Source organism: Eurosta solidaginis, chromosome 3 (assembly GCF_040869045.1).
Source record: "Eurosta solidaginis isolate ZX-2024a chromosome 3, ASM4086904v1, whole genome shotgun sequence".
NCBI lineage: Eukaryota > Metazoa > Arthropoda > Insecta > Diptera > Tephritidae > Eurosta > Eurosta solidaginis.
Window position 1 is genome coordinate 254,264,540 of NC_090321.1, and position 72,089 is coordinate 254,336,628.

A 72,089-nucleotide genomic window follows, 5' to 3' on the forward strand; every position below is an offset into this window, starting at 1 on the left:
CCATCTTTACTTTGTAAAATACGCGTAAAGTCCGATGTGTAAACACACAAGTGTTTTTTTTTTTAATTAACCGGAGCTCGCCCAGAGCTTTAATTTAAAGCACAACAGAGGTGAATAGTTTCGGGCTATTTGAGAGTAGCTTCGTTGGCCTTTTATCGCTAACAACTGATACCAAGAAATTATTGTTTTATTCTGGGCTTATTATTGATAGCGAACTATTTTAATCGAGTTATCGGCTTGTTAACGCCGAGTCATCGGCTTCTTCTTGGCTTCTTATTGGCTTACTACGACATATTATAGGTGTTTTATCGATTTTGTATTGAAAATGTATCGGTATCTGTTACATAACAAGCCGATGAGTCGTCGATAATGAATCGATAACACGTCGATAACAAATTGGCAACACAGCGATGATAAATTAATCGAAATTTTTTTGGTAACAAATCGATAATACGTCTGTAACAAATTGGTAGCATTACGATACCAAATCGATCACTGATTTCGATAACCTTAATAACCTCAATAAACAATAGAATACTTTTCGAAAGCAAACCGATAACTTGTCGATAAAAAATCGACAACTCATCTATTATCTTTTCTATTGACAGAAAATTCATAACATTGCGATAAAAATAGACATCTTGTCCATACCTCTTCGATAACACACAAATTACAAACCGATAACTCATCCTCTCCTTTCCTTCCCTTTCCTTGCCTTGCCTTAACTGGTATGACTTCGTTCATATCAACCCTACCACATGCATTATTCCCACAATAGGCTACAGTGTAGTGATTACACTTAGGCTTATATTCTGGACTCCCCCATATCGTGGGCAAAGAAGTTTACACATCATCACCATCTAACTAAATAATAAAAATCGGTACCATTTTGGGCAGCCATCTTTTATAAGAAAAAAAAAACAAATGAACTCATGCTACAATTAAGTTGAGTGGTCAATTCCATTTGAGCTGGGTGTAGTTTTTGTAGAAAACGCACTCAAAACGCTAAGAGAATGGGCGACATTGACTTTACAGAGTACATAAGCACATACCACTACAGAGTTTATACATAACGATATTACACTTATAACCCCATGTCAAACCTCCAAACAAGAAGTCAATCATATCTAACTCCAACAGAAGGCCTAAATAAACATTGGTTAGTGATCAAATTTACGCATGTACACATCTAACATATTATGTAAACAATTAAAGGTAAATCAATTGTAAGAATTCAACATAAATCAGGCACTCAAGTGTTGAGAACATTTAAATTCTCAGCAAACTCTTGAAAAATGTTGATCTTTTTAGAAAACAAAGAAACAGCATTGAATCAACAAGCAGTCATAACATGTTTGTATGTATTTATGTATAAGCATTTACATGCCAATATTTATATGTCACCGTGTGGCGCTAAGTCATTTAAATATTTAAAATTTTCATAATATATTGAATCAATAGCAACGCATGCGCAACTTAGGTGGCAATACGTGATGATTTCCCTCTTCCCACTACAGCGCACCTGAAATTTTTTTTTTGTTTGTTCGGGTTTTGTTTGATCTGCCAAGAATGTTTGCGCTGTTAAGCAGGCGCTAATTGAACCCTTTTCAAACGAGTTATGTTCTATGCGCGTACAAAGTGATGGCAAATATACAGAAGAGAATATAATAAACATTTCATTTGTGCAAATATTTTTTCTTCATTTATTGTTGTTCAATGCAGCGTAGCAGTTGTATTATTTGTCTGCTAATTTAAAGACTTTGGTTGCTATTTACCTCTGCTGCAACTCGCTAATGACTCTCAATGAGGTGTTACCCAATTGTGTGGCAAAAAGAAACTGTATGTTAAATCCAATAGTGATTCCTTGAGGGTTAAGTATTAAAATTAACAATATTCTTTGTTGAGACGAAAACTGTAATATAAGCAACTTTCTTCGAAGATTATGTATGCATTTAACTTGAATTAAATTTAGGAAATATTTTGACGGAGGCTTTACAGATTTTGACTTTAACATTCGAGGATTGCAAAAGGAAACAAGTAAGGATGGGACTGTCTTCGCCTGTGCCGAATCAATTATCTCAACAGTATATGCCTTAAACGTAAGTATTTGATGAAATTGGAAGGTTCTAGCTGTTAGAATGGGGCAGAAATTACGAAAAGTTTCTTATCTGAACAATCGGTTGCATGCGATACATACCATATATAGCACCGATCTCTATGATTTTTTCAGACAACAATATATGCTATATAAGTAAACATTTGGTGAAATTTGAAACTTTTAGCTGTTAAAATGGGAAAGTAATTACGAAAATTTTCTTATCTGAACACTCGGTTGTGGGGGATATATGCTATATATACGACCGATCTCTTCGATTTTTTCAGACAACAATATTTGCTATATACGAAAGCATATGGTAAAGTTTTAAGCTTCAATCTGATAAATTGAGGAAGATATAACAAAAATCCTCTTTTCTGAAAAATCGTTTATATGGGGGATATATGCTATAGTGGTCCGATCCGGCCGGTTCCGACAAATGCCTAATCGGACACCTAAATATACCCGCTCACCAAATTTTATCAAGATATCTCAAAAAATTAGGGACTATTTTGCATACAAACAGACAGACGGACACACGGACATGGCTAAATCAACTCAGCTCTTCATCCTGATTATTTCGGTATACTTAATGGTGGGTCTATCTATTTTCCTTTAAGGACTTACAATTTCGAGATTCGTGCCGAAGTTAATATACCATTTCATTTTCATGAAAGGTATAAAAAGTGATTTTAAGATATTTACGATAGCTGACGAATGCATGTTTGTAGATAATAATGTTAGTATTTGATTTGATTATCTAGAAGATTGTTAGACGTTATCCCTCTGGTGGTTGATTGAAAAGAAGAGAAAAAGAAAAAGAAAAGTTGCAAGGTGTTTCCATTTGCCAATTTCAATGGAATCGGATATACATACTTCAGTGTTGAAATATATAAGGTGTGTACTCTTCCTTCTTGGCTAATTTAAGCCGAATCAAGTCACTTTTATACCCAAGGCCTTTAAGCGTCGTAAGTCAGTTAAACACTGTATATACCTCTTTAGAACTGAGAGGACTTTGCATAAGAGACATAAGAAAAATATTTAAATATCTCTAAAAAATTTTAAAATATTATTCATGTCTCATTAGTTAAAGAAGTTGTCGAGAAGAATTTACAATAGTATTAGCAATAGTATAGAACTATTCTTACCTATGCTTCATTCAAATGCAAATTTTAAATTTAGCTTTATCTTTTAATTCGAATTTTGAATGACAAACTTTTTGGTTAATAAGTAAATTGAAAACGAAGACGTTTATTAGTACCAAAATTCCTAAAAGGCAGTGAGTGAACTTTACTACCTTCTTGCTATGGACGGCATTACAGCTGCCCAAATTCCTTTGTCTATGATAAGGTTAGAAAACTGTACATCTAATACTAAATATAACTCACTACTTAAAATTTTTTTTTCTGCACACAATTACTTAACCCTCTCACGAACTATTAGTGAGTGCTAAATCAATATGCAAGAGTATTTATCACTTACACTGAAAGAAATGGTGCTAGTAAAATCAACAATTCGGTTCTGTTGTTCTTGATTTAGCGGAGATTCGGTGAAATTGATAGAATTATGGTTAATTCGGCCGAGTTCTTTGTCAAGCGAACAAATTAGTTTAGTAATTTCAACAGAAGAGCAATTGTCACTCTTAAGGTAACAAAGTTTTGTAAAATTGGCAGATTCCTAATCAATCTAACTGATTTTTCTGTTAACACAACTGATCTTACAGGTCATTTCAACGGCGATCAACTGTCAATATAGGAGCAAATTTCAAAGAGCATTTTTCGCTCACTGCCCTATCTACTTTGTACCTATGACGATGGTGCCACTTGTTTAAAAAAAAACACCAAAATAAGAAAACCATCAAATCAAAGAAACACACAAAATGGGAAAACAATAAAAACTAGTTTTTCAGTTATCAATACAAATGAAGAAACCCTTTTTTGAATCTACTGTGCAAAAAATTATGATATACCGGGACACCTATTTATCGGGTACAATTTTGCAACTTCTCGTCCACACGAAATGCAAAATTGCGCCCTGTTGTTGCAAAAGTTTTGCTTGAACGAACAGGATTTTTCCAAAGTTAGTAACATTTTCTTCAAGTTTTTATGAACTTTCACTCACGCGAACAAATCTAATAAGATAATAAAAAAAACATCCTTTTTCAATGTTGATGTTTCCGACAAAATAAGAATTTGAGTTGTTTAGGAATCGTTTCAACTTAAAATGTTACGAAAATTAAACTTGCCGAATTACATGTAAAGTTACTCCAGTGGTGAATTACCTTCCTGCGATTTGATTCTTTACTTTTCTATAACTTACAAATTCTCTTTTTAAAATGTTACGTCAAACATTTATAAAGTTTTGTTCGAAACAATCAAGTGTGGCAACTACATGCGAGAGAAGAAATTGAGAATGAGCTGAGCTGCAACTGAAAGGATTAAGAATCAGTTTTGTGACTACTATTTTCATTTCTATATTCATATGTATGTATATGTAGCAAGCATGCGTATTTATGTATTCACATATTTACGTATTTGTATGGAGGCCGCCGTGGTGTGATGGTAGCGTGCTCTGCCTACCACACCGAAGACCCTGGGTTCACACCCCGGGAAAAGCAACATCAAAATTTTAAAAACAAGCTTTTTCAATTAGAAGAAAAATTTTCTAAGCGTAGTCACCCCCCGGCAGTGTTTGGCAAGCGCTCCGAGTGTATTTCTGTCATGAAATGCTCTCAGTGAAAACTCATATGCCTTGCAGATGCCGTTCAGAGTCCCGCCAAATTGTAAGAAAAATTAAAAAGGAGCACGACGCAAGTTGGAAGAGAATTTCGGCCTAAAATCTCTTCGGAGATTATAGCGCCTTACATTTATTTATTTATCTGGCAACATAGGTACTTTTATACAAAGCTGTCGCAACAACTTTTTTTGTTTATTTGACTACTAAAACGGTCAATTACGAATCAACGATTTGGGCGCAGTTGATTCAACATCTTGTTGCGATGGATAAAAATTGACAGAAATTTCGGTTGAATTGACCCGTATTTTGGTTGATTTTACCAGTATTTTTCTTTCAGTGTACATGCACATTATATGGGGATTCGCTTTGTCTTGCAAACGGTGCACAAATTGCACGGAATGCCTAGATTCAACGGATTGTCAAGTCACAGCAACAAAATACACGCCAAAAATTATATGCAATCTGTACAATTTATAGTATACTCAAACCTACATATGTATATTTTCGTGCAGCGAATGATAGAAAATGAAAATCAAACCTGATTTTCCTCACAATCCTCGCATTTCGCTCACGTTTCAGCAAGTTCGAGCAATTATTTTTATGTTTTCTCGTCGTATTTTGTTATTTTATGTGCCGCTATGGGGTGCTCTCGTTGCCTTGAGTACTTTCTCTTATGATATAAATAATCCGTGCAATTCCTTTGCCTTGCAAGACAAAGCGAGTCGCCCTATTATAAATCGAGGTCTTAAATTCATGAAGAAGTAATCTCCACTGTATGTATTGGGCTGCAAATTTCTTTAAAGAATTTTTACATTTAGCTCAACAAAGATAGTTACTATAAAAAGCTGATGAAAAACTAGCACATCTATTTCTGAAATATATAAAAATTAAGTTAAAACAGTTTTTACACAACGTGCAGCACTGCTACGAACGAACGCAAATTCGGAAGTATGATTGTGAGTAGTAAATCAGCTGCCCTACGGTTTTTTCCCCAAATTTTGAGGCATTACATCTCTTCCAGTAGGTACATGCCAAATGAGTAAATTCAAAAGAAGGGGCGAATTGGGTCCATTACATATTGAGCGAAAAATAACACTGAAGACGGCACAACGCCGAGAACAAGGGACGACAAAATATCGTCCCAATATACATACGTTAGCACTATGTACTTTTTTTTTTTTTTAATTGGAAATATTTTGTCTGCCAATATAAAAATCAAGAGAAGGTGAATTTGCTCATTGTAATCTTCCATATGTGACTCATCCAATGTTCGACTAATTTATCAATCTTCATAACTTCTGCGCTTTGAAATATCAATCAAAAAAGAAAAGAGGGGAAAGCAAAAGAAGGAAGAGGAGAGGAACTGAAGCCAAGCCCGAAGCCAGAAGAGCAAACTGAGCGTGTGTTATCAATTTGTTATCGTAGTATTACCGAATTGTTATCGATGATTTATCAGTTTGTTATCGAAGAGCCAAGATAATTATCGAAAACTTATCGTTTACCTATCGAAAACTTATTGATATGGTATCAAAAGTTTATCATTATGTTATCGTTATGTTATCAACATTTTTGTAAAAAATAGATCAATATGCTATCGAAAAGTTATAGATTTGATTTTGAAAAACTATTGTCATATTATCAAAAAGTTATCGATTTCACTTTCAGAAAAAAATTATTAAAAATCTATGAGAATTTTGATAAAAACATCAAAAGGTTTTTAAATTTGTTTGCATAGTTTCAGTTGCTGTTGTTTCTTATGTAAATTAAATTAATTACTAATTAAATTAATTAAAACATAAAACGAAGAATACATTTGACGAAATAGGATAAAAGCCCGTGTTCGCTGCTGTATAAGTTGTAAAGACACGAACGCATTCGACGTTCGCGTCGAACAGCAGCGAAGACGAAAATAGGAGTGGGAACTTTTATCAAATTTCGGACTTAAATTTTCAAATTGAAAAAACTTTATAAAATAAAGTAAGACTTTTTTAAATTCATAATTTACTACGGAAGTGTAAATAAATAATAAATACTTAGCAGACATGTTTAAAAATCGTTTCTATATATACATACATATATATGTATGTATGTACATATATACATTTCTTACTTGTTCCTAGTTAATTTTTCCATTATGGGAACTTTCGGCAATTTACAATCAAAATCAAAGCAGGGTATTGCATTTTTATGGGAAAAACAAGAAAAATTCATATTTTTCTTGTAAGTATTATTACATATGAATTCTTTACGTCGATTGAGCTGTGGCGCCACCAATCTATAAAATCGAAATCAGTCAGTCTTTCTTGTTATGTCTTTGTACGTGGTGCTGTTGATATTGTTGTATTTTTTATACTCATCTGAGCAGAGCTTACAGAGTATATTAACTTTGTTCGCATAAAGGTAATCCGTAACGGTATAAACTAATCGAGATAGATATAGACTTCTATATATCAAAATGATCTAGGCGAAAAAAGAAATTCATTTACCCATGCCGTCCGTCCGTCCGTCCGGCCGTAAATACGATAACTTGAGTAAATTTTGAGGTATCTTGATGAAATTTGGTATGTAGGTTCCTGAGCGATCGTCTCAGATCGCTATTTAAAATGAACGAAATCGGACTACAACCACGCCCACTTTTCCGATATCGAAAATTTCGAAAAATCGAAAAGTGCGATAATTCATTACCAAAGACGGATAAAGCGATGAAACATGGTAGATGCGTTGACCTTATGACGCAAAATAGAAAATTAGTAAAATTTTGGCCAATGGGCGTGGCACCGCAAAGAAGGTAATTTAAAAGTTTTGCAAGCTGTAATTTGGCAGTATTTGAAGATATAGTGATGAAATTTGGCAGGAACGTTACTCCTATTACTATAAATAAAAATTAGCAAAATTGGATAAAAAAAATTTTTTTTTTAAGTCAAATTTTAACAAAAAATTTAATATCTTTGCATTATATAAGTAAATTATGTCCACATTCAACTCCAGTAATGATATGGTGCAACAAAATACAAAATAAAAGAAAATTTCAAAATGGGCGTGGCTCCGCCCTTTTTCATTTAATTCGTCTAGAATACTTTTAATGCCATAAGTCGAACAAAAATTTACCAATCCTTGTAAAATTTGTTAGGGGCATAGATTCTATGACGATAACTGTTTTCTGTGAAAGAGGCCAAATTGGTTGAAGCCACGCCCATTTTTTATACACAGTCGACCGTCTGTCCTTCTGCTCGGCCGTTAACACGATAAGTTGAGCAAAAATCGATATATCTTTACTAAACTAAATTCACGTACTTATCTGAACTCACTTCATCTTGGTATAAAAAACGGCCGAAATCCTGTCATAGGCGATATCGAAAATTACGAAAAATGAAAAAAAATGCCATAATTCTATACCAAATATGAAAAAAGAGATGAATCATGGTTATTGGATTGGTTTATTGACGCAAAATGTAACTTTAGAAAAAACTTTGTAAAATGGGTGTGACACCTACCATATTAAGTAGAAGAAAATGAAAAAGTTTTGCAGGGCCCTTGGAATCTTGGTAGGAATACTGTTCGTGGTATTACATATATAAATAAATTAGCGGTACCCGACAGATGATGTTCTGGGTCACCCTGATCCACATTTTGGTCGATATCTCGAAAACGCCTTCGCATATACAACTAAGGGTCACACCCTTTTAAAACCCTCGTTAATAACTTTAATTTGATACCCATATCGTACAAACACATTCTAGAGTCAGCCCTGGCCCACCTTTATGGCGATATCCCGAAATGGCGTCCACCTATAGAACTATGGCCCACTCACTTTTAAAATACTCTTTAATACCTTCCATTTTACACCCATGTCATACAAACACATTCCAGGTTTACCCTGGGCTCATTTTCCTACTTGGTGGTTTTCCCTTATTTTGTCTACAAAGCTCTCAGCTGAGTATGTAATGATCGGTTATACCCGAACTTACCCTTCCTTACTTGTTTTTTCTACTGTTTTTGTTATTTAATGGTGGTATAATACTACCAATAACAATTATTGATACAAATTATGAACCATGTGGGGAAAATAATAAAATAAATTAAAGTAAATGTTATGGAGAAGCAAAGAAAATACGAATCACGTATATTATTTACTAATATGCAATGCTCATTAGGGTGGATAGTAGAAAATTTAAAGTTTTGTTTTCTTGAATGGATCGCAGAAAAATTTGGTGACATAGACCTCAAGACTACATGAATGAGTGATCTTTAAAAATACCACAAGCACATACGGTCTTTTCAGACAAAAATATTTGCTTAATAATTTGGGAAAAATTTAAACAACGTGACATCAGGACGGACAAGGTGACAGCTGTTAAATCTCTTCAAAGCCTTTTCTCCCGGGAGTGGGATTCGAACCCGCACTCCTACGATGGTTGAATTGTTACAAACGCATTCAGCCACGTCATGCCTTAGTTTTTGTAAACTTATCCCAATTGCCTTCCTTGCAAATTTTATTCTTTGCACAGTACATATTTTGTATGCAATCGTGTATTAAATCTATGCTTTTTGTTGGTGGCGTAACTGGTATTTGCTTTGTTCTATTTAGAGAAATGCAAAGAATTGTCCAATGTTGTCTATTTGTACGAATTAAGCGCGGATTGTCCTCCTTGCTTTTAAATGCGTGAAAACATTTATTTGAAGCAATTCTTAATTTTTATAATTTATTTAATAACTAGCAGACCCGGCCGACGTTGTTCTGCCCTAATTTTAATAAGCTTTTTCCTTCTAACTCTGACCCCCCCCCTCACTTTTTCTTAATCTTTTTATTCACTCCTCCCTCCGTCTTTTTCTTTCATCTATCTCTATCTTCGTCTCACTCTATCTCATTCCCTGTCTCCTTTTCCTTCCTCTTTTCTCTTCTCTCAAGTTCTTCTCATCCCTTATTGCGAGTCCCAGTGGTTGGTATGTATTTTGTTCCAGTCCCACTCCGAGTCTCAGTAATGTAAAAACACATCCTAGTGTTACCCTGATCCACGTTTTGGACTATATCTAGAGACCCAAGTCACAAATAGGTATGGAAATTACGCTGTACTAAAGCACTCATCATCAACTTTCATTTGTTATCCATATTTTGTATAAACACATTCTAGGGGTACCCGGGTCCACGTTTTACCCTATATCTCAAGACCCTAGTCACCCAAAGGTATGAAAATTACCCTCTACTAAAGCACTCATCAAACCGCAACTAATCTCTATATTCGTTCGGACACTTTATATAGCAAAATGTCAGTTGGTTTTCCTTTTAATTTCTGTGCTGCCCTTCTTCGGCAAGGAATATATTGGCATCTCATTATTCCTTAAGCAACGACCCAGTAAGAACACGTTCGGTTAAAAACCTGCGATAACACTGACTGTATTTATGAAGTTTATAAAAAGGATTTGCAGTTCTATTTGAGCATAAGAGTTATTTTTGCGTTGTGCAGTGTATTAACTTGTGCCTTAATGCATTTTCAATTAGAATATAACTTTTCTATTAAGTTTTCTTCTGAGGAATTGCTGAATCGGATTTTTTTGTCTTGCAGGGAAGCGATGCCGGCTCATAGAGGGCAGGAAGATTCAAGAAATGTCAAAATTACTTGGGACTATTATTTTTCACACGACAAACATATAAGCAAATTTTCTTGAGCTTTTTTTTTTGATGTGGATACATAGCTTTAAATAAGATAAGGAGAGTATTAAAATAAAAATAGTTTAAAACATACATAAATGGTTGAAACATATACATATACCCTGCGTCAGCTTGATTGCATTTGGGTATACGCATATTCATAAATTTGAATTTATCAGCTACCGATTTGGGATATTCTCACGAAATATATGGATTTTAAACAAATAACACACAAACAATTGTCGCAGTCAAATGTACGCTGTAAACTGAAAAAAAAAAATGCACAATTGTAAGCAAAACTTTTAAACACATTTTCTATTTTTCATATTGTATATGTACATACAGATATATGCATATGAAAATTTGTTGTTGCATCGTACTTTGCGCAGATACACATTTAGGTTGTGTAAATAAAAGTTTAATTAATTTTGCGCTAGCATATTTGACTTTTTTTTTGGTAAATGCGTCAAAATTCACAAAAGGCAAGCAATTAGCACAGCAGTAATAAACAAAACAACAACAACAGCAATACAAGATAATCACATAAACAAGCAACATAATGTGGGCGGTGTGAATAAACAAATAGTTTGGAATTAAAATTGGTGGCGCAAACATTATGAGACGCTGATGATTAAAACAAACACAATAACAACAAGGAAAAGTGCAAAATTGCATTTGCGCGAAAATAGCAGCAAATACAAAGAATTCAAATTAGTAGTCAACATCATTTTTCTTTGTTATTGTTGAATGTTGCAACGATAAAAGCTGTGGCGCCAGTTTGTAAGTTCTTAATGCACGTAAATTTCGGGAGCACATTTTAGTAGTAATTAATTGAGTTTGTGGTATGTCAGTATCTATGAAATACTTGAACTGTATGAAACAAGCAATTTCCTTTGCAACTCATCAAAATTAATGGGTTAATGCGCTTAAAAGTAGATTTACAGTAACTCTCTGAGTTAGCAGGTATTTTAACACACTTATATTACTTCAAGGGGAGTTAAAGCCATCTAGCGGCAGTGGTTAAATAACTCGCTACAAAACTTATATTACTTCACTTGTACTTATGCTTGTTTGTAACTATCTAGGCTAGGCGCGCAAAGGGGAGTTAAAGCCATCTAGCGGTAATTATTGAAGACCCGTGGCAGTGGCAGGGGTTAAATACCTCGCTACAAAACCAGTTGTGCTTAATAGCGGAAACAAGAACCTCCCTGCTACGATGCTATCAACATCAAATATCTAGGAGCACTCAGAGAAAAACGCCGTTCTAAAATCCAGCACCACCGGACTCAATTCAAACTTTTCATGTTCTTACTTTTTTGTTCTTGAAAAACGAACGACCTGTTCTTAAAACAACAACCTTGTTCTTGAACTGACACCATTTTCTTGAAAAGAGAACGGCTGGTCTTAAAATATGAACAAATGTTCTATTAATGAGAACGATGTTCTTAAATCAATCCCAAGAAAGAAAAACGGTACAATTCGTGTGCTCTACAATGTTAAACACACCATTTGGCACCAGATATCAAGCAGTTGTAGTGGCCCAGCGGCTATGATGTTGCGCTTGCGATCATGTGGCGCGAGTTTGATCACCGTCACACTCTGAATTTTTTTAAAACAATTTTTTTATGTTCTATTTTTTTTTTTAAATCTTATTTTCGTTCAGTTCCATTCACATATGCACAGGTAATTCTCAAACTTGTTATGAAATGTTTTAAGTATATGTGCAGATTACATCTTCAAATAAGAGTAATTTATCAATAAGAGAAATATTTGAGAAAATGCTTATTCTGCATTTTTTCTTAAACTTTTGAAATTTAGTAACAATTTTTTTGTTATAAATATTTTTATTTATGACAAAAAAAATTATTATTAATAAAAAATAAATAAATATATTTAAAAAACTTCTTGACAAATATTTAAAAAAAAATACTTTCCCCTCCCACCAAAGGTCAATCAAGAACCGATCTTAAATTGAGAGCGAAAAATGCTAAATCGACCCCAAATAGTTCTCGAAGCGTGAGAACGAAAAATCCTAAATCAAGCCCAAGTAGTGCTTGAAATGAGCGCAGAAGTTTCACACAGCAATACCAAACTGGTCATAAAATACGAACGGTGTGCTTGGAAAAACTGTTCTTAAAACAAGCCCATCGGTCACAAGTTAAGAAAAAACGTACTTAACAGACTTTTGTCAACGAATGTTCTTAATTTTGAACTTGCTTCGTTTGTTTTATAGCTATTTTTTCTCTGAGTGTGGATTGTAGATACTAAAACGGCACCATATTTGCGTGTTTTTTAGTTTTTTAAAACTACATATTACTAGAAGACCCGGCAGATGTTGTCCTGCCCCATGATTCAATTACTAGAGGTTTGTTCTTCAATGACGGCAGAGCTTTGACACTCCCAAATTGAAAAATCTGGACGGGTTGCTTTTACGAAGTAAGAAAAACGGGTAATAATTCAATCCCCTTTAGCGAAAATTGTATTAGAAAAATACCTTTAGTAGTATATTAGTAGTGATAATAAATTTGTAAATGCCAACAGGTTTTGGAGGAAATAATTCATTTTCTACTAAATATTTCAAGACTTAATAAAGAGCTATGTTGGTTTAGAATTTTATTCAAAAATACACTATATCAAAATTTGTTTCAAAAACTCCCTATATGAGCATAAGTTCAATGCATTTTGACATAAGAGGGAGTTAATGAAAAACATTATGAGGCGTTCTTCAATATGATTCTAATACAGGGCGTTTTTGTGACAAATCATGAAATGTGAAGTTTTTGAAAAATATTTTCAGATATGACGATGTTGATGGTCTGACAAAAAAAAAATAAAATAAAATGGCTTATTGTCTTAGAACTTTATATTCCGGTCTTGACTTTGACAGAAGAGTTCAGCTTTTATGAGGTCCTGCTACACAGGGAGTATTCACCTTTTTATTCTGAAATTTCGGAAAGCTCCTTTACGTTAAGTATTCATGGAAGTGTTCCGGATAAACCGTTAATTTAGAATGTTCGGAACACGACCGTTTGATACTACCTCACGAGGTCCGAATATACATAATATTCAGAATATAAACCGATTTCCCATATTCTTAAACGGAGACGAATGTTCCGAACATACGGAATGAATAAGTTGCCATGCTCAATGAGTACATTTCGTTATGGCATCTTCATTATTTACTAATGTCATTTTTACGTGAATCGATTTACTAGTCGAGTTTTTGACGTTGACCGATGAATTTTGAAGTGGTTTAGGTTTCGTATGTTCATAGGTTTACGAAAGTACACGATTCCTTGGTGTCCGTACTTTTCATAAAACCTATGTTCAGCTACATTAATAGATCATGGCATAGTTAAGAAATTCTTCATAAAATTAAAATAAACGTTCTAAGGAATTATGCAGTTCAGTACTTATCGGGTATTTGAAAACTGATTGCTTCCTATTTCTACTACTAATATTTTTCGAAAAATCGCAAAGAAACAACACAGTTAACGGATCTCAATTCGATTTGGGAGCAAAATGGCTGCAATTGTCAAAAAATTTGTCTGTCGAGCAAACCTCTTGTGATTGAATCATAGCCCTGCCCTAAATTTGGCCAATCTGCATACATTTTAATAAGCTTTTTCCATCTGACTGTGCCATCCCACCTCTTCGCTTTTTCCTAATCCTTTTATTCACTCCTCCCTCCGTCTTTTTCGCCTCATCTATCTCCATCTTCGTCTCATTCTATCTCTTTCTCAATCTCCTTCTCTCTTTTCTCTTCTCTCAATTTCTTCTCATTCTTCTGCATCCCTTATTGCCTGTCCCAGAAGGCGGTATGTATTTTACTCCAGTCCTAGTCCCATTCCGTGTCTCAGTCCCAGTCCTAGTCCTAATCCCAGTCCCAGTCAGTCTCTGGATAATATATTACTCTGTACTAAAGCGTTCATCCAAAAGTTTCATTTGATATCCATATTGTATAAACACATTCTAGGGGTCCCCGGGTCCGCGTTTTGGCCTATAGCTTGAGACCCTAATCACTCACGGGTATGAAAGCTACCCTGTACTAAAGCACTCATCAACAGCTTTCATTTGATATCCATATTGTATAAACACATTCTAGGGCTGCCCGGGTCCACGTTTTGGCCTACATCTCGAGACCCTAGAGACCTATCCTATATTTCAAGTTAGATCAAACTACACACGGGTTGCAAAACAAATTCAAAATCGGTTCAGTAGTTTAGGAGTCCATTGGCCTCAATTGTGTGACACGTGTTTTTTATATATTAAGATTATTGCATGAAGATACATACAGAACTGCACCCAAAGTCTAATCTTCGCTAAAGTTAAAACTCTATCACCAAAAATAGCTAAAGCAGTAACAAGAGCGCAGAAAAGTAGGCAACATTTAGAACCATATGGTCATAAGGAATAACAGCCTAACGCCCGGTTTTTCAGTACATGTTCAACTCAGTTTGTCAGCTCAACTACGCTTAAACTTATTCTGCCGATCTGGCAGGGTTAAACTCTAGTTAACCTATCAGTTATTTGCCTTCGTTCGAAATGGCGTGGAATATACCCAACAAGCATTTGAGCATGAGTACCAGTATAACTAGGCATACTTCTAAAATCTCAAGAGTTGTTTCAAAACAGTGGCTCAACTCGAAAATCATGGCGTACTCAGCAAGAGAGGGATTTTTTTTATAAAACAAAAAATTATTACTTAAGTTGAAAAAATTTAATTAACAACTCGTTGTTCTCTAACTGGGATCAAATGTAAAATTCCATACTACAGTATTTTCACGAAAATAAAATAAAATATATATAATTAATTTTTGATTAACTGCGCTTCATTTCTACTATCAACCAGGTGTTTATTTCTTATAATAAACAACTGTTAGTTTTGGTGGTACCATCTTGGAGTTTTTTTTTTAACTTAACCTCAACGCGGTATCCAATATAGGATATCAACTGGATAAATTTGTTGAATATTCATTTGAAAACTTTATACTTCTCAAAATCTCTCGAAAGCTGTATAATAATTGGAAATTATTAATGACGTTGGGGATCAACTCGAACACTCTTAATTTTACAAAATTTCGCAAAGAATGGTAGTGAGTTGACAAAGTCGGATATCAACTCAAAAACTATCTGGTTTAAAATCAATTAAATAATGATGTTGCATTTCACCTCCGGAATTAGATATATATTTCGCTGGAGAATTTTTTTTTCCATGTTTGTTGGGTAAACAAAATACAGCTGTTGCCGTATCTACAAATTATCTAGATAATAAAAAACCAATGTTGACGCACAAAAAAGCATACCCCAAAGGCGGCCTTAATCTTTGAATAAGAATAAATAATAGTTTAAAAAAACTAAAGAACACGCTTTTATAACAAACCGAACTAAAAAATAGAAAATAATTTTCAAATTAAAAAGAGTTTATATAACAGTAGTTGAAGGTCAAATAATCGTTTATAGTTAATCAACTCAAAATAAAATTATAATAAAATTTAAGTTATTAACAGAATAATTTAATTCAGATTAAAAAGCGTGGGGTGCATTTGACTGCATTTCATATCTTTCCTCTCAGATAGTTGCCAATAGAATGATTGTAACATTCAATATCAAGCACCCCACGCTTTTTACTGTGAATTAAATTATTCTGCTAATAACTTAAATTTTATTATAATTTCATTTTGAGGTGATAAACTCTAAACGATTGTTTTCTACTATTATTATTTATTTTTAATTTTTTAGTTCAAGTAATTTTAAAAGTTTTAGTCGAGAGTGATGAAACCTCGAAACGCCAGCGTTCCATGGATGAATCCAACCCCACGGCACCGAAAAGGGCCAAGACGCAGGGAGGCTGGACGCGGTCTTTCGCCGAAATTGCCAAGGGTTGGCAGATCATTGGCATTATAGACGAGAGCAGCGAATATGGTAGGATCCCGAAACAACAGTGGAAGTGGATCGAGGCCGCGCTCGCTACGGTGGCCGTTAAGGTTAAGAAAGACAACCCTGGTCCACCGCCATCTTACACCAATGCAGGGTGGTTCCAGGGCAATGTCAAGCTAATTGCCTGTGACGATGCCAGGTCGGTAAACCTCTATAGGGCCGCCGTTACGCTGATAGGGGTGGTATATCCGGTCGCGCGCCTCAAGGTAGTGGAGGCGCGTGATATCCCCTCACGACTAAGGGCTAGATCCTGGGTTCCAGTGACGCCAACGGACCCAGCTGATATCATGGAGCTGCTCCAGGAGTACAACCCTCCACAGGTTTGGAAGTCAACCCGGATAAAAGTGAGCTTGTCCTCTTCACGAGGAGGTACAAAGTACCAAATCTTACACCGCCAAGAATTGGGGGTACGTTCTTAGCGTTTAGCGATCAAGTCAAGTATTTGGGAGTCATTCTGGATAGGAAGCTATTATGGAGTGGCTATATAGTGGAGCGATCCAAGAAGGCAGCAGCAGAGCTGTTCACCTGCAAGAGGGCAATTAGCACCTCCTGGGGATTCTCCCCTAAGGTAACCTACTGGATTTACACAGCCGTTGTGCGCCCGATTCTTCTTTATGGTGCTTTGGTCTGGTGGCCTGCACTAGCTAAAAGGACCTATCTTAAAATGCTTCAAAAGGTGCAACGGAGTTCGGAGCTCTGCATTACCGGGGCTCTCGGCTCCACTCTAGATTCCGTTACATACATACATGGATATATAGATACATAGATAGATACAGGCCAAGCTAAAAAAAGTGGGTTAAAAAGTTCTCCAGTATGCTGTTTCGTAGATGTGCCATGCATCCACTTCTATCATTATGTGCAAGGTTTCAAATCTATGGCCATTCAAAGTGGTAATAGGGCCAATTGACCTTATGGCCGTTGACCTTATGTCATAACACCATCACATTAATGCATTGTCATCGTTCCTTGATACGTGTGCAAAGTTTCAATCAAACTTATGGCCATTCAAAGTGGTAATAAGGCCAATTGGCCTTATGTCCGTTGACCTTATGTCACCACACCACCACAATAATGCATTGTCATCGGTCCTTGATATGTATGCAAAGTTTCAAATTAATCAGACTTCTAGAAACCGGTGAAAATTAAGCTCAAAGATACCGTTACATACAGGCCAAGCTAATAAAAGCCTGTTAAAAACTGCTCAGTAGTTTAAATTTGACTAGAGTTTAAGCAAACTTAGTTTAAGCTTGGGTTAACCAACTACTGAAAACTGGGCTTAACTCGTATACTTTTACATAGCAATTAGGCAGTTATTCCTTATGACCATATAGTTCTAAATATTGTATAGTTTTCTGCGCACTTAATAAGTTTTGAGAATTTTTGGCGATGGAGTTTTTGCGTTAGCGTTTGTTGGAATTCCGGGGCTGGTCAGGCTAAAGTGGATATCGTAATCCCCTCGAAGAAATGGATGCACAACGTCATCAATATGATGGTTTAGGAAGTTGAAACACGCAGTTTCGGATGTGGAACGCGCCATTATCGCGTTTTAAGCGTGTCTTTTGCCATGCTAGGCGTTGCGGGAACTATACGAAAGATATTTTCGAATATGAAACAAAAGATACATAGGTTGACCCCTTTAAGTACGGGAGGCACAAAAGTGAACTTCAGTTTGCAAACTAAACTAACGCAATTTGTAACTGGTTCGAGGCCCGCAGTGCTTCAACCATAGAAATAAAGACTAAACCTTCTTCGAAGATGATAATGTCAATAACCATTCTTAAAGTGACAAACCTGAAGAACATCCCTGCAACAAACCGCACTATTTTCGAATTAATGCAGAGCTATCGCATTTAGACTACGTCTAATTCTGTCCCTTGCGCTACTTAGAACTGGCACTTTTAACATTGTAATGTCAATGACAATTGTCATCCTTTACAACTCAAAACACAATATCATCCTAATAAATGTTTAAAGAACTTTACCTTAAGGAGCTGAGTTGTTTATTATCAATGTTGGTCATTGACCATCAAGCTTCATCTATTCGGATGATCATTAAATAGAAAGCCGATCGAATACAACAGATTCCCATGATTAAGAGCTGGCGGCGGCTACCAAACAGTTCAATGTCGATTTCAGGACACAACAAACATGCAACATTTTGGCAGTTAGCAATTCCCTTCCCCCTCTGCTCACATATGTCTATGTATACACAAGTGTTGTTGGCATCGAATGGTGAATATTTCACTCAATAATGTTGCCATTTGACATTGCATCATATATTATAATTGATTTTTTTTTTGATATACAGCTGTGAACAGAAAAATAGCAGTGACAAATTTTATCACTTGTTATCAATTAAATACTTATTTTTTTATTTTCAATATTTTAACAAAAAAGTCTACGTATTTTTAACTGAGCTATGCAAAGGTTTTTCAATTAGAAGACAATTTTTTTAAGCGGGGTCGTCCCTCGGCAGTGTTTGGCAAGCGCTCTGGGTAGAAATACACCCATGAAAAACTCTCAGTGAAAACTCATCTGCTTTGCAGATGCCGTTCGGAGTCGGCATAAAACATGTAGGTCCCTTCCGGCCAATTTGTAGGGATAATCAAGAGAAACACGACGCAAATTGGAAGAGAAGCTCGGCCTTAGATCTCTACGGAGGTTATCGCGCCTTAAATATTTTTATGCAAACCCATTTGAAAAAAAGAATCGAGAAAGTTTCGAATTTCTTATTTGCAGTTTACTGAATTTGTCTGAGCATGCAGTTATGCAAGCCAATCAAATCTAGTCTAACAAAGTATAAATTATTACTTACTTACTTAATTCGCGCTTAACCGTCTAATCGGTTAGGGCCGTCCAACAAGGCGCGCCAGTCCCTCCTTCGCTCCGCCAACCGGCGCCAATTGGTCACACAAAGGGAGTTTAAATCGTTTTCCACCTGGTCCTTCCAACGGAGTGTGGGCCGCCCTCTACCTCTACTTCCATAGGCTGGCTCCGATAGAAACACTTTCTTGGCTGGATCATCATCTTTCATTCGCATAACATGGCCTAGCCAGCGCAGCCGCTGCGTTTTAATTCGCTAGACTATGTTGATTTCTGCGTACAGCTCGTACAGCTCATCATTAAATCTTCTTCGGTACTTGCCATCGCCAACGCGTAGAGGTCTATAAATCTTTCGAAGAACTTTTCTCTCGAACACTCCCAAAGCCGCTTCATCTGCTATTGTCATGGTCCATGCTTCTGCCCCATATAGCAGGACGGGTACGATAAGTGACTTGTAGAGTATGATTTTCATTCGCCGAGAGAGGATTTTACTTTTCAATTGCTTTTCAGTATAAATTATACGTCTCACAAAATTCGAATTGGACTTAGACCATATTTTTTGCCGAAATATGCGATTTTTTTTATATGGAGGAAAATCTATAATTTGTACTATAAACTGCATACTCAAATAAATTCGGAGAATACATGGGAGTTTTCTCATAAAATATTGTGAAGATTTTGAGGAATTCCTGATTATTTTGCAACTTCTCTCGACGTTCGTATCTATAAACTGTCTAATAAATAACTCAAATATTTAACTGAACAAAACAATCGTTATTAACACTACTTTGGGCGTAGTACTTCAAAATTATCGCATACTTCACTAAGCATATTAAAAACAAACTGACAATTAATTATTCCTCAGCTATGCTGCTTTTATGCTCTCTGTGGCCTCGTTCGCATATTTTCTCAAGGTATAGACCATGGCGCAACAATACAAGGTGGCAGCATGGAACAGCTAATTATAAACTTTTTTTATTTGATTTGATGCATCAACTTCCGGCACAGTACGATTTTGACATTTGTCCATCGAATTTACAAAAACAAAGTACATGGAATTTTTATTTATGTTTGTAGATATGTCACCATGCTGCCACCTTGTATCATTCCGCTATGGTCTAGACTCGAACATACATTCTTATACTCTCAATTGTCTCGTTCGCATATTTCCCTAAGGCCTAGACTTTTCACGAATATACCTTCTGGAACAGTTGTACTCATACTTGGTTTTTTTAGCTATATGCGTTTGTAGGTGTGATCAACAAGTACTGCTCTTATCTGATGATAACGTCATGTGTATGTGAAAATATCTCTTTGCTTTAAATTGCTGGTTATGTGTATGTGTGACTGCTTGCTTTAATGTGTACATGTACATAAGGATGGCTGCTTGCTTTTTTCTTGTTGTGCATTTATTTAGTAGCAGCATAGCGATGTATAAAACTGCTACAAAATAATTAGTTGACGCAATTTCGAAAATTTGCAATTGCTATTTTTCTGTTCGCTGCTGTACGTAAATGATATTAGGCTAATTCACATCGTTATTGCATTTTTAACTGATGACATTATTTTGATGGTCATCTTCATGTGGATAAGTGTGGGCGCTTGGATAACCAAACAATTTATCAAGTTTAAAAGTTTTTTTATTTTGTTTCATTAATGAACTTATTTTAGCCTACATACATATATTTCAGCTTTTGCGTTGTTGTTGGTCGACCACACACACTATGCTGACAAAATTTGTGAAAACAGATTTTTCGCGGTTGCGCCATTATATGAAGGAAGTAGTCTTGTTACTTTTCCGGTACAGAATCATCACAATTAGCCAATGCTGAGTCGTGATATCTGATGCCAATTTGGCCATCAAAGGAAAATCAAGATTTCTACCAACTCAGCGGAGCGATCCCTCCTCTGCAGCCAAATTCGAGTGTCGATCCAATCACCCCCAAATATAATAGTTTTGTTCTAGGTTGTTTCGCTAGAATTATCTTTTTTAGCACCAAGATAAAGAAACCGCAGATAATAAGTCACCTTGTGTGTTCGATTATTTGCTTTGGCAAATCTATGAGAGGTCGTACTGAATATGTAACTGAGCTCGTGGTTTGTATAATGTGACTCACCAAGTGCATTTTGGAACGTCGGGCTACTCCTCTCGCGCTGTCGAAAGCTGATTTGAAGTCATCTACATTATTTTACGCATCGTGAGTGTTCACTAAATAACTTAAACACGCATTCTATGTCAATCTGCAGTTCGTTATTGTCAAGCATGACCTTGATGTTTCGTCAAGCATGATCGTGATGTTAGAAAGGCGCAGGAATCGCTGCTCTGTCTAGTTTATATCTACAAAGAATAGCGAAGCGACATGTAGAGTCAAAGGATCAGCTGTAGTGGGGCGAGTTTGGTGATGCAAAGATAACGGACAACTGTGAGGCATGTGTCATTCCATAATGTGGGATGGATGTAAAAGGCCATAAGGAATAGAGTTTCACTTGCCTCTTGTAGTATTTTCTTGCATATATGAGCATCGAAACAGTTTAGGAAACGCTAAAAGTCATCAAAAAACTTCACCCCCAGCGGTTTAGGGGGCTTAGTATATACCCGCGGTAGGTATGCGTGTCGTGAGAGGCAACTAAAATACCAAATTGATTCAAGGGGTTCTGTAACTCAACAATCTCAAGGGGTTGCTAACCCAATTGTCAACCTCACCTACCCGTAGCGAATCCTGTTTCATTAACAGCCGAGGCTCCGGCGACCCCGAAGTTCTAAGGGATCTAGGGGATGGGAGGACGGCATGGCCTAGAAGGTTTCATGTGGTCACACCAAATCTTTCCCGAGATGGTCGGGCTTGTATCTTTATGGTGCTTGTTACAGGAACGTACTGGATCTGCATCCGGCAAAGGACAATCAACATCGATAGCACTCACCAAAACCTTCGGGGAGTGTCCTTATCGATACTACAACAACATCAAAAAACTTCATGCTTCGCTGTCTAACTCTTTCTTAGATTAGGCGAAATTAACTTATACCAACACTTCATGCAATCTTTCTTAGGATCGTTTATATGAGCAACTTTAAGTTGTATCCGGCCGATAAAAACATTTTTTTTTTTTTGTGAACAAAATTTGCGTATGTAGGGCAGATACATTTTAAAGTTGACATGTCAAAACGACCATTAGACATTTTATAGGTGGATTTAAAACAGAGTAGAAGTAAAAAGAAGCTATTCCAACTAAAAAAAAACTAAAAGTACTTTATAAGTTCTTCTTATGCTCAACAAGCTTGTTTAGAGAAAAAGGTAAAAATTATTCACATACTTTTTTTAGACACAGTCTAATGTACCTACAAACATCCATGTATATTAATCTGGGTCGATTTATTAATCTGTATCGCGCCATCGATTTTTTGATAGGCTTTCGGCTCAGGAAAAAAAGTTCCGCTAAGCATACCCAAACAAATAATTTTCGAGCCTGCAAAATTTGAGTTTTTTGACTTTTTTTCTTTGATTTTTAAGGTGTTTTTTCATGACCCACTTAAAAAATTTTCTTTGATTTTAAAGTTTTCATGTATACCCCGTCCGACTCAATATTGTCCGCTAAAAACTTTGGCAATAACAGTTTTTTGCAAAAAGAAAAATATTTTTTGGGTTTTGAGGAGTGTTTTGGTGAAAAAATTTATTTTTTCGCCATTTTTTTTAAGGGTTTCTTCAGAAACGTGCAAAAGTGTTGCCGATGAAAACGAATTTGCCTCATAGTTCCTATCCCACTTAAAATTATGCGATAAAAATGTTGGCATTAACAGTTTAAAAAAAATTTTTTTTTTTTGGTTTTTTAGACTTGTTTTGGTCGAAATAGATTTTTTTCATTTTCAAGGCTCCAAATCATTTTTTACGTATATGTTTCCGTTAGACCCCGAAATGATCAGTGGAGGAGCTGAGTTGATTTAGCCATGTCCGTCTGTCCGTCTGTCTGTCCGTCTGTTTTAACGCAAGGTAGTCCCTCAATTTTTGAGATATCTTGATGAAATTTGGTAAGCAGGCATATTTTGATGGGGGATTTGACATTTGTCTGAATCGACCGGATCGGACCTCTATAGCATATACCTCCCATACAACCGATTGGTCAATAAGAGGTTTTTCACCATTTCTGCCTCATTTTAACAGCTAGCAACATCAAATTTTACCACAAGCTTACGTATTGGGCATAGATGGTTGTCTGAAAAAATCGTCTAAATCGGACTTAAAATCGATTTCGACAAAAATGATGAAAATCCTCTTACCTGAACAGTCGGTTGTTGTATAGGATATATATTAAAAATATGTCAGATCTTGACGATTTTTTCAGGCAACCATCTATGCCCAATACGTAAGCTTGTGGTAAAATTTGATGTTGCTAGCTGTTAAAATGAGGCAGAAATGGGGCAGAAATTGTGAAAACCCTCTTATCGACCAATCGGTTGTATGGGAGGTATATGCTATAGTGGTCCGATCCGGTCGATTTCGACAAATGTCAAATCCCCCATCAAAATATGCCTGCTTACCAAATTTCATCAAAATATTTCAAAAATTGAGGGACTAGTTTGTGTTCAAACAAACGGACAGACGGACAGATAGATGGACATGGCTAAATCAATTCAGCTCGTCCCCTGATCATTTTGGTATACTTATTGGTGGGTCTAACGGAAACATATACATAAAAAATTATTTGCAGCCTTGAAAATGAAAAAAATCGATTTCGACCAAAACAAGTCCCAAAAACCAAAAAAAACAAATTTTTTTTAAACTGTTAATGCCAACGTTTTTATCGCATAATTTTAAGCGGAATAGGAACTATGAGACAAATTCGTTTTCATCGGCAACACTTTTGCACGTTTCTGAAGAAACCCTTAAGAAAAAATGGCGAAAAAATAAATTTTTTCACCAAAACACTCCTCAAAACCCAAAAAAAAATTTTTTTTTCAAAAAACTGTTATCACCAAAGTTTTTAGCGGACAATTTTGAGTCGGACGGGGTATACATGAAAATTTTAAAATCAAATGAAAATTTTTTAAGTAGGTCATGAAAAAAACCTTAAAAATCAAAGAAACGAAGTCAAAAAACTCAAATTCTGCAGGCTCGAAAATTATTTTTTTGGGTATGCTTAGTGGAACTTTTTTTTCCTGAGCCCAAAACCTATCGAAAAATCGATGGCGCGATATGGGTTAACTTTCGTCCATGCAAATCAACCCAGCTTAATGTATATGCCATAAATTGATTTCTTCCTCATTCATGCAACATAATTAGCAATAATTAATTTCATATTCCATCAAAATTTTTACGCTTTATATGTAAATTCATTTCCATTGCGCTTTTCATATAGAATCGCCTAATTTCGCTTAGATTTTATTGATTACATACACACACAGTATTTATATACAACTGCACATATGTGTTTGTATGCTCCATTAATGCAACACACTTTCGTTCACTGCCAATAAATCAATTGACAAAGCGAATGGAACGGAAACAAGCGGTACGCCTAATTGCCCATTTAACCGCGACTCTCGAGGCGCTTTTATTGCCACGCAAATAAATCTGAAATTATCAACGTACATTGGATGGCTATATTTACATACATATAATTGTACATATGTTTATCTGTATGTACACGCATTGATTTCAACACTCTTAGCAGATATGCGTGTGTGTGTATGTGCGAAAATACAACTTGCAACATGTGCAACACTGCGAATCATTCATTAGCACATCAAAGCAATAATTATTGGCAAGCACAGTGCATAAATTCATACGTTTGTATGCATATAAATTTTATATATACAGACAATGCATGTAGATTAGATTGGTTCAGTCCTTCGGAAAACCTTTTTTTAACAAAACGACGCTCCTAAATTTTAAGTTTGCTTTCAGTGTGTTTCGGTACAATACATTTTTGTTTTAATGCTTTGGAAAGCAGCAGAAATTGTTTTTGATTGTGACTTAGTTCTTAGTGGATAACAGGCTCGGAGGGGGTGTCTATTCGGAACGATTGGACATACAAAGACCGTTTCGCCTTCCGGATCACTGTAGCGTATTTCAGGCCGAGCTTGTGGCCATACAAGACGCTGTGCACTGCCTTAGGCAGAAGGCAGTCTCTCAGAAGCACATTTATATTTTCTCAGACAGTCAAGTAGCGCTGAAAGCCCTTGACTCTGTCACAACTATTTCTGAAACTGTAGTAGGCTGTCGCAGATCACTTAACGTAGTGGCTGAACAGTTTACTCTGCATGTGGTATGCGTTCCGGGGCATAGGGGCATAACAGGTAATAAGATGGCGGATGAGCTTGCAAGAAAGGGTACCTCCCTTCCACTTTCGCCATCATCGAAGAGGTTGGGCATGCCGCTCTCCACCTGCAAGCTCAAGATAAAGGAGTTTCTACTGATGGAAGCGGGAGCCATGTGGAAGCATTATGATGTATGCCACATGGCAAAACTCACATGGGCGGAATGGAATGAGAAGAGATCGCGTGAGCTTCTCACCCTCCGTAAGAGGAATATTTCCTTAGTTGTGGGCCTTCTCACTGGTTTCCGGATGCGGAAGGGATTGGCGCTCCATTTAATGATTATTGTAGAAGCTGCGGCAACGAAGAATAGCCTGAAACTGTTAGGCATCTATTCTGCGAATGTCCAGCTCTCGGTAGAAGAAGGCAACGTTTTATGTGCAAGATGTTTCTCGTACATCTGACTGATATAGCTGAGGTCAGTACACGACGCTTAGTTAGCTTCACAAACTCGACGAAGTGGTTTGATTAGGAGAGTAGGAACAAATCCGTGTGCCGCTCCGATGCGGACGGTAGCCACTTGCACCTAACCTAACCTTGTTCTTTCACGCACGATTTTTGGAATTTTAGTCTTGAGTTTTAGTTATAGAGCTCAACTTATTCTCGGGCCCTTTGGAGCTTTGAAGTCGTTTTAACATATTTTTTTTTTTGGGAAACTTCATTAGGGCTAAAAATCAGAAGAAAACAGAGCGCACTTCAATACCAAAGTAACAGCATATCAATCCTAAAGGTCGATTTCCAATTAATCAAGTTCCAATAAAGAACTTTCTGTATTTAGAAGAATCAAAAAATTTATTTCTTTCGAGCCCTCAACATAAGCTGCAATCTCATGGGCAGACTTACGAAAATTTTTATACTCAGAGTGCTTTGCACACAGAGTATATTAACTTTGATTGCATAACGGTTGGTTGCACAGGTATAAAGGAAGCGACATAGATATAGACTTCCATATATCAAAATCATCAGTATCGAAAAAAACTTTGATTGAGCAATGTTCGTCCGTCCATCCGTCCGTCCGTCTGTCCGTTAACACGATAACTTGAGTAAATATTGAGATATCTTCAGCAAATTTGGTACACGGGCTTATCTGGACCCAGAATAAATTGGTATTGAAAATAAGCGAAATCGGATGATAACCACGCCCACTTTTTATATATATAACATTTTGGAAAACACAACAAAACCTGATTATTTAGTAAATAATATACCTAGAATGTTGAAATTTGACGCGTGGACTGATATTGAGACTCTTGATACAAATTTGAGAAAATAATTTAAAAAAGGCGTGGCACCGCCCGCTTGTCATAAAATCAATTTTAAAAATATTATTAATCATAAATCAAAAATCGTTAAACCTACCGTAACAAAATTCGACAGAGAGTTTGCCTTTGCTATAAGGAATGGTTTGAAGAAAAATTAACGAAATCGGTTAAGGACCCCGCCCACTTTTATAAAAAAAAATTTATAAAAGGGCCGTGGACGAATAAAATAAGCTATATCTTTGCAAAAAGAGCCTTATATCAATAGTATTTCATTTCCCAAGTGGATTTATAACAATAAATAGGAAAAACTTCAAATATTAAAAAATAGGCGTGTCACCGCCCCTTTTATGACTAAGCAATTTTCTATGTTTCGGGAGCCATAACTCGAAGAAAAATTAACGGATCGTAATAAAATTGGGTACACGTATTTTCCTTATAGCAGGAAATATTTCTAGTAAAAATGGACGGGATCTATGAAAGACCACGGCAACTTAGATACAAAACAAATTTGAAAGGGCCGTAGACTAGAATAATAAGCTATAACTTAGCAAAAAATAGTTTTCAATCAATAATTTTTCACTTATCCAGTTTTATTGTAAGAGGAAATGGGTAGACATTTTTTTTAAACGCGCTGTGCCACCAAAGGTAATTTATCTGAAATGAAATGTACAATTGAAGCTCACGCTGAGTATATAACTTAGACATCTTTACTTGTTGATTGTAACTTAGTTTTTCATACACGATTTTTTAAATTTTAGTCTTCAGATGCTCTATAACTTTTTCTCAGGTGCTTTGGAGCTTTAACGTCGTTTTGGTATACCATGCCGGGTTTTTTTTTTTTGGTGTAACACGAAACATACTTTAAGGGGCTACAATTCGCTTAGCAGCAGAACAATGGGAAAACATCATCAGGGCTTAAAATTAAATCAGAAGAAAATAGAGCGCACTTTAATCCCATAATAACAGCATATCAATCCTGAAAATCGGTTGCCAATTAATCAAGTTCCAATAAAGAACTTTCTGTAGTAAGAAAAATAAAAAATATAAAATTTTTTTCGAGCCCCTTCAACATAAGCTGCAAATTCAGAGACGGACTTACGCAACTTTTTTTGGACCCATTGTAATGTACATACATATGTAGACATTAGGGCGAGTCGATTTAAAAATCGCTCATTGCTCTATGAAAATGGTATTCTAGGGATCAAAATAAGAAACTTTGCCGAAGGAACCATACCTCTAAAACGAATTCTGATGTCCCCCAATTTGGGTCGAAATTTTGGTTAGGGGCAATTTCAATTCTACCTGCTGTGTCTTGTGGTGGCTTAAAAAAAACAACACAGGCAATTTTACGATCTGAAATTGTGTCACAGTGATACCTTCATTTTTTAAAATGGTTGAATAAAAAACCCACACAACTACACTCAGAGAAAAAATCGTTCTAAAACGAACGAAACAAGTTCAAATTAAGAGCATTCGTTGACAAAAGTATGTTAAGTACGTTTTTTCTTGACTCGTGACCGATGGGCTTGTTTTAAGAACAGTTTTTCCAAGCACACCGTTCGTATTTTATGACCACTTTGGTATTGATGTGTGAACCTTCTGTGCTCATTTCAAGCACTACTTGGGCTTGATTTAATATTTTTCGTTCTCACGCTTCGAGAACGATTTGTGGTCGATTTAACTTTTTTCAGTCTCAATTTAAGAACGGTTCGTGCTTGATCTTTGGTGGGAGGGAAAAGTATTTTTTTAAATATATTTATTTATTTTTTATTAAAAATAATTTTTTTGTCATAAATAAAAAATATTTATAACAAACAAATTGTTACTAAAACTCAAAAGTTTAAGAAAAAATGCATAAGAAACATTTTCTCACACATTTCGCTTATTGAGAAATTATTCTTATTTAAAGATGTAATCTGCATATATACTTAAAACATTTCATAACAAGTTTGAGAATTACCCATGCATATGTGAATGGAACTGAAAGAATAATATGAGTTAAAGAAATATAACATAAAAAAATTGTTTTAAAAAACTTCAGAGCTTGACGGCGATCGAACTCGCGCCACATGATCACAACCGCAACAACATAGCCGCTGGGCCACTACAACTGCTTGATATCTGGTGCCAAATGGTGTGTTTAACATTGTAGAGCACACGAATTGTGCCGTTTCTTTTTTCTTGAACTTAATTTAAGAACATTGTTCTCATTAGTAGAACATTTGTTCATATTTTAAGACCAGCCGTTCTCTTTTCAAGAAAATGGTTGTCAGTTCAAGAACAATGTTGTTGTTTTAAGAACAGGTCGTCCGTTTTTCAAGAACAAAAAAGTAAGAACATGAAAAGCTTGAATTGAGTCCGGTGGTTCTGCATTTTAGAACGGCGTTTTTTTCTGAGTGTATGTTTACGACATGCAAATGCATCACAGTGATGCCTTGGTTTTAAAATGGGGTTGTAAAAACGCTAATTTCTAATAATTTTTTTTAATTTCTTTTCTATTACTAAGTTAAATTCATTTTTTCATTTACATATGTTCTGACTAAATAAATTTCTAAAGAGAAAAATAAACTCCAAAAAGAAAAAACATAGGCATTTCAAAGTGGGATTTTTCAAAATTTTCCCCTGCGATCCAAAGGGGGGGACATCAGAATTCGTTTTAGAGGTATGGTTCCTTCGGCAAAGTTTCTTATTTTGATCCCTAGAATATGGTTTTCACAGAGCAATGGGCGATTTTTTTGCCTCCCCACAAATCGACCAGGCCTAGTACACATTCATTCATTTATGTCCATATCTTTACATTAGCGTCAATATCCTGAGCGTGAAATTCCTCTGGTTTCAATGTGATATAGTCTGGACTTGGCTATACATTTTGGAATTACACTCAGAGAAAAACGCCGTTATAAAATCCAGCACTTACTACTTCTTACTTGTTCTTGAAAAACGAACGACCTGTTCTCAAAACAACAACCTTGTTCTTGAACTGACAACCATTTTCTTGAAAAGCGAACGGCTCGTCTTAAAATATGAACAAATTTTCTATTAATAAGAACAATGTTCTTAAATTAATCGGTCACGAGTTAAGAAAAAAACGTACTTAACAGACTTTTGTCAACGTATTTTCTTAATTTTGAACTTGTTTCGTTCGTTTTAGAACGATTTTTTCTCTGAGTATAGGCGAGCATATACTTGGTTGACCTTAACTTAAATTAGGACCCAGTATATGGAATACAAATGTATCTTTCAATAGGTGTGGCGAGCGTGAGCTGTTTGCTTATGCCTGACCTCGCCCTCGATTGCCTCGAACTATTTCAGGTTGAATATCATTTAGGCCTTGGGGATTTGTTACCTCACGATGATTTCTTGATTCGAATGTTTATTTGATAACCGGCCCTAGTTAACAGTAGAGTCTTTGAAATGGATGGGGTAGTATCCAATATCCCGACGTTTTATCCAGTGTAGGCTGAACTTACGACGTGTTTGATAAAGCCAATGATATCAATGCCAGTAATGACTGTCTTTTTTAAAAGTATAAGGCTGTGCTGTTAAGTTCTGAGGCACTACTTAGTACTTCCAGCATGAAGTTAACAAAACCCACTATTGGAATTGTGTGAAGCTTCGTTTGGTTTCGAATGGGTCGTATAAATACTTGCCAATTATTATGATGCTGTTCATCATCGTTTGGGATAATCGTATAGCCCTTGCCGTGTAATCTAGAAATAGACTTACTACATAGATATGAATACTGATAGGGTAAAACTTTCGCTAATTTGTATCTTATTTTTTTTGCACCAAAACCTGGATAGAGCTTAATATGCCATATTGCACTCGTCCAGCCATATTTTCCCCGCTTTAAAACAACGGAGGTAAAATGTGTGTTTGAACAATTCCGCGAAGAGAACATCATTGTTTTGTCTCGTTTTGGAAGTGGTATTCTCACTTCATGATATTCCAGCGGTGAGACGCAGGAATTGTAGTATCGGGATCATCGTTTTCTTAGCTTGTTGTTGTTGTAGTTGTTGTTGTTAGCTTGTTAGCTATTTGTAGAAATATTCCTTCCATAACTTAAATATGCCTGTCAGTTACCGTGGCGATGGTGATGCATGTCTTTCAGTGCCTTAGTGCTTTCGTGCTAATGTTTTACGGAATCAAGCTTCCTTTATTTTGTTGCAATGATTAAAAAATCACACTGGAGAAAGCTGCAGGTCTATCAAAACAGCGCGTTTATGTCACCAGAACATGATCTTCACGGCGGGCCGGAAATACTCCCATAAAATATAGATACGAAAAACTGAGCAAACAGATTCTGTTGTATGTCCAGAAATCTTGGCATGCCGACAGATATCTGATTGAAGATGCAACGCTTCTCTGGGACTTAAGGGGTCATCTCCGAAAGCACTATGAAGAAGTTGGGCGCAAAAGAATTCAGCCGGTTGATCCTAATGAGTATAAACAGGCCTTCGGTCTCATCATGGGTCCATGTCGATAATTGCCCGTTGAACCTTATTCTAAATAAACTCGCAGTATTCGTATTTGTATTTTTATCAACCCCGACATACCCTATTTATGTCACGCATGTCACATGACACCAACCATCTTTTCAATTGTAATGTGGAACCCACGTCTCTAACACCCACATCTCTGTTGAAGCTGCAAGTTTTCCTGGACTTCCATTAAAGTATGTATATTGATACAATTTGTGAGTGATTCACAGCACTTGAATGGGGCGAAGAACTGCTATAAGAAGGCTTCTCTCTACACCCAGTTCTTCCCATCGTTATAGTGCTCTGAATGAAAAAACTATAATAAAAAGACATACAAGATGTCTTCCATCTAAGCTTGACTGAAACCGAAAATCGTCTTAACCATTTCCAATCGAGATCAAAATTTATATATGATATTTTTGGCCTAGGTATTAACATATGAAGGGGTGTGACTGAAAAAAATTGGTTACCTGATTTATAAGGACCACCCTAATACGTGATATATGAATATGAGCTCAGTTAGCGCAAGCCTTTTGCATGCTGCCACATCCCAATTATAGAAATATTATAGCGCCTACAATTTCTTTACCACCTTTCCACACATTCAAATTTAACAAAATAACTGAAAAAGGAAATTAGAAATTACTCAGCTAAAAAAAATTTCGATAGAAACAAAGTGGTTTGTTTTGCTTCTCAAGTCCATTCCTTGGCAGCGCCGCACACAAAGCAATTAATATAACAAACTGTAAATATGCGCGACCACACAAATATCATCAGCACGCACGGCCGATTATACGCCAGTGGGTTGTTGGGGCTAAAATGTGGCAGCCCAGCTCACTCCGATCACTGCTAAAGCGAGCAAATGGCACATTTTTGATGTGTGTAATTAAAAATGTTGCACAGCCTCACATCTACATACAGCAGCCACATTATCTGGCCGTCGGCAAGGAAGCGTCAAAGTGAAAATCAAAGCATCTGTCATGTGGCGCAATACCCTTTGCGATGGCCTAACAAAAACTCAATAGCTCACACATGTGTCAATGCGACATACGAAGCAGGCAATTAAATATACATAAATATATGGGGTATTCCATCCCATTTCGACCAATTTTGAACCCAACCCCTTTAGTATTGGCTGAAAGTTTTTCTTCTTTTTCTAGCTTACGAAAGACGTTTTTCAGAAGTTTTTCAAATTTTTTCATCCAACTCAAAAAAAGTTATGAATTTAAAAAAAAAACACCGTTTTTGTTTTCAAAATGCTATAACTTTTTCAAAAATTAACCGTTTGGGATCGTTTTTTTTTTTTTAATTTGTTTTTAAATGTACTTTTCCATTAAATAAAAAAAAAAAAATCTCGGCCCACTCCGGGATTAGTGGGGATGATTGCAGAATTGATTGAAATTTTTTATGAGAAAAAAAAGGACAAAATTCGAAAAATCTCGAAAAACTGAAAAAATTCAAAAAAAAAAAAATTTTTAAATTTTTTTGAATTTTTTCCGAAAAGTACATTTAAAAACAAATTTTTTTTTTTTAAATTCATAACTTTTTTTGAGTTGGATGAAAAAATTTGAAAAACTTCTGAAAAACGTCTTTCGTAAGCTAGAAAAAGAAGAAAAACTTTCAGCCAATTATAAGGGGTCGGGTTCAAAATTGGTCGAAATGGGATGGAATACCCCATATACTTTGGTCCTACATATATGTAAAAATATATGTGTGATTGTTAAGTTTTATGCGCATTATGATCACTGCCGCTTAAGTCGATTTATTTATGCCGTTGCAGTCAAGTGAAATGCGTATAAATCACTCAAAATTCTTCACTCACCCCAAGTACTCATGGTCCCCTATAAAACTACAACAAAAAAAAAAGAGGTTTAAGTGTATACCACAAGCAGTATGCCCCTTAATATAATAAATACAACAAAAACATCTATTCTATTTTGCTTTATTTCATTTTAATTGCAGGCGACAAAAGAAAACGATCACACTTTAACTTGCAACACTTTTATACAGTGTTGCATGCTGCATTAACATATACATATACATGCATGCGTATTTTGGCTGAACTGTCTTTTGGCTTCCCCAATTGCTTCAAGTGTAAGTAAGTAGTTCGTTTTTTTTTCCTGGGCATCGATTTCTTGCTATCGTCGCATTGTCTGTCTATTAAGTCTCCTTCGCCTCTCTCGTGCTTTTTTTTTTTTTTGGTGTCGTCATGTGGCATGCTACATGCCATGCAGTGATTTACATTTTCCAATGTGGCGCAATTAAATGCCGCCTGTCATCTACGGGAATTCCATCCAATTAGACGTGCGAAAATCGCTGATGAACTTCAATTAGCCTTAAAGAACACACACTGAAATGCATATCCGCATAATGGTGCTCTTTGCCAAAATTCTATGCCGTAAAAGAAAGGAAAATTATAAGGGTCGAAGTTTTGAATGGCCAAATTTCCATGCAGTATGCGAGTATAACAGAAGTATTAGTTCCATAACGTTTTCGTCTAGAGTTCAACACCAGGAATCAACCGCTCCTTATATTTCTGGCTATATAAAATTTTGTAAAAGTGAACCACCCCTAGAAAATATATATTTAAATTTACAAAAATTACGGGCCTGTTTGGTTTAACTATTCATATTTAAGTTCACTATACATACATACATGCACCATAAGTATGTAGTCTATGTATTATCTGTATAGAATTTCTGAAAAGGGCAATGCTCCTGATCGAAAATATATAAATTCGCCATATATACAATTATTTGTAGCAGAAGAGGGAGCGGAAGTGGGAGCAAGAGTGAGAGTGAGATTGTAATTGGAAATTGAAGTGCGAATCGAAATAGTACTGGTAATGTGAGTAATGCTACGTTTCCACCAAACCCAAACTCCGTGTTTGTCAACTCTTTTATGCAAAATATCTCTTTGCAGAAATGTAACTTTTGATTTTTGCTTTCGCGTTATTGATACCGAAGTTAAAGCGCGTTTTTCGATAGCTTACGCGATATTTTTAGGCATAGTTTAACAGTCTTACGAAACTGGCAAACACGGAGTTTGGGTTTGGTGGAAACGTAGTATTAGAGGAAGTGGGAGTGTTAGTGGGAGTAGGAATTGTGTTGGGAGTGAGATTGGCAGAAGTTGATTGAAAAGGGCCAGGAGATGAGGGGAATAACAGACAGGAATAAGAAGGAGAAATGGAAACAAAGTAGACGAGTATGGAGAGGAGAGTGAGAGGGAGAAGGAAGGACCACTTTTTAAATTTAGGAAAACCAATTTTCGGTTGCAACATACCTCTTCTTTTTGGAATATATCTAGGTTCTGGAGAAAAATACTTACGCTATGAAGTTCTTTAGAATAAGGGAGTAAGCCACTACTTGGTATACCTAAACAGATCATTTCTCCAAGACATAAAATGCAGTAGTAAAATGGAGTAATATTACACCTATATATGAAATGATACCTAGTAGTAAAGATACCTTCAAACTGAGAAAGATATTGTCCGAAGAACACGTCAGTTACCACTTCTTGAGGAAGGAGAATGGGACATGGACAGTTTAATGGAGGTTTACCTTGACATTATTATAAACAAACATTTCTGGTGCACCACTTAATAAATCCCTGAAGTAGATTTTAAGCAATTTTTTTTTTTTAAGATTTTTTTATGACCTACTAAAGAAATTTTCATATGTATATTTTTTTTTTGTTTTTTTTCAAAAAACTGTTATCGCATACGTTTTTAGCGAACATTTTTGAAAATTTTACAATCAAATGAAAATTTTTTTAGTAGGTCATGAAAAAAACCTTAAAAATCAAAGTCGAAAAAAGTCAAAAAAATTAAATTTCGCATGCTCGAAAATAATTTTTTTGGGTATGCGTAGTGGAACTTTTTTCCTGAGCCCGAATCCTATCGAAAAATCGATCGCGCGATATCGGTTCATAAATCGACCCAGTCTACTATGTATACAGATCACTTTTCTACAAACATTACACTTTAATAGCCAGCGCAATTGTCAATTCGAGAAGAAGAGAACAGGATCAAACAAGCAGACAATGGCACATGTCAGGATAATGGTGTCTGCTTAATACGCAATATAAAGATTTGAATTTAGTAGCACATGCAGAAGACGTAGTTCGAGCGGGGAATCTAAGCGAAATTTCAGAACAACTTTTGAAGATTACAGGCCTGAACCGCTAAGCCCCGTACCAAAATCGAAATTTACTGAATTCGACTACGCAGATCTTTCCCGACATAGTGGGAAGACCTTAATTTGTCTTATTACCGTAACGTGCCTGATCTATGTGTATCCAGCGAAGGGCCATCAACATCCGATTACACCTTCCAAAACCTTCGAGGGGTATTTTCATCGCTACAAGAAGGAAGAGTCTGGCTCCACCTTGTCGGAAAAGGGGTGAGGTATCGAAAAAGATGTTTTTCTGAGAAGAAAAGCTCATCTAGCATTTCCCAAGATTAAGTATTGTAGTAGTCGTCAGCTACTGTAAGAGAACGCTACCGTCAGCAAAAATTTCTACATCCAACACAGTTATTTGGGTTCCTGGTCACAGGCAAGATCATCGGTAAGTAACAATAAATCATCAAATAAAAGAGATTTACATAAGCCAAGATAAAACAATAACGGGGCACCGGCCTTTCGAGTGCAGAACTTTAGTATTTTAAGCTGCAAAGAAACCCTAAAATATTGTCGGTGCGACTGTGCAGCTATCGTTAATATAGCGCATATGATCCTGAGGGAGGTTTATGCTGCCTGAACTCAAGGAAGTGTTAACATGCCACATAAATAACATCAGTGTGTTTATTGGTAACACAAACCAACAATCGATGAACAGCAAAGGACTTGTGGTTTCAGAGTAAGTGTACTTAGGCTCGGTACCTCTGACTGAGCGGTGCAGTAGCCAAGGTTGGTAAACCCTGTAACTCAATTAATCGGAATCAATCTGGACCAAACGATCAAAATTTGAAGTTCTTTAAAGCAGTGATTGAAAATGCTATATTACTCGAGAATTTTTTGTTACGATGAAGCTCGTCGGAGAGCATAAGACATACTACCACTTTTTAATGTTGCGGCTGTGCTCTATGCTCTATTCGTATTCAGAGCAAGAGCAGTACCTAAGCTCATTTTACTGCTACTCTGGAGTGGCAAATGCAAGTGCTGCTCAAAAGCAACATGAAACAAATTTTTTGTTTAAAGAAAAATAAAAGTATGTATGTTTTTAATTTTTGAATATATTTTTATTGAACATATTTCATTTAACGTTTTTAATTTATTTTTTATATATGCATTATTTTAAAGTACATACATTTTTATTTTTTTTTTTTTCAATTTAGTTCAAATATTTTAATAGTAAATTTTTACACTTTTTTGCATATTTTGTGTAAGGCTTAAAAACTATAGTGAAAACAAATTTTAAATTTATATATGTATATTACAATGTTAATATTTGCTTATATAAATAAACGATCAAGTCTAAACACGCTTAAAATATTTCATAGCAATGCTTAAGAGCTAAATACTAAAGTTGCGCATACTAAAAATTGCTGAAGAAAATGAAAATTATAAAAAAATATATTAATTTAAGTGCTTAAAAACTTTAAGAGCAGACAAAAAAGACTGTTTGCTATAATACAATTGCAGGTATAATTGGGTTAATGATAAGGAGATGATTTATTTTTTGAATGAAAGAGTCGGTGAAGAGAGAAAGCTATAATATATAATACTTTTTACAATTATTTTGAATTAAATATTTCACTTAACACATTGGGTAAAATAAATACAAATATTTACAAATTTTTTAAGTGAAAAGAAAATCAGTTCAAACCACTGTACAGCAGATGAGAAGAGCAATGTTTGCGGATCAGTGGAGAGTTCTGGTAAAGGTATGTGAATTTTATTATATAGTTTGCAAGCAAAGTGAAGGTAATTTTGTTTATATTTTTAATTAAATTTGCTACTTAGCTATTTATTTGTGTTTTTTTCTTTATTTTGTTTCAATTGTTATATATTTTCTACCTCTTCTTTCTTCTATAGTTTGCTTTTCCTCATTATTCTTTATATCACATAACAAACTTGTCTTCGTTTCTTACTAAGCATATCATAGTTAGCTGTAACTATTTTTTTCTTGTTATCCGTCCCTTCTCATATTATTGCACGCTTCATTAAGATCAAAAGCACATACGAAGCTTTGACCGCGTGAAACTTTTCTTTACTCTCTTTCCAGAGTTTGCCAAGTTTCATGCGCAAAAAGTTTCACACAAGTAATTTATGGTATTTGCCCATTCATACGCATCTCCAACTCTTCCTCTTCTTTCGTTAGCGGTACTGTCGTATGATTATACAACCCTTGCGCCATTAATTGTAAAGCGAGTGGATTTTTAGAACCAGAAGATTTCTTGATTTTAGCACGTTTATTTTGAAACCAAATTTTTATTTGCGCCTCATTCAAACCCAACTCGGAGCTCAATTGTTGACGACGTCTTTCGGTAAGATAACGATTCTCATTGAATTCACGCTGCAATGAAATGAAAGAAAAACAGAAATCGTCAATAAATTGTTTCTATAAAATGAAAATAAAAAATGTTGATATATGTTAAATAAAGTACGCTAAATATTAGTAAACAATAACGTCACAACAAATGCCAGGCAAGTCCAATCAATTATTTGCGGTTAAATGCTTTCTAAAGTCGCAGGAATACATTAAAAAATAACAATTGTCCATAGGTAAGAAAAATCCTAGAGCAGCAGCCCCCCTCATGTAGTGAAAATAATATATTGACCATATCAAATTGGTAGCTGAACAATACATACACAAGAATAACGCATAGTGTAGTTAAGCAGGAGATGAAGACGATCAACAGTTGTGTGCGTGCATATGTAGATGTGGGAACATTAAACCGTTTTTTAGAAACAAAAAATTTGTGCAGCTTAAATTTTTAAGAGTTTTCTTTTTGCTGTAAAGCTTAGATAATAACAGCCGGGCCCATATCGTTCCATACAATTACCTAACGAAAACGAATTTCACTCAAAAGATATAAATAAAGATATACTATATAGATACTATTCGTTGAAGATTATAAATTATGGACTTATTGAGTATTTCTAGCCACTATTTCACATGTTTCCTTAATTCGATTCACCATTTCGGTGCTATTGCTTTGATTTGTGTAACACAATATGAGCTCAGGATTGTACGTACCGAATTTTTTTCATTGAAAATTACACTGGAGGAAACATATCTAGTGATATGAAACTGCGATCAAACTAATTGACTAAAGCATTTGAAATTTAAATGCCTGTCTTCTGTTTTGGAGCGGAATTCTGAAAATTTTTAAGGCTGGAAATAATAATGCATTTGAAAATATTGAGGTGAAGTGCGAAAAATTTTATTTTTCTTGGAGGAGAAAGTCTTTTCCCATTATTCTTAATTGTATAACTTCAAACGAGATATGAAATAGAGAATATTTACCATAACTTTACAAGAAATTTATTATGCCACAAAAATGTTCTACAAAAGCTTTTGATTTAATTTACTTCCACAAAATATATTCAAGTTATGCGAGCTTTGGTTTTGTGTTTTTTCATCAAGAACAACGCATTTTCTTACGAAAACTTCAAACTTCGGTAAATCGTTAAGTAAATTTTAAAAATTTCAAATTTTTTTCATGAGGGTTGGATCACCGCCTAATTTGGATTAAAAACAAATCGACAATTTTAGTATATACATATAAATAGGCAAGGACCAATATTTCCAAACTCATCTGGGTTAGAAAATATATTGAGTTTGAAAAAAGCTTTCCCGATAAATCAAAAACGAATTTCGATAAAAAAAATGCTTTACATTCTTTCAAATGTCTCAACACTTAAGGAACAGCTTGGCGACAATACTGATTTTCGTAGCATTAGGTTAAATACCTCACCTTTAAACTAGTACTTGAAAATAGTCGGTTGCGGTAAACAAACAACTTTCAATATAAATTATTCTGTCATTTAACTTTCTAAAAAAATATATTGAATAATATAATAATGGTTCATTTGTACGTGATAAAACTCAATAACAGTGTTACCATCGAAATATTTCTAAAAAAATTTTAACATTTTGGGTAAATTCTTAAACTTTAAAAATAATTTCTGATTAAAAATTAGGAATGTATAGAATAATACCAATCTCACACAGAGACTTAATGGAATCACAATTTCGTTAAATAAAATAATTAGATTTTCCTTATACAATTTTGGGGTATTTTTCATTTTTATACAGAAAGTGAGCGCGGTAATCAGTTAATTTTGAAAAGGAAAGATGTTATAAATAAAATCACAACATCTTCAACCGTTTTGAAGTCGATGCAAAGATTTTTAAAAGATTCGGGCGTCCTTAGTAGGCCACGCGCTGTTTTTTCAAGATATTTAAATAAATTTTAGCATTGTAGCTTTATAAATGACAGAAAAATCCCATTAAGTATTGAATAATCACAGAAATACGTTTTATTTTGAATTGGTTTTTACAGTAGTATTAGTCGCGGTCAAAAGAAGTAGTGTATTAAAATTCATTGCAATACATTTCACTAAATGATGGCCCCAATGAATGACCACCGATAAAGTCGATAGTGGCTACCGAAAAAATCAGATTTTTTTGTATAGAGGACTGAGTTCGATATGGGCTTCAATATAGAATACTTGACTTATTATTTCATTATACCTCTGTGTGAAATTTGCACAATTCTCACGATATGCTTGCGTAATTCAAATTCTTCCAGTTTTCATATTTCCCAGTATATAATCTGCACTGGTAAAAAAAAAATTTGGAATCAGTCTAATGCGCACGCCTTTTGAAGGCAAAAACTAGTTGGACTTAGCATTAGAATTGTAATTGTTTTATGTATTTGTTGTGGTTGATGCATGCTCAGCACGTAATCGTCTTAAAATGCACAGAGACTGGCATTGTGTCAGAGGCGTACTTAATTGGCTTAAAAGGTACCTAAGCCTGACTTCTAATGCCTAAGCTATGCAGTTTTAAAATATTTCATTTTCATTTCTTTGCTGCTTGGTTATTTTGCTACGCCCAACGGGTGATAAAACTAAATTGTGTTTGAGTGTAAATATTTTGTAAATATGGCTCAATAAATTTTAAAAAGGACGTTTTTGAATGTTGTGTGTATTTCGACACACGAAGAAACTTTCAGGGATGCTTCTTAAAACAATGGAGCTCCATTAAGAAAACGCATTTAGTAAACGGAAATAGCAAATATGACTTTTAGTTAGTACATATCGACTGTTGAGTGGAATATTATCCAATCTCAGTTGCCGTTTCGAAAACGTCATATCCCATAAAACTTTTGAAAAATGGCCTATCTCACGATTTGTTTGAAAAACGTACTATCTTACATACCCTTCAAAAACGCATGGGCACCAATTCAAAAAATTCAGACATTAATAGGGCAGTTATGAAAAATATTCTGAGATAGAGCGTTATTGGACCAAATTTTGAGATAGGGCGCTTTTGAAAAAATATTCTGAGATGAAATAGTTCTTTAAATTTAAAGAAAAATTAACTTTTTTCATCACTATTCGTCGAAAGGAAAAACGCCGGGCTATTACCTCTATCATATTTTTCCTTCTTTGGATAGCTTAATTATTAATATTTATTTTTCCAATGCCCATATTAAAACTCCTAATTAAAATATTTTTTAAGAAATATAAAAACTTTTAAATATTTGGCCTGAGAGTAATGTTTGCCTTCTAAGTAACTTTAGTGCGTAACTAAATTTTGTTTGATGTTCTTTATAACTGTTTTATGTTTTTTTTTACTAAACAAACTTAGTCTCCCTGAGGAGGATTCTAAGACAAGTTAAACCAGTATGAAGAAAAAAGTGAAATTAGTTTGCGGCTCCCAATCACAGGCTTAAAAGCTCAATGGGAAACCTTAATTAGAACTCTTAGTTAGTTAGAATAGCCAAATACATTTTAATCCAAATCGTCCCAAATTGATATAAAAAAAATAAAAAAATTTAATTCAGAATTAATATTAAAAATAGCTAAAATAAAGGCAGCCATAATATGTATACGATATCTACGTATAATTTAAACAAAGTTTTGTAGTTTAGTAAAAAAAAAAAAAATTATTTGATATTTACCTTTAAACGTGCCAATTGTTCGCTGGAGAATGCGGTACGCGGTCGTTTTTCGTCATTATTTTTATCCTTGGGTTGTTTGGGGCGACGGTAGCGTGGACCTGTAAGAAAAAAATAAACAAAATAAAAAATGAAAAATCTAAACAATGAAGTAGAAAAGGGGGCAATTTTTTTATGTCCTTGTCAATTTAAAAAAATTTTTATCTATACTTCTTAATTCTGCTAACAACAAACTTGACTCGACCCATATAGCGATCCGTGCTAGAGTGCAGTGAATACGAAGCTGAGCTCGGTTTAGTACCCCATTCTTTTTAAAGCGAATTGATGAAAGCTGGTCAAATATTTTAATGTTAAAAACCGTCTTAGTCTTTTGAATTTTTTTCCAACCTTTTCCCACATAAATACTTTTAGGTGTTTAAAACTACAAAAGAGTTGTACTTTTTGAGATTAAAATTTACAGCGTTGTAAAACTGTTTGATTTTTAATTGAAAATGTTGAACACTTTCAAACATTTTTTGAAATAGTTTTGAAATTTTAAAATATACGCAAAAAATGTAGATTGAAGATTTATACGTCTTCGAGCTAAGATTAGATAACAGAAATAGAAACGCATTGAAGTTGAAACAATATTAAATAAATATTTGGTTAAAGCGTACGAATGAATCGAAAAATCCAGGACTATAAAATCAAAAAAAATTTACATCACTTGTAGATACATATGGACATTAGGGAAGTTCTCATAAACCAAATGAATGATTTTCACCAGTCTCATTCCTTCAGATAGTAATACCCAGGACAAAAATATCACATATAAATCTTCGCCCCAATTAGAAACAGCGGTGAAACCGGAAAAAACGTTAATTTGTTTTATAATGACCACCCTAATATGCATACTTCATGAGTCTGGGCAAATGTACAGAATATTTTTTATTTAGTTACAGTATCTGTGTTCTCAAATGATATTAGGCATAAGTTTTCGCATAAACTGCTTATAATAAAACCTAAGAACTGGTACAGAAAGTTCTGCAAATTTAGAGCTCTCCAGTAATGGCGTTTAGGAATGACAAACTACGATTTGAATAAAATATTTTTGAATTGTTGTTTCAAGACATTTTTAAAAATATATTAGCTTAAAAATGCAAGCCTCCAACAACGATGAAATTAGTACTAATGAAGAGCTACGTAAAAAAAAATTGTATGAACATTTGGACGAATAATCCCAATGTTAGTTACAAAAAGTAGGCGAATGTCACAGGATCCACCTATTACACTGCGCGAAGAACAGAGGTGGCTTAATGAGAATAAGCCAAGAAGTGGCCACCCAAAGCGATGTTGCCAAAATAGCCAAAACCACACATGTGCAAGTCACACGAATCAAGCAGAGAAATTGTACTAAAACGTACGAAAAGAAAAAAGTTGCAATGCGAAATGAAAAGCATTTTCCTTGCACGTAAGCTCTACGAGAGCAGATTGGCAAAAAAAAAACGAACGACCAAATGTATTTGAAAATGGACCTAAGAACGTTGCCAGATACCCAGTTTTACCGCCTGCAGACTGGAGAATACATTTCAAATTCGAAAAAAAATCATCCAGATAGAAAAGTTTGGCAGAAATTTAGGATTTTGCAAGTTATTTCTGAAGGCGGGCATGAGTTCATGTCGTTCTTAACGATGGGAAACATCAACACAGACATTTACTCGAACGAGTGTGTTCCCAAAATATCTCCTACCACTCCTAAGCCCTTATTGCGCTCTGATAAAAGCAAAGGTTTTGAGAATAGAGAAACCAACAAAAGCCATTTTAGCAGTAAAAAGATGGTGGCGAACAGGAACGCTAAAGTGGGCAAAACCGTTTTACAAAACTTGATGTCGGATATCTGCAAACAAGTTCTGTCGTACGGACAGCGACGAATATATAGATACAATTTCTTTGCCTGTCAATGATTTCCATACTAATAGAAACAGAAATGCAAACAAAGTAACTATTAGCACTTTATGGGCATTTTTTAGTTTGTAGAACTTTTTTGTACCAGTCGTCTATTCTCTTTAGAAGAATTCCGTAGATAACCACACGTCATCATCAGGACACAGTTTGAAAACATAATTTACGCAACAACAAACATTATATTTATAGAATTATGACTGAACACCAAAGAATTTAAGCATGTTGAGAAATATGAAAGCAAAATTAAATTCTGCCGCACATGTCAATATATCAGCTGTCAGGCGATGACAGGCAGCTAGGCTAGGTTGCATGCCACAACAAACATCTATGAGGCAAATACATACACATGTGCATATATGCGTAGGAGGCTTATAATTTTGCCAACTAATTTATTCAAAAAATTGCTAAGGATAGTTTTTCTACATTTAGAGGCTATGACATTCATTGAAAACATTTTTTTGCTTAGAAAGATATACTTTGTAGTTTCACTTTGTGCTTTTGCGGTGTTGCTTAACATTTTTAGTATAATCTAATCAATATTTTCTGGTCGTTTCCGTTGCTAGCCCACGCTTCCTTCTTTCTTTACTCTGCGCCCCATTTGACATATGCAAATGTCAAATTCATTATAAAATATAATAATTAATTTTATTAATGATTTAATTAGCATTAACATGCATACTTATTTGTGCGAGCGTTCATGCAACTTAAGTATGAAAACTTAACCTTACATTAGTACTAGGGATGACAATCCCGAGATCCCGGTCTTTTTTAAGTTCCAATAATCCCGGGATGGTTCAAAAAAAGATTTTGATATCCATTTAAATAACTTAAAACTTGTTTCATAAGTACACCCTATTAGTAGCAAAACAAGCATTACATTGGGGGACAAAAAGATATAATACATCATTAGCAAGATTTATGTTATGAGTTTCTAAGGCTGACAACAGAATGGAAACTAGAAGCGTTGCTTTAATGTAAAGATAGAAAGCTTTGTAAATTACTTTCTATGGGAAAATTCTAAAAGTTGCCAGAGTTCCAAAAACGTTTTAAGCTTGTAAAATATATAAAAATAAAAATCGCTTCTCGCCTAGTTTAGCTTAAAGCGAGCACTTTTCCGTCAGTCTAAGAATTTCAATTGCACAGGAAATTTATCTGAAGTCAATTTTCCCAAATTGGTTCATGTTTTCGAAATGTTCGTGTCTAAAATTTCGACAAACTCATGCCGACAAAAATCCAAATAAATTTTGTAACCAGAAACAGGACCATACTTTCTGGAAGGTTTCGACGTGGTGCACACGAATCTGAGTCAAAGCAGACCCGGCATTTTAAGTATTTAAGATATTCTAACCTAAAAGTGCAAAAAATACATTTAGTTGGAAACATTTGTGGTCATGCCCCTTCTACATTTTTTGTTTGCTTTTAAGATCATTATTTCTCCAGAAAGTAGAGAAATTAAAAGCAGCTCGAAGTTGCATATGATCATCCAAACAGGAAAGGTGTGGACTGAAGCGTGAGGCTGCAAAATGTCTAAGATCATGTGCAAATCCTACGACATTAGACTCACAAAGTGGTAGTCGCACGATGGGCATACTATCTGGACACTGCCTTTTGGCGTCACATGCTTATAAGTTAGGCCTTGTCAGTAACAGCAAATATTGGAAATGCGAGCTGCACGAAGAAAGAGTTGAGCACGTTCTGCGTTCGTGTCGTACGCTGGCCAAGTCAAGGGCAGCAGAGCTGCCAGGTCTCGAGGCAGGAATTAAGCTTACTCATAGAAAACTTCTAGTACATGCCAAGACGTAACAGTTATTCTAAAACAACAGTACTGGCACCTGATTTGGGTTCTTACGTTTGGTCGTCAAACAAATTCTTGTAACATTATGAACACATTCAACCTATGTAAGGTCTTTATTGACCGGCCAGTTCAACCTAACCTTCTTCTGAAAGTACAAAAACTAAACTTTTAGAAAATCTTTTTTTGCTTCTGAAAAATCGTCTATTGAATTTTCTGAGTATGACAAATTCATCAATGTGTTGCAATTTTTGTGAAAAACCACATTGAACCAAAAAAGTGCATGTATACTAAGAAAAGGTGCGTATATTTTAAGAAATGTTCATTGAAAACCTCTCCAAACATCGTATTCATAGAATTTAAGAATATAAATACAATCAACAAATTTAGTCAAGCAGCTTAATGAATATGGTTCTTATATTATAAGAACGAAGTTTTATCATAAATAAAATTTAAAGAATTTTTTCTTAGATCATACGCAAATTTCCTAAATTATATGCAATTTTTCTTTAATTTTAAGAAAAAATCGGAGTGAATTTCTATGAACATGTACGTTTTTAGTTCAGTATATAATGGAATCTATATAGGCTAAATTTCGGGAAACTCCCGCGATTGGAGTTTCAGTTCCAAAAAATCCCAGGAGGCAAAAAATTCATAAAACCGTCATCTCTAATTAGTATATACATGCGATTGCCTGTATCTTCGAAACACCATCATAAGCTGCAAATTAAGTTGGTTACTTCTTATATAGTCATACGTCGATTTGGTTAGTTCACTACTTGGCTGTCCAGTTTTTAGTAAATAAATATCTATTTTTTTATATATTTTTATTACCACCTTCAAATTTAGCTAAGGCCTGTCGTTTCGGCAGCCTAATTTGTCAGCTGTCAACAGCGACAGCAACTAAACTATTTTATGTGCTCAAAGTTGTACGTCAATGTGCCTTGTGCTATGCGCAATTTTTAGTTTATGCCTCAGCAGCATTAATAATATTGTTAATTAATTTTTGTGGAACACAAAGCTGTTTTGCTACTTATTGTTGCAACATTTCGTAAAAAAAAGCAAACAAGAGAAGAGGAAGACACAATAGCTTTGTAGGTAAACAAAAAATTGCGTCTACGGATAATTAAATGAAACCATCAAAATGAGTGAAATGACAAAAATAAGAAACAAAAAAGAGCAACGCTATGCAAATTAAAATACAGCTGAGTTGCACAAATTATGAGCCAAGAAACAAAAAAGATTTACAAAATAATCGAGTATATAGGTACAAATGTACGTAGTATTACGAAATAAAACGTGTGAAATGCTACCTTGAGCCCATCTGAAGGTGTTGATGGAAAAAATAACAATATTTAATCAAGTAAACTAATATGTTGTTTGTGTGCCAAAAAATAAGATCTAATTGGCTTTTTGATAGCTATGAAACTTTCTCGATCCAATTTTCGCTGATACAAAAAAACTTAAAAGTATATTCTATGTATGATATTACGACTATCCAGTACAATCTAGAACCCAAAATGAAAAAAAAAAAAACAGTTTCCTCACATAGATCGAATCTGTCTTTCCAACGTCATGAGTGTCCCACTATAAATTTAACTCCTTAGGGCCGTTCTCACCATCTACAGTGAGTCAAGTATCTTAGAGTTATCGAAATTCTCGTTTTTTTTCATGCTAACTGAAGCATCGACCGCTAGTTAAGTGCAGGGGAAAGGTATTAACAAAAAAGTAGGTGTTTTGTTGGTTTTCGTTTAACTGGGAATTGGTCACCCTGTACTAATGAAAACGAAAAGGTTAAATAAAGCTCACCATCTACAGTAAGTCAGTTATCTTTAAGTTATCGAAATTCTCGTTTTTTCTCATGCTAACTGAAGCATCGACCGCCAGTTAAGTGCAGGGGAAGGGTATTAACAAAAAAGTAGGTGTTTTGTTGGTTTTCGTGTATTCACAATAGATTTTTACGATTTGTTCTACAAAATATTAACAATTGACGATTTAATTGCAAGTTGGTCACCTTCTACTGATGAAAACGGAAAAGTTAAATGCAGCTATCTGAAGGATTGCTATGCTCCAGATAAACTCTAGCTTAACCATAGATGGGGCAAATTGCACTTTTTCTGGTTTAGTGACTTGTGAAAATCTACAAGTTTTGATTTAAGTCTGGTTTGCATCTCTATCTGAGAGAGGGTGCGGTATTTGGAATTATAACTGATATATGTACGTATAAAGTAGGGTGATCCATATTGTTTGACTTTTAAAAATTGCCGGAGCGCCCTGTTCTGTGATGTTCAAACGTTCGTTATTAACATCAATATTATACTCTAAACAGAATGTTAGAAATTTCAATAACAATCTATGGGTCTATTTTCAAATTCACTGTTTTATATGCATTAGCTATAGGTAAAACTTCGCCGTGAATCCAAATATCTAGCTATATCAACCAATTTGTGCCAGACACACAAAAAACAATTAATTTTTTGTATACAAATTGTCGCTTTCTTTGTCTTTATATTTTAGTCGTAACTTTTTAAAGACTTTTGTAGAGCTTTAAAAACTTGCCGGATGATATATACAATAATTGGCTATTGATTGCAATAGAAAACCGGAAATTTCGTCGGTTACTTGACGTTCATGCTTAGATATGATAGCCTTTACTAAAAGGAAAGAAGATTTTTTGAGTTATTTTGAAATTTGATTTAACCAAAATAAATAATAAGTTTACAAATCCTCCGATATAACACTTTAGACCCATTCAATCTATGTGAGTTCTTTAAAGACCGGCCTTTTTAAACTAATCTTCACAAATCTGCAGTTTTGCCGACTAGATTTTTATATTCTTAATTTTTTTAAGTAAATTTAATAGCTTTTAGAAAGAAAGTATAAATAATTTAAACTCCGAAAAGTTATAGTGGAACAAATTTTCAATTCAATGCAAATTATTATTATTTTTATATATCTCAACTTATTTTTCGGCAATTTTTTTAACCAAATCAAAATTTTCTATCTAATGAGTCAAAGCTCCGGCCAAACCTCATAAAAAGAAATTTCTGTTGCATATTTGACATTGAAACAAATCAAAATAGTCTTGACGTAAATAAAAAGGCATCGCACCGAATTAAAAAAGGTTATTTAAATAGGGATCGCACCCTAATATACAGTAGGTTATATATTTATTCGACGAAAAACACACCAACAGCGATAATTTACATAGATTATAATTAAGTCCATAAATTGATATTAAGATTTTTTCTTTTATTATAACTAAAATTTTATTTATTAATAATTGTTTATAATTTTCAAATATGACTTGTCCCTCCCGTCACAAGCTGAAATGAGCTTATAATATTTGTGGTAAATACTTTGTTGAAGTTAAAATAAAGATTTTAAAAATTGTTTGTTGTTTCTTTATTAATCTTCATAGAAGTTGATTTTTTTGTTCCAACCGTCATTATTCGAAAATGTTAATTTCAGAAGTCAATTACATCGTATCACAACGTATGAACCCATAAATGACAAGACTTTACATCTTCATTAATACGAGGCTTAAGAACTTTTACAAAATTTTAATCGTGAAAATGCGCCACCCTTCACATTGGAATACCCCATATATCAATCATAAGGCTATCTAAATATAACCGAGGACTATTTTTTTTTTAGACATAGCCATTTATGCATCCACAATAATTGGAATATTTTTCTATCTTCACACACAACTCAAATTTAACAGATGTCTACATATTTATAAAAGTTGTTTGTATGTATGCAATGCTTGGGTTGCTTTTGCTGTTGTTAATTGATGAGTTAAGTGCATTTTTATCGGTTTGAATTGATTTTTAATTTGCTGCTGATTGAAATATGAGCAGCGAGCGAGAAAAAGTTGTTAGTATTTGAAATAAAAAAAAAAAATGAAAATATAAGATGTATATACATATATGTATGTATATGAAAAAAACGAGGTTAAATGCTACTTAGTAAGTCTGTATAAGGCAGATGAAAACTTACTTAATGTAGGCATGCTAAACATCAACATTTTATAACGTTATTGGTTTGTTATAAAAAATATATATACATAGGTACCTATACGTATTTTTTTATGAAATTTGGCACTGCTTTGATGCGAAATATGTATAGTTTATATTAACTATAAAAGAGATATGTACAATATAGGTATGTATGTAAGCATACTTAACAAAAAAATCCCCTTAAAACATTTAATTATTTATTTATAATTAAAAGCAAAACGCAATTCATTAGCAATAAAATAATGCATTCATCAGCAGGCAGACATTTTCGTAATTTACAACTAATTAAAAACAATTATAACTCAACACTTTGCACTAATTGGATAATTAAAAAAAAGTAGGTATCTGCTAGCTGCAGCCAGTGGCAGCTACATATATACATACAAACATACATTTGTTTTGTTTATTTCTATTGCAATCTTGATTTACTCCTTCGTTTCAAAGTTGTAATGGCGTTAAAGCTTCCGTTTGCCTCAAGAAACCCTATAATTTAGTTGTTAATAACGGCTTAATAAACGTTAATATGCACCTCGTCGCACACATATAAGCATATCACTTAGTTGTTGTTGTCATAGTTGTTGTTAACACGTTATTAACGCCAAGCGTCTATTAATTCTAGCTAATTTCTCAGTTGCAACGAACGGTTTAAACAAGTGCTAACACTTAGCTTCAGTCTCCGCCTATGTTGCATATATATTAAGTCATTTACAATTAGCAAATCAAAAAATTAACAACTTTAAGTCGGCAACAAAAACAACAAGTGTATGAAAAATATATAAATATAGTTAAAGCTTCTGATTCAGTATTGGAAGTAGTATTTACTGGCTATGGGTGCGTACTTGCGTATGAAAAAGCTACAAACAAAAATACTAAATTAAAACTCACTAAAATGGTATTTAAAAATAAAAATGTTTGAAACAAATTAAATTTTTATCCAATTTTTTTTTTCTTTATTTATTTATGTAGAATTTTCGAACCTTTTAACTAGTAAGACTGATGTTCTAATCCTATTAGATGGAATTTTCTAAAATTTTTATACTTTTTGATTTTTCAAATTAAAAAAAAATGTGGAAAATCAAATAAAAAAAAATATTTTTATTTTTTTTTTGTTTTTAATTTTTTTTCTTAATTATTTATGTAGAATTTTCGAACCTTTTAACTAGTAAGACTGGTGTTCTAATCCCATTGGCTGAATTTTATAAACTTTTAATAATTTTTGATTTTTCAAATTAAAGAAAAAATGTGGAAAATCAAAAAAAATTATTTTTTATTAGTTTTTAATAAATTTTTTTTTTCTTAATTATTTTTGTAGAATTTTCGAAACTTTTAACTAGTAAGACTGATGTTCTAATCCTATTGGATGCAATATTCTAAAATTTTAATACTTTCTGATTTTTCAAATTAAAGAAAAAATGTGGAAAATCAAAAAAAATTATTTTTTATTAGTTTTTAATAAATTTTTTTTCCAAATTTTTTTTCTTAATTATTTATGTAGAATTTTTGAACCTTTTAACTAGTAAGACGGATATTGTAATCGTATTCCAAGAATTTTCAAAAATTTTAATACTTTTTGGTTTTTCAAATTAAATAAAAAATTTGGAAAATTAAATGTCTGCAAAAAAAAAATGCACAAAAATCCAGCAAAGATATGAAAATGAATCATAAAACTTACTATAAAAAATTTGCTTTAGGACTCATGGCAAATTACTACCTTTTGACTGTTGTACTAATCGTATTGAAAATGTTCAGTTACTCTCAAATTATTTCCACCCTTGAATAGAATATCACCATATCGCGGCAGCCAAATCAAAAACTTCCTTTGCAATAATTTTTTAAATGAAACAGTTTTGAAGTTTACAAGGTCTCCTATTTGTCGTATTTGCTCTGTTTTAAACAAATTTTATAAAAGAAACCATGTAAACAATCTAGGACTTAATATTATACAGAATTCGACACTCTTAGGAACTAATTAGTTTCTCAGAGTTTTTTTTTTTGTCTAATTTCCTATATCAGGTTTTTATTGAAGAATATCCCATCTGGAATAAGAACTACCTAGATAGATATCTCACTTTTTCGCTGCTCCATCATTTAGTTTATTTAAGATTTTTATTGAAGAATGATCCATCTTAAATTTGATTTCAGAACGATCTATATAAACATCGGGTTGAAGAATGCGCTCACTTGGAATTTCGTTTCCTGAACATCCAATCTCAACTGAAAATGCTTAGAATTTATGCTAAGATGGTGATTTTTTAAGCAAGTTGTGAAATAAATTATGAAACAATCAGTTTTATGGATTTATAATTCACTTGATACAACATATTTTTAACTGTTCTTGTAATCGTGTTGAAAATTTTCAGTTAGTCACAATTCAAAAAAACCAAATCAAAAACTTCCTACCTCATAATTTGTTTATTGAAAAAAACTTTTAAACTCACATAGGAGAGCTTCAATTTATCGTATGTGCTCTGTTTTAAACAAATTTTGCATATGTAGGTAAACATTGAAACTTTATAAGACTTAAGATTATTCCAGAATTCGATGCAATTGTGAACTAGTACTTAAATACCTCAAAGTTTTATTTTTTTTTTTTTTCAAATATGTCCTATATCAAATTTTTTTATTGAAGAATGTCCCATCCTAAATAACAGCTACTTAAGTAAGTCAATTTTATTATTATTACTATTTATTAATTTTTTTTTTTTTTTTGAAAATATGCCCTATAACATTGTCCCTTTGTATTGTCTGTTTCAAAAGCGGTCTATACAAGAATTTGATTCAAGGACGGTCTCTCCCACAATTTTTTTCCTAATATAGAAGATTTTCTGTAACATATTCTGAAATAGAACGCTCTACAAGCAATTTGTGAGAAAGGATTCTAACAAACTTTGATATAAGTCGTGAAACCCAGTTGATTCTTCTCAGCTTTCTCTTAAGTTTGCGTGTCTATTTCACAAAATATTTTCCTCTGAATAAGAAAATAGTCATTCTGCAAAGCTTCAAGTTACCTAGTTCAAAAGTTGGAATTTAAGAGTGCAACATGAGGTAAACATTTTTTCCAGAAAAGAAAACGCCATTAGTTAGCCTATAGATTGAGTATAGGACACATTTTTTATGCTCAGGGTCAATTTCATATTTAAAAAGGTTCTTTGGCGGAGTTCTGTTTGATTTAATAACTAATATCTTCACCAATTAATCTGAAGTTTTTGGTTAATAATTTATTTTCAATAATTGGAAATCGCTTTTTTTTTCAAATTAATATTTTTTAAATATCTTGAAAACTAGTTTCAAAAAATGATCGAATAATCGTACACCCTAATGTATGTATTACATGTATACCTGTACACACTATATTTACACAAACCTAGCTATGTAATTTAAAAGTCCCAACACGAAAATAACGGCATTTAATAAATTGTGAGGCAACGGGAGGTTTGGCAGCGCCTCAGCCCATTCACTTAATTATGCACAATCACAAACACACACACTCGCTCCTTTCAATTCTTCATTGTTGCAATCATGCATTCATTTAGTAAATCATTTAAATGATTGTTGGCTTGTCAAATATAGCTCAAGCCAACAGCTGCTAACAGGAAATCAAAAAGGTGTTAATTACATACTACATAAATATTTTTGCCAAAGCTTTTGTTTTCATTTTTAATTATGTATATTTGCTTTTCTCTCTTCACAATATTTATCTCTAAGATTTTTAAGTCAGCTTCATCATATCTACAGCAATGATTGTTGTTTTTTGTTTTAGTTAAAAATGTTTATTTAGGTTCCAATCAGAAATGTATGCGCTTAAACAAATACAACAAAAAAAAACAAAATTTTCAGTCGCTAATGAGGAGTTTAATTTGAAGAATATTAACTATTCCTTCTTTCAATTAAATTACCGATTTAGCAGAGAAGACTTATGTACAAGTCCATGGAGGGGCTATTGAATATTAATGGCACCAGGAAAATCAATGTAGAATGATTGGACACACAATTTTTTTTTCTGTTGATAACAGAGATTTTTTAGTTATACACTTAAATGATGGCTCTAAAACAGATATCTGTGTAAATTCTTAGATGCAAAGATTTCGGGGAATCTTGGTTTTTTAATAGCAGAATAAAACCTTTTCAATGTTTCTGGAATTTTCTGGTTGTACGAACTTCGGACTCATATAAGTCTAAGACTCTATAGTTCACCGTGTTCTTTGGCTCGGGGAGTGGATGATAGATTTAGTTTTCTTGAAGAAAATAACTTCTCCTCCATAAAAATATGTTCGAAGATGCGTAGCTTTGTTCCCAGTCAAATAAAATTTATAAAATTGTTTATGAAATTACATATCGACTGAGTTATTTCGCCTTGCAAAATCTTTGCGTCAAATAGAAACGAACAACTTTAGTTTATAGTAAATCTTCAATAAACTTTAAATGATTTACAATGCAGTTTTCGAATTTGTGAGATATTTCCATTCATATATGTACATATATTCTTAGTACGAAATACATATATCTATTACGATTTTAGACTTCTAAATAACGGAAACGTGACGACAGTTCTCGTATCTCGATTGTTAATTTTGTTGGATCCATGGGTAGTATCACAGAACACGAATATTGATAATGTTTTCATCAAAGTTCCCATGATATGCACACATATACATAAGTAAATATCTAGAAAAAGAACCGTATTTCACTATCATCGCGAGTTTTATCGATAATTATCTCATCTGACCAATCTGCTACGAAGGATACCAATGATTAATTAACTTTAAACAAATTCACCCTACGGAATTTAATGAAAAAATCGGGATCAAATCATTTTATAGATCATTTCGGCATATTTATTGGTGGTTATATATTTAGCGCATAATTTTGTTAGTTCAAAGTTAGTAAGATTCCAAAAAACTTAACGTTTCTGGAAAAGTTTACATGATCTTGAAACCAAAATTAAATTTCCGTGGTTTGACCGTAATTTTATGTTTGCAATTTATTGTGAAATTTTAAACTATTGCTGGTTTTTCTTTTGTTTTTTGTTTTTTATTTTTATTTGTTATTTGGATTCAAATAGTTTGCGTTTTTTATACAATTTGGGTTTCCTACATACCCCTACGAAAATAACATAACAAGTTAGAAGCATTCAATATTTTAAAATTAAAGGCTTGAAATTTGAAGATTCGTATAAAAATTCTTGTTGCGAAGTATAACGATAAAATTTTGTTTTCTCTCACCGTGTAATTAAGATCACACTATATCGGTTGCCAGTTCGAAAACGTCTCGTCACAAAACTAGTTTTAAGAAAACGCTATCTCAGAGTCATTTTTAAAAACTTTACTCTCTAGAACTCTCTTTAAAGATGCCCTATATCAGAATGTTTTCCATAAATGTGCTATCTCAGATTGAACCTTATTGAACATATGTTCTGAGGTAGAACGTTCTTCAACCGAATTCTGTGATAGGGTCTTACTGAAAAAAATTTTCATATGAGGCAATTCCAAAAAAAAAGAAAATGTTACAAGCCAACAGATACAGTATTTCCTGTTCATGAAAAGTATTGGAAACCTTATCATTATACTCGAATTTTTAACAGTGTATGTGAATATATATATGTATATATAGATACACCATATACGGGGTATTCCATCCCATTTCGACCAATTTTGAAGCCGACCACTTTAGAATTGGCTGAAAGTTTTTCTTCTTTTTCTAGCTTACGAAAGACGTTTTTCAGAAGTTTTTCAAATTTTTTCATCCAACTCAAAAAAAGTTATGAATTTTTAAAAAAACATCGTTTTTGTTTTCAAAATGCTATAACTTTTTCAAAAATTGACCATTTGGGATCTTTCTTTTTTAAATTTGTTTTTAAATGTACTTTTCGGAAAAAATTCAAAAAAATTTTTAAGTTTTTTTGTAATTTTTCAGTTTTTAGAGATTTTTCGAATTTCGCACTTTTTTTTCTCATAAAAAACTTCGATCACTTCTGCAATCATCCCCACTAATCCCGAAGTGGGCCGAGAATTTTTTTTTTTTTTTATTTAATTGAAAAAAAAAACTTTAAAAATTTTTTTGTATTTTTTCCGAAAAGTACATTTAAAAACAAATTTAAAAAAAAAAGATCCCAAACGGTCAATTTTTGAAAAAGTTATAGCATTTTAAAAAAACACCGTTTCTTTAAAAAAACTCATAACTTATTTTGAGTTGGACACCGTTTTTTTTTTCAAAATGCTATAACTTTTTCAAAAATTGACCGCTTGGGATCTTTTTTTTTTTTAATTTGTTTTTAAATGTACTTTTCGGAAAAAATACAAAAAAATTTTTAAAGTTTTTTTTTTCAATTAAATAAAAAAAAAAAAAAATTCTCGGCCCACTCCGGGATTAGTGGGGATGATTGCAGAATAGATTGAAGTTTTTTATGAGAAAAAAAGGGCGAAATTCGAAAAATCTCGAAAAACGGAAAAATTACAAAAAAAACAAACGTTTAGGCGCCGCTGCTATAACCATTCAGCCACCACAGCGGTTTTTTGTTTGTCTTCATTAATCCTACTTCTATTCTGGTTCGTGCCAATTGATATTCACACCACTGCGACATCTGTTGCAGAATAGCTGTGAAAATTGGACTTGTTTGTTGGCAATGCTGCCATAGTGTCATATTTTATTGACACTTTTTTCCCCGTGCTCTGGGATGTATTAACAATTTTTGTTGTTATATCGGCCTACTGATTTTAAGATCGCGGGTTCGAATCGAGCTCAAGAGCAGTTCCCGAAATGGATCTATACAACGAGCTTTGGCAGTTGTCTAAAATTTTTTCTTTCATCTATTCTAATTTAAAAATTTTTTCAATTAAGAAAAAATTTATCATAACAATAATAATGATAAAAAATTATTGTTAGGCCTTGAGCTCGATTCGAACCCGCGATCTTAAAATCAGTAGGCCGAAATAACAACAAAAATTGTTAAAAAAAACAAACTTTAAAATTTTGTTTTAAATTTTTCCCGAAAAGTACATTTAAAAACAAATTAAAAAAAAAAAGATCCCAAACGGTCAATTTTTGAAAAAGTTATAGCATTTTGAAAACAAAAACGGTGTTTTTTTAAAATTCATAACTTTTTTTGAGTTGGATGAAAAAATTTTAAAAACTTCTGAAAAACGTCTTTCGGTAGCTAGAAACAGAAGAAAAAGTTTCAGCCAATTCTAAAGGGGTCGGGTTCAAAATTGGTCGAAATGGAATGGAATACCCCATATATACCTATATGTATCCCCTTATAAATTTTCTACAAGTCAAGTTGGCATTATCAATTGGATTTTGCTCTTTGTTTAAACAACATTCACACATTTCATAGGCCAAATCCGATATTGCATGTTTTTGTTGTATTTATTGTCACAAAAAATTTTCACTTAGCGCACAAGCATCAAAGAGATGCAACACACATTCCCACATACCAATGTAAGATATAAAATAGACCTTTAATGTAAACATTGATACTCCACACAGCATGTGGGCGTACTTTGAAAACGAAGGACATGCCGCCAGACGATGTCCTTCTTCGTTGGTGTTTCAATCTCGAGAGTGAAAAAAAAATTGTTCAGGACATTAACTGTTATTTTACACTGCTAACTTGACCTTGCTAATTTTATTTCATAGATGGATTTTTTTGTTCTTGTGATTCTTAAATAAGTTTTTTTTTGTATAAAAATAAGGCGGGGGTATTTGAAGTTGATTGCAATGGTAGACGGAAGGGAAGTTGTTATTGCAAAATGGCTACACGGGGCTTAGACTGTTGGAGGACCCAAATGATAAATAGTTGTGTTAAAAAGATTTGATATGAAAATCTAGTTTTCATGGCCGAAGTGGCCTTGTACAATTTTTTTTTTGAAAGAATTATTGAAGGAAGTATGCAAAACTTTTTTAAAATTGACGTAGGTACAATTTTTGTACATATTATTTTTAAAGAACTAAGTACAAAAGAGGGCCTTCAAAGTCTAGCGCGCAACTTTCCTATTTCTACTACTCCACACATTGGTAATTTCTCAAACTTACACTTACCCGAGCTCGGTCTATCGCTGTAGCGCGTGCAATACACCCACGCCGGCCACATTTCATTCTTTCCACCCTCTGTTGTTGTAGACCCTGTTTCAGAGCGTGTATCATCTGATGATTCCATGCCCGAATCACGGCTAATAGCCGATGGTGGTGGTATCGGTTGTGGGCTACTGCATTTACTAAGCGGCATACGGCTGGTGGGCGAAGAGTTTAATGAACCACTCGCCGACATTGACGATGATGCTGTCGACGAAGCGCTTGATGCATTGGAGCCAGGTGGCGGACTGGCAATACTAGACGCGTTTGTCGATGATGCCGTTGATGCGCCAGAGCACGTGGACACTGTTACAGATTGACCAATTTGTGAGACCGCTTTGCAAAGTGAGCCCAATGCTGACTTTTCCATTGCGCTAATACTGCCAACGGTATTTGCTGCACTAGGTATTATGGAATCATTACATTTTAACGCTGGCGCTGGCGGCAAAACACCGCTACGGCGCATACGACTATTCACAATCTCTTCATGTATGCGTGGATATGCGGCAGGATTGAAACAATTCAAAAAGTTGGCGCGCTCCAACATCATTGCAGCGGTAGCGGCTGCAGCAGCTGCTTGTTGCTGGCGACTCAACTCCAAGAGGTCGACGCGCGTGAAAGCGGATGGCGTGGCGGAGCGTGAATGATCGAAGGGTCGAAAAATGCTATTTGTTTGGTAATGCGTTTGTTTGGCTACAGCGGCTGCTTGTGCCGCTACCGCCGCCGCTGCTGCTGTAGTAGCAGTGGACGTTGCACAATTGGCTTGTGGTCGGCACGCTGTCTCATTGCCACCAAAGCGATCGCTTAAAATATTTGAAATGGAGAAGGCGAGTGATGGTTTGGCGGATTGTTGATGTGCGGGTGGTGGCGTGCGCTGCGTTGTACCATGCGGTTTATCATCAACCACGTCATCCACATCTATGTCATCTTCTTCGTCTTCGTCCTCATCCTCCGCCTCATCATCTTCATACTCAGTGTTATGTCCACGCGCTCGTACGCCATTACAATGCGAGTCCGTATGCACATAATCGCTCATAATCGAATCAATTTCTTCTTCTTTGATAGTCATTGTTGAGGCTGGTGTGGATGATGGCGTTGAGTTGGTGCCAGGTGAGGCCACCAAACGCTGTTGCAGTGCAGCTGCATGATTGGCGGCAGCTAAAGCGCTTGCTGTTGCAGCTGCATCAAAACCCGCATGTTGATGATGAAATGCGGCAACATTAACCAATTGTTGCTGATGCAGTTGCTGTAATTGTTGTAAGTGATGTAGGTGTTGCAATTGTTGATGTTGATGATAGAGTGTGGCGGCTGCGGCGGCATTAGTAGCGACTGCATTTACAGGATTCGCAGGCAACATTGTGGGTGATGTTGCAACAACGGCAACATGTGGCGGAGGCGGTGGTGGCGCATGTGAATGTAGGCTCATATCCAAAATGGTTGCAGTGGCAGTGGGGCTGTATTGCAGATGATGCGTTTGTTGGTGTTGGCGCTGCTGGTGTGGTGATTGCGGTAAACCAGGTGGACTTGGTGCTGATTGCGGACTACAGCGATCCTCTAAGGCCATTGGTAGTGCCGTAGCTATTTTGGATGTGAGTGTGCAAGTACAGTGGCGTAAAATTTTGATAATAAATTTTTTTTTAAACACACAAATTGCAAATACATACAATTTTTTTGCATATATTTTTGAATAGAAATTTTTTTAAATTGTCACACTTGCATAAGTTGAAAAATTATTTGTTTTAAACTTTTTCTTGTCTTATCACCAATTGTTGTATATAAACTTGTTTTTTTTTTTTGTTATATTTCTAACACTTGTCATTTATCGCATAAAAAGGCGTTCACTTTTTTTTTTTTTTAATAATTTTACTGCTTCTATTTCTTCACTTGTTTTTGTATTCTACTCTTTATATTAGTACGTACGCTCTTAATATACACGCCAGCGACTCATACGTCTGTTCACGTCGAACGCAACGAGTAAATTAACTAATCACAATTGCTTATCGCCCCAGTACAGCGACAACTTCAACAAACGATGACGACTTCAACAATGCTGAGCGACAGTCACAGTCAGTTACACAGATTGAACTGTTAAGCCTGTCAAACAGGCTGCCAAGCAAACAGGCATTTAGATAGGCCAATGTTCCCGCTGTATGCACACTACACTCTCACTCACCAACAAAGCACTGAGCTAATACACAACACCAAACTGCTATAAGCCAAAATGTGTGAGTGCGAGCGAGTACGCCTATTTACTCTGGTTAAAGCAGCGCTGCTATTGCTGCTACTGCTATACAATTGAGGGCTGAGTTGTGGTGGTGGTATTTTGTACGTGCGTAACGAAGGCGGACGAATTTGATAGACAGGCCGAGCGCTTGATTGGTTTCTCAAGTGTGTTTGTTGTTATTGCTGCTGTTGTTACTGTTAAATAAGTTATGTATTTATTAATATGGTTTGGGATTTTAGCTTACAACGACTACGGCACACGTTGATCGATTGCTTTTGAAGAGTTTTGACAGAATTGAATTGAATCAAGCTTCCGCAACGTATGATATGTTGATGAGTAGTTGATGTCACACACAGATTGAATGGCGCACAGATTGATATAGCGATGTGATGTGGTGATTAATAAATTGCTGGGCGTGCTTATCAGCGAAACCAATCATCGGTGTAACCAATTTTTAAAAAAATTTCTGTAGATATTTTAAGTTTTAATCTAACTCAACACGAAGTGTAAAATTTTAAAACATTAACACATTACTTGCTGCTTAAAATCTAAAGATGCACCCAAAAAAAAAAAAAATTTTAAAAACGAACGAAACACGTTGTATGATATTTCGCCATAGAAATACTTCTCTAACTAAATCTGGAGAAATAATAAATCTCAAAATATTAAAACTATTTTTTTCCTTGAGCATTGGTAAAATTTTCTTCAAAATTTAGAAAATTGTATAAACAAAAATTTTAAAATTAAATTGTGTTACTGCCACGGCAGTGGATTTCTAATCGAGAAGTGAGAAATATTAAATTAACTATTTTTGATTGAAAAAATTAAGACAAACTTTTCCTCAAATTAATGAAAAGTTTTATACAAAAATAAGACATTTCTCTGATCTTATCTGAAAATAATGTCACCCTTTCGGGTTTTCTCAGCTCTCTAGCGAGTTTGTGCACTCCTTTCACTATTTATTGTCACAATATATTTTTCAATATATTCAAATAGTGTAATTTTGCATGGCTCCAGGTGACCCAGTTCAAAGGTTAGAATTTAAAATTGCTACATGGGGGTAACATTTTTTCCAGAAAAGAAAACACCATTAGTCATTGCATTGAAATTTTCCTCAATTTAAAGAAAAGTTTTTTTTTTTGAAATGTTTTCCTCATTTTCAGTAATTTTTTATTTTTATTTTTTTTCTGAGTGTTAGCTCTGTTTTATTGGACTTGAGTAACTTATGACATTTTGTATGTTTTGTTGTGTATATGCCATGGATCTCCAAAAATTTTGAGTGATTGCTCTTTCGTATACGCAACGAGATCCCTCTTGTGCTACATATATTAGGGCATAACACCATTAAGGGAAGAAAAACAGTTAACAACAACTACTTTGTGATTATTTTAGGAAGTGGGGAAAAATGACGGAAAGAGTCTGTACTTTTGACCAGATCCATGAGCCCTCATGTATTTCCATGTGCTTAACTCTTAGCTAATATCCGTATTATTCAAATTTTTAAACAATTTCTCGAAATTCAATAGAAACGTCGCCTCAGACTCAGTATCTTCACCATAAAATAAGTGTTGCTGGGCTGATCCCTTGGTGTAACCAAATGGCACCAGTTCGCCTAACGAAGAGCGATAGACGCGACTTGTTGAACGGACATAACCGTTTAAGCAATTATGGGTCAATTAAGTAAGTAAGTAAGAACATCATCCGACTTTTATGTTTTCAGATATAAATAAAACCATTTGCTGATGTATCTACTGAATACACCTCAAATATTTAAAAAAAAATGTGTTTTGTGTTCCAGCGTTATTTTTAACAATTTTAAGGGCATTGAAGAATTTTTTATTTTTGTTGTCAAAAATTGTTAATCGGCGAAAAGCCAAATTCTGAAAACCAGCGGCAGCCTTTGAGTCGAAGTGCTTCGGTATAACAAAAGAATCTATGCCTTGCATAAGTTTTCACAAACAAAATTAAATGAATGAATGAAACAGTCAAGGTTAAGCATTTTGGGGTTGGCTTGTGAAACGATTTCAGGATTTTACCCTTTTCATTCAGCTAAGTTTCAAATTAAAATGTGTACAAAACGCAGTACCCTTAAAACATATTCGAGCACTCATAATTATGAGTCAGTATCATGAAATTTAGGAGCCGTATGCCAAGAATGTAAAATTCGAAAAGAAACTTAACGCCTCAAACATTCCCGCAGCGCTCATATCTTAGGAGTCCGATATGAGTCCGAAATATGATCATATAGGAGTATTTGGTGACTCCGATATGACGTAAACTATGAGCTTTATGAAAATAGTGTTCAGCAAACAACCCTACAAACATCATCGGAGCGTTCCGTTCATAATTTATTATTTTTTATGAGCCCCAGAAATGATAATGTAGAATTCTTTTATGACTCCAATTTCATAAAATTATGAAAATTTTTAAACAAAGCAGCTTCGGAGCAGAAATTCAAAATTTTCATTTCAGACATTTCATTTTAAATAAAAATTCAATTACATTATTTTCAAGCTGCTCTTTTCAATATTGGCATTGATGCTTTTCCTATTCGTTGGACTATGTCCTATGCCATAGTCCAGCGAATTAAAATGCAGCGTATAGGCCATGTTATGCGAATGACAGAGGACGCTCCGGCCAAGAGAGTGTTTCTATCGGAACCCGCCTATGGAAGCAGAGGTAGAGATCAGTCCCCCACCCGGCGGGAAGGATCAGGTGGAAAACGATTTAAACTCCCTTGGTGTGACCAATTGGCGCCGGTTGGCAGAGAGAAGAAGCGACTGGCGCCCCTTGTTGGACGGCCAAAACAGTTTAAACGGTTAAGCGCCAATTAAGGAAAGAAAGAAAGAAGCTTTTCCTTTTTATGCCTATGGAAGTTTCTTCAACTTAACGGAGTAGGTATTTTAAACATTTTGTGTTAGTCACCTCCGCGTTACTCCCTTGCTGGCATGTTGAAGCCGTTCTAAAAGCCGGCTTAAAATAGTATTATCAGACTCCGATAGGTGTAAAAAAAGATCTCTGTTTGGGCCAATAGTATCTTTTATGTACCTTCGCAAAAAGGGAAATACAGTCATATCGAACTCTTAATGAGCAGAAATGCTCCGTTTAAGGACTCATTTCTGTCTCTTTTATGACTCCGAATATTTCTTGGGGAGCAAAATTTCATATTTTTTCATATAATCTTTTTATTTCAAATGAAAATTTAATATTATATCATTATTGCTAATTTAAAGCACATAAATGAGTCCAAATGGCGGCATATAAGAGGAAAATTCTGAGCTCTTGTTGTACACCTGTTCAGCCTCATATAATGTATAAAATAAGGCTCATCAATACTCTCATTTCGGACTTATGAATAAGCTCGCAATGATCGGAAACGCCCCAACTGAGGTGTCTTTTTGACTCTTCTTTTAATTAAGGTTAGAAATTTGGTAAGAAAATGTATAAAAAAAATTAAAAAAGGAATTTAATTTCGAGAGATTGCACAATTGGAAAAACGGGATATTTTTATGCCGACTATGGTTAGCTTAGGTTGACATGGCTGCCTCCGCTGTCCAGCGGAGACTCACGTAGGCCGTTGTGGCCTGTTCTGCTACCACGCGGGGGGCCCTTAAACCAGCGCATTTGCCTGATGAAACGCAAGATGTCGTTTGTGTGTGCAGATTCAAGCTCCGCAAGACCCTCAAAGGAGTGTCTGTGGAGGCATCGGTACCTGATTGCTGACAGTGCGGGACAGTGGCACAGATAGTGCTCTACGCTTTCTATCTCCTCCTCGTCCCTACAGCTGCGGCAGAAGTCATTTGTTTGTAGGCCCATTTAGGCACCATGAGTGCCCATAATATAGTGACCTGTTAAAGGCCCACTAGTGAGATTATAGAGATACGGTTAAACATTATCACCGATTGCGAACTCTTTTCATCCAGCTTAGGCCAAATTTTCTGGATATTCTACATGTAGGTTCCATGGCCCATCTGGCGTTTGCTTGATGCGTGAATAGAGTTCGCAAGCAGTGCTTGCAGGTGTTTAGAGTAGGGCTGGCCCAACCAGCGGAGGTTATTGTTTGCAGATTGGTGCCTTGCTTAGCTAGCTCGTCCGCAGCGCAGTTTCCTGAAATGTCACAGTGGCCAGGAAACCATATAATGCTCAGGTTGCATTTTTCAGCTAGCTTGTTGAGGGTTTCCCTGCACTTCAACGCCACTAGTGACGAGGTGTTGCTGCATTGCAGCGGTTTTATGGCAGCCTGACTGTCCGAGAAAATTTAAATAGGATTGGTCACCTGCAGTTTAGCAAAATAGGGGCTGCTTCCCAGATAGCTATAAGTTCAGCTTGAAAAACACTACAGTGGTCGGGTAAGCGTAAGCTTTCGCTTAGATTGAGCTTCTTTGAGTATATTCCGCTGCCGACTCTGTTGTGCAGTTTAGAGCCATCTGTACAAACGGAGATTTCGTGAGATCCCGGCTCCCTGCCGTTTGACCACATGTTCCTCTCTGGCATTCTTTTGGAGAATTTGTTGTCCCAGCAAGGGGACGGTATTGTATGGTCCAATAAGCCGACTATACTTTTATACAATTCATTGCGATGACTGAAGAATTTTTCGCAAAAAATGTCTTAAAAATTTAAATTTGAGACCTTTTATTTACACAATTTGTTTTGAACCGAATTTCCAAGCCAGTGAATAGAAATTGCCACCGAAGAAGGAATGAAAAAAAGATGGTCGAATTGGGTATCTTGTGACTGCTAGAACTACAGTGATTCGTAACATAGAAATGTCGATACATTCTTAACTTCTTAGCCGAAAATGCATACACAAGTTTAATAAAGTTTAAATTTTTTTTAATTTCTGCCACAAATTTCATCAACCTAAAAAATCCTGCTTTAACTGAACTACCCACTTCCGTCATACGACATACCGACGAAGCTTGTTACCGTCCGATATGACTCAATTATTGCAAGCTGTCAAACGCGCTTTTTGACAACTATGTCTGCTGCCATTGTTACAAAAACAAAGTTCGACTTCACTTGTAGGTGCATGAACATACGCGAGCCCTGCGTCGCTCTCAGGGTTCGTGTTTATTTTCAAAACACTACTCAGTTATCCACATAAATTGAATTGTTTGTTTATTTTCTTCTTTCGTTAATTTTCATATAAATTGTTATTGTCTTTATTTAGCTACGTATGTTTGGGTGTGTGTTGCTGCTATACAGCCATTTTAAGTAGGCGTGTTCATGTAGATATGGTCATCTCTTTTATATACATACATGAATTTTCTTGTAGTTAGTCTGCGATTGGTTGTCTCTTTCGCGCTACGCCATGCGCAATTTTGCTCTCGCACGCACAACTCAATAAAAATGTATCATCTAAAATATTATATCACGCTCTCTTGCTTTGTTATGGTATTTTATTTTGGCTGATATATATTTATTTATTCGTTAGTCATTTACTCAGTATACCAGACAAATCTCAATCGAAAGAAGTAGCTACATATGTATGTATGTACATACATATCTCAGGATTTGAATAAATGTTTGGTATACCGAAATTTTTCTACTGCAGTTTATCTCATGCTCGCCGTGCAATAAATTTTTTACATCATTCCAATTGTTAGCTCTTTGCACATAAGATCTGCTACTCAACTATATTTTCGGTATAGCCTACCTATTCTCTCATATCAAATCTATACCAATATAAGTAAAACCATGCGCGTAAACATCTCCTTTAGCGCTTAGTAATTCTCATCCATAAAATAATCACAACCAACATCTCTTCTTATACCCTTTTCCAAACCGTATTGAGCACAACATTTTCAATTAGCTTTGGCGTTTGTTTTTCAATTCTCGTCTATAAATTGAGCAGTCGACGCTCACCTCCAGTGTTGCCAGAACATTTTCAGAAAAAAGACTAGATTGACAAAAATAAAAAGCTAAAAGGCTAAATAAAAATTGTAAGCCTACTAAAAAAAAGCCAAATATGTAAGGCAACTTTCTATGAGTTTTATTAATTTTTTTCATAAAAGACATAACAGATAAAAAAGTTTTATTAATTTTTTCTCCAATTTCATAAAAAAAAAAAAATAGTTAGCCGATGCTAACTGTGTTTTAATTTAAAGGGGATATATGATAAATAAAACTCCAATATAGTCTATAAGTTTTCGTAATATTGAGGTAAATGGTTTTTATTTGCAAAATAAGAACGCCGAGGAAACTATTTTCAATAAGGAAATCTACACTCAGAGAAAAAATCGTTCTAAAACGAACGAAACAAGTTCAAAATTGAAAACATTCATTGACAAAAGTCTGTTAAGTACGTTTTTTCGTAACTCGTGACAGATGGGCTTGTTTTAAGAACGGTTTTTCCAAGCACACCGTTCGTATTTTATGACCAGTTTGGTATTGATGTGTGAACCTTCTTTGCTCATTCCAAGCACTATTTGGGCTTGATTTAAGATCTTTCGTTCTCACGCTTTGAGAACGATTTGTGGTTGATTTAACATTTTTCGGTCTCAATTCAAGAACGGTTTGTGCTTTATCTTTCTGGGTGGCGGGGGGGGGGGGGGGGGGGGGGAATTTTAACAGTTAGTACCCATTTATTTATTTTATTAATAATAATTTGTTTGTCATTAATAAAAATATTAATAACAAAAAAATATTATTAAAGTCCAAAAATTAAAAAAAACGCATAATATGCATTTTTTATGGCTTTCTCTTATTGAAAAAGTCTTCTTTTTATTGATGTAATCTGAATATATACTTAAAATATTTCATAACAAGTTTGAGAATTACCCGTGCATACGTGAATAGAACTGAGCGAAAAATATGAGTTAAAAAAATATAACATAAAAAATCGTTTTAAAAAACTTCAGAGTTCGACGGTGTTCGAACTCGCGCCACACAATCGCAATCGCAACATCATAGCCGCTGGGCCACCACCAATGTTTGGTGGCTTATGCCAAATTCTTTTTTCTTGGGCTTAATTTAAGAACATCGTTCTCACTAATAGAACATTTGTTCATATTTTAAGACCAGCCGTTCTCTTTTCAAGAAAATGGTGACAGTTCAAGAACAAAGTTGTCGTTTTAAGAACAGGTCGTTCGTTTTTTAAGAACAAAAAAGTAAGAACATGAAAAGTTTGAATTGAGTCCGGTGGTGCTGGATTTTAGAACGGCGTTTTTCTCTGAGTGTACTTTTAGTCCTTTTAAAAAACCCAAGAAAGATGTAAACTCTACATTCCACACTGCCCGAGAACCTCTTTTTCGAGTTTTTGATATGTGTTTTCCACCGACTCCAAACGATATCTAGCAAATGAATTTTTAAGGGAATATTTTCATGGCACTTTCCGGACTGGCCGAACCATTGCCGATTAGGGACCCCCGGTTAAATGAAGTTTTGAAATAGGTTATTATGAATATGAACAAAGAAATTTGAGGTCAGACAGTGTCTTATTATAAGTCCAAGCAATTTTATATACCTATGCAATAAAACTTATAATAAAGTTATACTATGGTACACCATTCCTTATTCAACATTCTTATTATAACAGCTTATGTAAGCTTGATTTTGTGTTGGCTATAATAGGCCTTATATAAAAGGTCCTAATACAGCAAGTTGTTTCTTTTAATATGGTCTTATGTAAGTAAGCCTAATTTTTGTTGGTTCTTAAGCCTTATAATAAAGTTGTTACATTCTACTTTACGTAAGCTTTACTTTATACGAGCTAAAACCCTGCAAAAATCGTTGGATCATGTGGTCCACTTGGGTCATACTGGAGTACTCACCATTATACTCCACTGCAATGTAGCAATAGCCCAACTCAAGTTTCTACACGAACATATTAACAGCCGATCATTGATCGTTTTTAACGATTGTAATCACTACACGATATTTATTCATGTGGGTACTCCATGGATTACTCTGATGTAATGCTGAGCTGGAGTATATGGTCCAGTCCTAGGACATCGCAATGTTAATTGGACCATTTTTTTGTATCACCGTCAAAGTCTAACGTTTTTAAAACAATTTTTTATATTCTATTTTTTTAACTCTTATTTTTCATTCAATTCCATTCACATATGCACAAGTAATTCTCAAACTGGTTATGAAATGTTTTAAATATATATTCAGATTGCATTATCAAATAAGAAGGATTTCTCAATAAGAGCAATTTATGAAAAAATACATTTTATGCTTTTTTCAAATCTTTTGGAATTTTAATAAAAATTTTTTGTGTTATTAATATTTTTTATTAATGACAAAAAAAATATTATTAATAAATAAATAAATGGGTAGTAATTAAAAAAATTACCTTCATCCCACCAAAGTCCAAGCAGTAACCGTTCTTGAATTGAGACCGAAAAATTTTAAATCGACCACAAATCGTTATCGAAGCGTGAGAACGAAAAATCTTAAATCAAGCCAAAGTAGTGCTTGATTTGAGCACATCAATACCAAACTGGTCATAAAGTGCGAACGGTGTGCTTAGAAAAGCCGTTCTTAAAACAAGTCCATCGGTCACGAGTGAAGAAAAAACGTACTTAACAGACTTTTGTCAACGAATGTTCTTAATTTTGAACTGGTTTCGTTCATTTTAGAACGATTTTTGCTCTGAGTGTATGTGGACTTAGAAACCCAGTTAAATATTTCTGAAATCAAAAACTCAATTTCGCTCGGAAGCGGTTGACACAGTAATAGAATCGAGTGGCAAACATACGGAATGAAAATGGTATTAGGTTAATGTTGGCTTGATAAAGCTAATACACTCAGAGAAAAACGCCGTTCTAAATTCCAGTACCACCGTACTCAATTCAAGTTTTTCATGTTCTTACTTTTTTGTTCTTGAAAAACGAACGACCTGTTCTCAAAACAACAACCTTTTTCTTGAACTGACAACCATTTTCTTGATAAGAGAACGGCTGGTCTTAAAATATGAACAAATGTTCTATTAATGAGAACAATGTTCTTAAATTAAGAACAATGTTCTTAAATTAAGTACAAGAAAAACGAAACGGTACAATTCGTGTGCACTACAATGTTAAGTACAACATTTTCCACAAGCTATCAAGCAGTTGTAGTTGCCCAGCGGCTATGATGTTGCGATTGCGATCGTGTGGCGCGAGTTCAATCACCGTCAAACTCTAAAATTTTTTAAAACAATTTTTTTATATACTATTTTCTTAACTCTTATTTTTCGTTGAGTTCCATTCACATATGCACAGGTAATTCTCAATTTTGTTATGCAATGTTTTAAATATATATTCAGATTGCATCATCAAATAACAAGGATTTCTCAATAAGAGAAATATATGAAAAAATGCACATTATGCGTTTTTTCAAACCTTTTGGAATTTTGATAAATATTTTTTTTGTTATTAATATTTTTTATTAATGACAAAAAAATTATTTGTTAATAACAAAAATAAATAAATGGTACCTTCCCACTCCCACCAATGATCAAGCACAAACCGTTCTTGAATTGAGACCGAAAAATGTTAAATCGACCACAAATCGTTCGCGAAACGTGAGAACGAAAAATCTTAAATCAAGCCCAAGTAGTGCTTGAAATGAGCACAGAAGGTACACAAATCAATACCAAAGTGGTCATAAAATACGAACGGTGTGCTTGAAAAAACTGCTCTTAAAACAAGCCCATCGGTCACGAGTTAAGAAAAAACGTACTTAACAGACTTTTGTCAACGAATGTTCTTAATTTTGAACTTGTTTCGTTCGTTTTAGAACGATTTTTTCTCTGAGTGTACGCCTCGATTTCTTATCTGTTGCTTAGCCCCTCAAATTTTTTAAATCTAGCCCAAATTCATTCAATGTTTTTAAAATTGAATATACATAAAACTGTTTATCTAGATTTTCCAAAATTTTGAAAAAATAAAAATAAAAAGAGCTAAAAAATTTCTAAATATAAAAGCTGAAAAAAGTTTATAGCTAAATCTCAACTTTTCTAGCTAAACGGAGAAAAAAAGTCAAATCTAGCTAGAAAAAAGATAAAATGGCAACACTGCTTACCTCTTCGCAATTACATTTGTTACATTCACTATTCTCATTAGGCTTTACATTGCGTGTTGTTATGTAGCCTTCTTGTTGTACAACTAAATCGCTTTATGGGGTGGGGTTCCACGGCTAGACTATCTGTATTCATAGATATGTAAGTATGTGTGTATGTTCACGATCAGCTCTATTTTGGTCTTCATTACTCTATTTATTGGCTTTGGTTGCGTCTGTCAACGCGTGCATTGATGCCTGCTCGCTACATCCGATGTTTTGCTGATTTTCTCCTGAGGCAATATTTTGTGTGTAGCTTTCTTATGCCGCTGATTTTTTGTTGTTCCATACATTTTTAAATTGTTGTATTATTACTTGAGTGCAGAACTTAAGGTGCCTGCCGGTACATACATATGTAGCTATGTGTTTGTTGTTAAAGTTGAAATTGTTTTTGACATGCGGTGATTTGATACGTTAGTGTTTATGTATTAATCGGTTAGGCATACATTTAGGTAGGTATGTACATATGTATAGATAGATACACATTAGTGTTGCGTAGAATGTAATATGAAAAATTTCAAAAACTGCAATCCAAGGGTTATCGCAAGGAAAAGTTTGACGATGGGTATACAAATAAATTATACTGCAAAACACAAAAAAATTCTTCAGATGCAAATTGAAAAATCTGAAATGGTAGTGAGATAGTCCAGAATTTGTATTGAAACTATCCTGTAATAATCCCAAGACTGCCTAATTTTCTAAATTGTTTAGACGAAAATCTACTTGAAACGTGAACTAAGTAAATATATACATATGTATGTATTTACATACATAGTATTATTAATTTTAATGTTTGGATGCCTGGATATCGGGAAGTCTGAATGTTCGGATGTTGGGATATTTGCTTTTGCGACTCAGTTGCATTAAAACGTTTAAACAAATTAGGTGATATTTGGCGTACCGACAGCTAATATTGTGGAAGAATCTATTGTTTTGTTTTAAGGGTAAGGCTTAATGGTACCCCTGAGAGCACTTATTTCCAAAAAAAAAAAAAAAAAAAAAAAATACTAGGCACGATAGCCTCCGAAGAGGTTTTAGGCCGAGCTTCTCTTCCAATTTGCGTTATGCGTCTTTAATTTTTCCTACAAATTGGCGGGACGCGGCCTACACGTTTTACGCCGACTCCGAACGGCATCTACAAGGCAGATTAGTTTTCACTAAGAAGCTTTTCATGCCAAAAATACAATCGCAGTGTTCGTAAAATAACTGGCGAGGAGCAAACGCGCTTAGAAACCATATCTTTTAATTGAAAAAACCCTTTTCTAAATTTTTGATGTTCCTTTGCCAGGGGAGCGAACCCAGAATCTACGGTGTGGTAGGCGGAGCACGCTACCACCACACCACGGCGGCCGCCTGTATCCCTAAATACTTCCGAAATGGTCTTCAAATAATTTTGAAAACAATCTCAAAATGATCTGGCAATAGCAATTTATCCTAAAAGCAATCCTAAAGTTATTTTCCGATATAATTAGTAAACAGCCTCGAGGTGGTTGATAGCTTTGAGCTTTTGCCAGAACTATGGGAAACATTTTTGTACTCTTCTCACTACGATCTCCGAGGGACTTCTCCAGGTTGGGGATTACATTTTAAGGATCACTTCGTGACTATTTTCGAAATTATTTCGAGACTATTTCGAGACCAATTTTGAACTTTTTGAGAATCACGTCAGGCCTATTTAGGTATTATTTCGAAACAACTTCTAAATTATTTCGAACTAATTTCGGAACAGTTACAGAATTATTTCAGGTTTACTTCGGGATTATTTTTGGAATTATTTTGAGTATATTTTAGATCTCATTTAGAACAATTTCAATTCACTTCGGGTTTAATTTAGGTATTATCTTGGGAAAAGTTCTGGATAATTTCGAGATTATTTTGAACTCATTTCTGGACAGTTACAGGATCAATTTGGAACAATTTTCGGAAATATTTAGATACTATTTTGAAATCGATTTCAGGATAATTTTACGACTGTTACAGGATCATTTCAAATATACATATGTAGTAGTTTTATGATGAATTATTTCAGAAAACCACATTCGGAAAAATTTACTTATTTGTTGTCTTTTGTTTTATTCCATTGTGAGGAGTGCTTTCATCGTGTTGATCGTTTTAAAATTTTTGAAAAACTCGTATTAAAAAAAGCCAGTCAATCACCTTAATATCAATACATACAATTTGTGTTTGAGAAATGAATAACCCATGCAATATTTAACGATTTTAATATTTAATACAATTAAAATCTATTTTCACACATCATTAACCTTGTTAAGTTGCCTATTTCAATTTATATATTTTTTGCTAAGTGCGTCATATATGAAAAACAACAACAAGCTGACTAATAAACAATCAATAACATTAAATCAAAACTTAAATGGCTTTGCGCCAGCGAGCGCGCCAAATAGATGAACAAATTGATGCTCCAACGAAGCGGTGATACAAACGGACAATACAACAACAAACAGTAAAAATATAATTGCAAAGTACATTGCTACTACGAGTAACAAACACGAATTAAAATGCTTCTACTTTTAATAGCCAAAAATAGCATTTTCCAACAA

General features: G+C 34.4%; 1 protein-coding gene across 2 annotated transcripts; it reads right to left on the reverse strand.

Annotated features, from left to right (window-relative positions):
- Positions 1 to 36,831: 36,831 nt before the first annotated feature.
- Positions 36,832 to 59,184, reverse strand: en (engrailed). Of its 2 annotated transcripts, none has more exons than XM_067778154.1 (3): positions 57,225 to 59,184; positions 41,433 to 41,530; positions 36,832 to 37,813 (listed from the first exon to the last, which is right to left on the reverse strand). In XM_067778154.1, exons 1-3 carry the CDS (start codon positions 58,819 to 58,821, stop codon positions 37,565 to 37,567), a joined length of 1,944 nt encoding a protein of 647 aa, XP_067634255.1. In that variant the 5' UTR covers positions 58,822 to 59,184; the 3' UTR covers positions 36,832 to 37,564. The 2 variants fall into 2 exon arrangements, with proteins under 2 accessions (XP_067634255.1, XP_067634254.1); XM_067778153.1 differs by having other exon boundaries at positions 57,219 to 59,184.
- Positions 59,185 to 72,089: the final 12,905 nt, after the last annotated feature.

Coding starts and splice junctions, on each gene's coding strand:
- en (XM_067778153.1), bottom strand. CDS start 58,821: ATGGCCTTAGAGGATCGCTGTAGTCCGCAATCAGCACCAAGTCCACCT. Junction 41,531..57,218: donor TAGACCGAGCTCGGGTAAGT/GTAAGTTTGAGA, acceptor TTTTTCTTACAG/GTCCACGCTACCGTCGCCCC. Junction 37,814..41,432: donor AACAATTGGCACGTTTAAAG/GTAAATATCAAA, acceptor ATTTCATTGCAG/CGTGAATTCAATGAGAATCG.